A 72,089-nucleotide genomic window follows, 5' to 3' on the forward strand; every position below is an offset into this window, starting at 1 on the left:
TATATGGAATCCTACGTAATGTGTGTTATTTAAAATTAGTTTATATTGGCTGTCATTTCACAATGACCAATCAAATTATATTACGGTCATATGCAATGAAACTGGTATTATTAAATGACGATCTATATGCATGTAATATCAATGAAAACTTAGATTTTTTTTCTTTTTGTGGACCTTGAAGGTTGTACCGACTCGATTTGTCAAGATAAGTTTGACTTTAAGATAAGTTATTTTCCTAATCTGAGTTGTGTGCGTAGCTGTCTAATTTAACGTAGCATTCTCTCAGAGAAGAAACAAGTTGTGTCATTAAAAAATCTCTCTCTCTCTCTGAATGATGGCGAGTGGTGTGTCATCCGAAGTATACATGTGGATCGTAAGCAATTTTAAATCCAAGAGAGGCTCAGGTAAATAAAATTGCGAGCGATTTCACATGCAAGATATATAAAATTATTAAGATGTTGAACATCTAGTTTATTAACTATTGCGAAAATTCATAATAATAAATACCTGCTTCTTCAGCATCCTGCATCTACCATCCGGATGCAGATGTGTTTGTAACAGAATCAACCAAAATAAATCAAATACAGGAACAAGTAAAAGTGGCCTGTATCTTGTAAATATAATGAAAACATGAATTTGCAATGATGATCGTAATATGTACTTTTCATCAACGAATTCATCCAGTAACTGTTGGGCTGATTGTATGCAAAAATTGTGTCACTGTAGCACCCATCTGTAGGCCTAACAAGGCAATAGCTATTACCAATATGGTGGGAGAAAAGTGATTCGTAAATATGTACAGCATCAACCACTTCTTACAAAAATGGTGGGAGTCGCTTGATTGAAAAATATGCACTGCATTAGATGTAATAACATTATCATAGGCACTCATTTCGTGAAAAGGTGAAACTATTTGTAACATCCAGCTATCAAAGGTAGACAATAACAACTAATCCGGGGATAGCGGTTCAAATCGATTCCTTGTGACATCACATGAATGTTGTAACTGCTGTCGCCGACGAAGTTGTAGTATCATCAACCGAGTGTTCCATCATTGTAAGTAGATAATTCCTGCCCGTTTCCTCCGATATGTCACAGGGTTCGATAAAGTCCCAAGTCTTCAACTGATGGACTATACTTTTGGCAAGACTTGGTCTGCAATATAGACATGGACACAAGACTTCAACTGATGGGTTGTATTTATTGCATGACTGTAACTGCAATATAGACATGAACACGAGATTAGTTTTCATCACAGCAAAAAGTGAAATTTTCATTCTAACATGGTTGAATGGCCAATGAGCAGTGCATATATTTAGAATAAATTTGTAATGCATAATTAAAAGAAGAAATTTCAACGAGAAGTACAAACCGAAATGTTATGCAATGCAATCAGAGGTTGATATAACGTCCCTTCAATGCATGTTCTCTTTGACAAGTGTTCAGTATGCGATCAATGTTCATATGAAAATCAACTGAGATCGATGGAAAGAAATATTACAAGAATAACGTATTCTTTGATCATATTCAGGAACAACATGGCAATTCGTGCATCGACATGTTTCGGTTCCATTTTCCAGACTTAGTTGCAAAATACATGACAGGTAAACAGATAACTACGTGACAAAATATGTATTTAAACACGCACACATAAACACATACACACACACATATTCATGCAGTAATATCAATAAAAATAGAATATATGAAAGTATGTACACATGGAAAAGCATGAAAGAAGGAATATTGATATATGTAATACGAAATGTCGGCACTGAAAACCGCCAAGCCGAAATAACGCCAAAGAATTATCACTGGGGTAATTGATGGTCAGACTGCAAGTGCATTACTTATTGAGTCCTATACACAAAACGGTGTGAAATAAAAATATGTAGCATCATTATTACGCCCCCGATGGGAAATATGTTATCAGAAAAATGCCTTAGAATGATGTCCCACATTGGCATGTTGGAACACTCTTCAAATGGCGATGCAAATATAAATGAGTCTTGATGAAATCACTACGTAAATTCATTTGAATTGTGAAAGAAATGATCACGAAAGTTAATGGAAATTATGATGGCTGATAGATGGATGAAAGTAACACACCTAAGTTTTCCCTAATATCAAGTTCAGTAATCCGTTGTTGTCTGTGGTTCCACTAAACGTTATTCAGCATAATTGAAGGCTGTGGAGTTGGTGGTGGTAGTGCCTTATTATTTCATCACAGACCATTTTAAAGGAGAAAGGACTTGCATAGTAGAATTTTCAGACTCATAGATGTATGATATCGGTACCGATATTGACTTGGTTACAGATTGCCTACAGATTTACAGAAAAAAATATTTTACTAGTTACATTTAGAGATAATGACTGCATTATTGGGTATATAATAACGTTGTTATTAGACAAAACAAAAGGCATAGCTATTATGATTGGAAGGAACTAATGAACACAGACTGATAGGCGTTAATGGGTATGGGTGCTGATCCGGGTATTTAAAATATTAAGTTATATGCAAATTTTCACCCTGACTGGACTTTAGTAGACTTCAGCTGAATAAAGAAGAGGTGCACCAAAACATCTGACGTCGATACAGTCTTATCCAGATTCGTGCATGAGATGCCATTTGGAACCAAATTTGATTTTCACGAAGGTGAAAAAAGGCAAATGCTAATAGACACCAATAAATACCATCAACTGGGTGTGTAAGTTGCAGAAGATTCGCAATGACGAGCAATACTTATACTGTCATAGGTCTTTCTTGCTCGTGAAATTACGCAGTTAACCTTTTTATTCCGCTGAAGCATAAATCATACCAGTTTACATCCAAATACACCAAAGTCTCAAAGACGCTGGATGGTCCTAACTCCAGCACGATACATATTTATTGAATCCACAGAAGCAAACGAACAAATTATAATGAATCAAATAAATATAAAGCATTTCTCTTTGTTAGAAATGGATTGCGCCAAAACTATTTAAAGGAAAGTAGATCAGTATCCTACTGGGTTTTAAATTTCATAAATTTGGATTTAAAATTTCATATACTGGAGCAGCAGAGGGGGCGAACAAACCACTTGTCTGAAACCTCATTTGCTTAAAATATAAGCTTCTTCCGAAATAAAATAAAAATAAGGTCACTACTAACCTGACCGAGAATTGTGTTTACATACCAGAGGTCCCGCCCCCTCTGCTGTTATCAATTTATCCAAATAATGTATCAAGTCCAATACGATATCTTGTTCTAGAATCATGTAAATTTATTGTTATAAGCCCGTGATGGGTTGATTGTGCTTGTGAAAAGAAATTTCTGAATTTCACTATATCCATGTCAGTTTGATGAATATTTCGCAACGTATGCGTATCAACTCCATTAAACATAACTAAAATATTACAGTTATCTCTGATTACTGTTGGTATTTGTGCGTGTCTCTGAGTAACATAAATCACATCAGTGTTTTTATGTCTGCCAAGTGAAAAAATTCTGGCAGGATTTGATTGTTTGTCAGCATCAAATCATCGTATACAACTAAATTATTAATAAATCCGTCTAAAACATCAAAGCTCGGACCTTCATCAATATTGGTTATAAACTCTATAACATCGTTATCTTCGTCCAGCAATCTTGCGTTTTCATTGAAATCTTTAAGTACATCATAACATCGTTGATCATCAACTGATGGTGCTACTAAATATAACTTATCCCATTTTAGCCATCTCATTATCAGATTAAGTAATAACTGCATCTTACCCGATCCAGATGGACCTATTATTATCATTCTGATCGAATTTGGCAACGCAGGATGGTGTTTAACTGGCCCTTGTTTTCGTGTCGCTGAGAAATCAATTATATCCATATATAAATAATATGAATCTATAGTGTTTACGTTGTAGAGTTAAAACTCCAACTAATGATCTATCTACGGTTACAACAAAAAATGCGAGAATAGCATATGGTCGAAGGTGTGCAGTATGTAACAGAAAAAAAGTTTTCTTTTCTACCCAAAAAATAGTGTGGTGATATTGCTGCATTAATATCAAAGTTCCCAGGAACCCCATGGGCTAAATACCCTGGAGAAAAACATCTACCAGGATATAATTATTGTGGTCCTGGTACTTGACTTGATATCAGGCTTGACAATCAGGGTTAATCAAAACCAGATGAGTATCCAATACATGGTATTGATAAAGCATGTCACGTTCATGATGTGGCTTATAAAAGTAAAGATCTACAACATAGGCATATTGAAGATGTGAAGTTGATTCATTCGCTAGATTCCATAAAAAATAAAAATATCATAGAATTATTAGCTAATTGGTTAGTAAAATCTGCAATGAAAGATAAACTCGTATTAGGGGCTGGTAATTAATTATACATGGAATCAATTTATTATAGTCCAAGCGGATATTGGAGGGGTAAAGCACCAATTAGTAAACTCGCTGATGCAGCAAAATTCAAACAGTCTACTGCTAAAGCTTGGTTATCCAAACAAGCAATATGGCAAATTTACCTACCATCACCGAGATGAATTCAGTAAGCGTATTTCGATGTTAGTGTTCCTAATGAAATTCATCAAGCAGATATTCTGTTTTTACCTTATGATACGATTAAAGTACGTAGACGTCAAATAACATACAAATACGCATTAACTGTCATTGACGTTGCAAGTAGATATAAAGAAGCGGAACCATTATCAACGAAAACATCATCTGAAGTAGCTGATGCGTTTGAACGAATTTATCAACGAGGACCATTACGATGGCCACAACTATTACAGGTTGATCCTGGCAAAGAATTTCTTGCTCCAGTATCATTGTTGATGAAGCAACATAATGTCAAAATACGACGAGGACACACTGCAATTCATCGTGATCAGGCAATTGTTGAACGATTTAATCGAACACTTGCTGAGCGGTTATTTGGATATCAATACGGAAAGGAATTCATTCAAGATAAAAGATCTCGCGAATGGGTTGCAAGATTACCAAGTGTGATAGCCGCGTTAAATAATGAGATTACTCGAACAACCAATATGAAACCTATAAACGCAATTACCAAAAAACATATACCCGTACAACGACGTGATTTTTCAACACAGCCAGTATTAGGTAATGTGACTTTAAGATATTTATTTGAACGAGGTGAACCTGAAGGTGGTAAAAAAGAGCGACTGATCCTACTTGGAGTATTACGACACACAAGATATCTAACATAACAAGATCCATTGGTAGACCATCACTCTACAGACTAGATTCAACTGCTCCTCAACGTGGTTTTACACGTGAACAATTGCAGGTGATTCCTGAAGATACACAATTACCACCGCAATCACTTAACTAGCACCCCTACGTCGATTACATTCGAGACAGGTCAACATCGTGTTTTCTCGTGTATGGCCAAGATGGTTATCTTTCCTATCTACGGTAAATTGTATTGGATCATTTTTCAGATACCGCCATAACATTATGCAATTACAACTCGCACAGTGATTATTCTGCTGCTGTTTCAGCGTATTAATAAATTCAACGTCAAGATCAAAATCACGTTTATTTTTTTATCACACTGTTTATAACCAGCTAATTTTTTTCTAATTATGTAACCGTCAACATCATCATCATTGACCACTGACTCGTCCAGGATAATCCTTCGTAGTTGAGATATTCTTCTGACTTGAGACACTGCGAGATAAGCCAAATTTGATCACTCGATACGATCATCAACCATCCAAACAACTGTATCAGAGATAGTTAATCCTTGAGATGAATGAATCGTCGTCGCGTATCCTGGCTTCCACGGGGATTTATTTGTTTTTAGCGCATCTTCAACAACATTGACATCAACTGCGACAATATCATTCAACACTAAATTTTGTTTCTCGATCTGTCCTGGTATATCAACATCAATATTTTGCCGCCGTGTATCTGCAGCTCGATAACATAACGGAACTGGCAACGTAGGAAACTTTTCTCGTTGTAACTGAAACAACCGCTGCTGAAGTGTGTCTCTGATTATCTTTCTACTTGCAACTATCAAATCGTTTGGTCTCCACGCGCGCAAAAAGTCGTTCATGGGTGTTTCCGAAATCAGTTCAGGCATTACTTCACATTGAATTTTATTTGGTCGCAGTCTGATTAATTTTTTAAACTCCCTTAATTCTGGATCAAGTGCTCTATGATAATCAGTCACTTGATCCATGTGGTCAACAAAATCTTTCAGCCAGTCATGTGGAGATGGTCAAACAAAAGGTGGTGGTTGACCGTGATCGCCACACATTCTCACAGCAATATTTTTTGTTAATAGCCAATAAGGAAACGTTTTAAATGTTTCTAACGGTACTGTACATATTTCATCCCAAACTATAATCCTCGGAATATATTTCGCACCCATTCTTGAAGAAGTCCATGCATCACCCTTCCATCGGAAGAAGCTGTGATAGGTACAGGACTGTACTCCTCGTTGTTTCATCTCTAGCGCGAGTCTATGTGTAGGAGTTAAAACAATCATATCTGAATTCTGAAAGAATTCGATTGATCGAGTCGTCTCACCAGAACTTCCAGGTCCGTTTAGATAAACCGTTTTATTTCTGGTTATTGGATCGTACACCGATGGTGAAGAAGATAGCTTTAATGCTTGATATTTTTTACAATAAATATGTTTAATCGTACCACAGCGGATTCGGAATAATCGAGTATGTTTTCTTGTTTTATTCTCCACGAATCCCAGTGTGCACAAGTATCGATATGTAGTTGTTCTAGCAATCCTGAATATTTTTTATTGATATAAAACGAGTCTGTGGCAACTCTGACAGCAAACTTAGAAACCTTATTTATCATCGATAATAGATTTATTGAAACGTACGCGAGCACCGATGATCTTAAATGAGTATACTGAGGTGACTCACCGTCCATGTAGCTCACGATTGTGCCTAGTTTAGTTCTATTTGACAAGAAAGCTATTTCTCGACTTATAAACGTGTTTTTCTTCGTTGCATCAGCTCATCCATGATCAGTCTTGCACAATGTCGTTTATGATCGTATGATCCTCCTTGAGTGAACTTGCCAATTATTTTTCTGCTAAGATCTTTCGTAATTTTATTCTCGTAATCTGTTTAATGCGGGTTTTCATCATCCGAATACTGTTTTTGTTGTGTTAACCAAACTTCGGTTTGTTTCCGATATGATATAATTTCTTCGCTGATCGTCAACGATATTAACATCGCACAATCAAGTATATACCGTAACAGTACTATTGGTACCCACATATTATTTGAAAAATATTTTCCAAACCAAATATAACAAATTGGATGAAGTCCCATAGTAAACTCGAATGACTCGACACAAGTGAATCCAGTCAGGTCAAAATCCAGTAATGGTCCATTTATCATACTCGTGTCATTTCATGCGTCGGATGACCGAATCGCTCAAAGTACACAGAACACTCTCCGTACCCGAGAAAACTTCCTGGATAACACTCGACCATATGAACCGAAATAACATCTCTGTGATCGTATTTAGTATTCCATAATCCACCGTGTGCGTATTCGACACAGCTGGATATTATATCATTGAGAAATTCAAATCTAATTGGTTTCCACGAATTTTTCTTTCTAGCAAAATGAGCCGCAACTGACGGAACAGTAAAACAGTTGCTCAATAGTTCGTCAGTATCATCAGTATATTGCAGTGCTAGATTTTTCATTTTCTCGTGGAGAAGATCTTTTCGATAAATAACGCCATTAGGTCGTACAAACTGAGCAAATTTATTTTTTTCTTCCACGTATGATTCCTCGTTAGATCTCCGAAATAATCATACTGACACAGGATCGTCTTTACTTATTTCGTTAATAGAATCAAACAAATCTCCGCGATAGTATTTAACAGTTCGATTTCGTGGAAACACTGTTAATGCGCTAGTCCACGCGAGTGCGTTATGATCAATAATTTCGATCGAAGCACCTTTTGATTTATATTTTGATTCAAACAATATTTCTCCTGTTATCGTCGCTACGGTTATTGGGAACTTTAGTTTTTTTCCCTAGTACAGTCACATCTTTGATTGACGCCCCGGTATTTTTAACCATTTCTCCCCACGTGTTTATTATTGTACGTCTTTTATCCGTTAAGTCGAAACGGTAAAATGTTCTGTTACTCGTTCAGCCACACAGTTTATTTTTGAAAATTTCATCGGCGCCAGTTTATCAACGTTGGGTTTTTCATTTATCACATAGATTCCATAAATAACCGCTTTCACAGGATACGCTCGCTCATAATAAGGTTTGTCAATGCCAGTCAGTAGACCTGGTTTAGAATCTTTACTTAGTACGACAGTTTTCTCACCCTTGTGTACAGGATCATATCTGTCACGGATAATCCAATTACATGTTTCTGTTAGCACGACAAATTTTATTCTGAAAAGATATTTGCGATTATCAATGTAGTTAATGATAGTTGCTGCTCGTTCGTCATTCGTCGTAGCGTCGATGACACCGTTGCGTATAATCTTGAACGTTGACCATACATGAGATGCACCATCTGTGTGAAATTCTTTCTTGGCGCCGTGAATTTTATTAATCAAGCTTTTGTTTTTCGGATCAACCTGATCTAGCATGGGTAGGTTGGGAGATATTCTGTCGAGATTAAATTTATCTGCGCTCCAGGGCTTGATTCGGGACAATCTATCGAACTCGCTCATATTATATTTCAAACAAGTATTTAAATCAAAAATATTATATATAATGTCTCGATGCAAATGGTTTATGATCGGTTCATTGACTCGCTGTAATAAATCCTGTAAAAACTAATTTTGCGAACAACATTCACAATGTGTTCGTAATGGTAGTTTAGGACCAATACCGTGCCTGCGATGTGTTTTTGCCTCTAAACTTGCTAGTGTGCGGTGGCAGACTAGGAGTTATGGGGCCGCCTCTAAACTTGCTAGGCTGCGGTGGCAATCTAGAAGTTATGGCTTTTAATGTTGTTTTTTGCCTTTAAATTTGCTAGGCTGCAGTGGCAATCTAGAAGTTATGGGGCCGCCTCTAAACTTGCTAGGCTGCGGTGGTAGACTAGGAGTTAAGGGGATGTACTGTCTTTATATGTATCCTTGAACTTGCTAGGCTGCGGTGGCAGACTAGGTGTTATGGGATTTATATATATCCTCTAAACTTACTAGAATGCGATTGCAATCTAGGAATTTATATGGGGATTTATGCCCTTGAACTCGTAGAATGTGGTGGCAAGATACGAGTTCTGGGTTGTATTGTCCTTTGTGCCCTTGAACTCGTAGAATGCGGTGGCAAGCTACGAGTTCTGGGCTGCTCACCAAATACACCCTCTTGAGCCTCTAGGCCGTTGTTTGACGGGTTAGGGGCTCTCATAGGGGTTCTGGTTTCGTGTGCCCACTGAACTCGTAGAATGCGATGGCAAGCTACAAGTTCTGGGTTGTGCTGTCCTTGTGTATCCTAGAATGCGATGGCAATCTGGGAGTTTATTTTGTTTTCTTAATATCAATGATATTAAAAACATAGAATAATAAACTACATATCAGAATAAAATAAATTTCAAAATATTTCTGAATAAGGATCGATTTGCACTTTCGCCATTGATAATTTTTATCATCGATGATCAAATGTTGGCGAATTTACCCCCGTCAATTTCTGAATAAATAAAATATTTCAGATTATAATAATTATAATAATTATTGCAAAACTGATTGATTTATACGATTTTGAGTACCAACCACCCCATCAGAATTAACAAACTGGTTGATTTATATAATTTTAAGTACCAACCACTCCATCAGAAATAACAAACTGATTGATTTACATGATTTTAAGTACCATTTACCCCATAAATTTCTGAATAAATATAATATTTCAGAATATATCAGGTTATAATAATTATTGCAATTTGCACAATTTTGAGTACCAACCACCCCATCAGAATTAACAAACTGATTGATTTATATGATTTTGAGTACCAACCACCCCATCAGAATTAACAAAACTGATTGATTTATATGATTTTGAGTACCAACCACCCCATCAATAATAAAATATTTCTGAATAAAATATATCAGATTATAATAATTATTTCAGAATAAAATATTTCAGATTATAATAATTATTACAATTTGCACAATTTTATGTACCAACCACCCCATTAAAATCAAGAATCTGATTGATTTGCACGCTTTTGAGTACAATTTTACTCGTCAAAATTAACAATCTGATTGATTGGCACAATTTTGAGTATTATTTACCCCATCAATTTCTGAATAAATAAGTACCAGCCACCCCATCAAAAACAAACAATCTGATCGATTTGCACAATTTTAAGTACCAACCACCCCATCAAAACAAACAATCTGATTGATTTGCACAATTTTAAGTACTAACCACCCCATCAAAACAAACAATCTGATTGGTTTGCACAATTTTAAGTACCAACCACCCCATCAAAACAAACAATCTGATTGATTTGCATAATTTTAAGTACCAACCACCCTATCAATTTCTGAATAAATAAAATATTTCAGATTATAATAATTATTTCAGAATAAAATATTTCAGATTATAATAATTATTCCAGCACTGATTAATTTTGCACAATTTTAAGTACCGTTTACCCCATCAAAACAAACAATCTGATTGATTTGCACAATTTTAAGTACCAACCTCCCCATCAAAATCAACAAACTGATTGATTTGCACAATTTTAAGTATTATTTACCCCATCAAAATCAACAAACTGATTGATTTACATGATTTTCAGTACCAACCACCCCATCAGAACTAACAAACCGATCGATTTTGTACCAAACCACCCCATCAATTTCTGAATAAATAAAATATTTCTGAATAAAATATTTCTGAATAAATAAAATATTTTAGAATAAATAAAATATTTCTGAAAAATCATTAAGATTTCACATACAGATTCACAATCAGTTTCTCTCCCAGCAGGTCAATTAAGCGTCCGATGTGGTCTGTGAACTTGCACGATCAAATACCCAGGGGAAACTTGTGGTGTGAACGTGTATAAAATGTATCCTTGTTGAGCCTGAGTCGACTTTCCAAGATCTATTTGATAGTTACCATCGATCACATCACAAACGAGATTAACCGCGATTGTCGATGTTATATTAACGATTCCTGGTGAAATATGTCTGCCTCCGCCGTATGGATCGTTATTATGTCTGAGAACAAGCGGAGGTGGGGCTATTTTTCTCCATGATTCGATGATTTTAGGAAAGTTCTCATTGATAATATCGTTCAGTGATTTTACTAGTTTGTCAGCATTAATCACTGGTATTACAAATTTTGGTAATTGTTGTTCAGTTATTTTGTAATAATTGAGAAACAACCTTTAGGGGTCGTTGTCGTAAGTGGTTTTGTATAATGATCAGCATCACCGTGGTAAAATATATTCCAAATGATAGTTTTATTGGCGTATTTAAGATCTGATATAACCTGATTTAGATGTCTTATCGTCTCAACGATTTGTTGTTTCACATCATCACTGTAGTATTTTGTGATGTCAGAAAATAAATTTCGTAGTTTGTTGATTGATTGTCTAAATTCAGAATGAACAGGATCGGAAAATGACTGAATAAATCCTTCATCGATGATTGGATTCATTTTATCATCATAGGTATACAAATGTTCTATTATTTCAGGAAGATGTTCACCATCAGGAGCAAAGTAATTGCGATAATTCCAGTCTGTCTCCACGAGTATTTGCCTCGATATTTTGGAGCTATTATAAATTTCTTTTCGTTTATTGTAAAATCATCCCGATGTGGTTCTGGTGGTCCCTGATATTCTGGCGCAATATGAGGCCAGCCTAGTATTGATCTTATCGATGTTTGATAAATACCAACGGTATAATCAGGAGAATCTATCTCAGCCGCAGAAGATAGCGTCGGCTCATGAACATTAATTGATATTTTTGCTTCTTTTCGGTTATTGATTTTATTCTGCGCGCAAATTCTTCATTAATCTCTTCAATCTCATAACTGCCAGTAGGTATTCTAACAACGACCCAGTCAGATGTTCCATCATCTTTTTTTTTATTAGCAAATACAAGCGAATTATTTGCTGGTGTACCATTAAATGATTTCGATCTGATATTTGGCCAACTGTAATATACTCGTAACTTTGCCAGTGCGATTTCTTTTGCTGGAATCGCAGTTGGAAAACTAACGTTAAATTCAGGATTAGTCGAACTTACTGAGATGATCGCTGTTTTCAGCGGAGTTGTGTTTGTCACCATCTGCTGGAGTAGCACTAGTGATGTCATCATTTAATATATTTGTGCCTTTAATATCAGCACAGTTGTATATTTTAATCATTTCTGTAAACTCAAAATCAGATATAATTCCATCATTAAGACCTGTTGATAACAACGAAGATAACTTCGAGTATGCTACCGTCGCAGTGTGCAACTTTATCATGTATTCGGATAATTTTTTATTCGTGCAAATACTTATCTTTTTTGCAATGATATTCATCACACCTGCAATTGATTTTGTAGCTGAAATACAGAGTGTTACGGCTACTGGCGCCATCATTGCCATCGTTGATAATAATACGCCGGTGGACACATCAACAGCGGATACTGAATAAACGATTACGTCAACGATAACTAGTCGTCGTCGATATTTCTTTATTTTTACCGTATATTGTTCGACTCGATTTTTTAAGTTCGTTTGCCATTCACGTGTTTGATTGTACCTGTAATGTTGCAATGCTGAGGTACTCATTATATTTTATGCAGTAAACAATTGAGGTGTTTCAGCTACAAACTCTAGACACCACCAGAAAGATGTTGGGTTACTTTCTTATCAGCTGCTCCCAAAATAAATATTTTTTCGCTTCCACTATTTAATATGATAGACACAACTCCAGAAAACTTGTCGGTTGAATGACGCCATGGGTACGTTGTAAAAATCTCGAATTTTGCAGCACTGAACACAAACAGCCTGTACACGCCAGTGACTGTTGCGGTATATTTAATAGTTTTATTTTGCTGTGACCATGTTGCGAATCCAGATACCGTGTATACGATATTAGTAATATGCCCGGGAGTTATTCCGGCTGGAATTTTAATCAGACTCATTTTGTTAACGATATCAGGAATTCCACTTACGACACCTTCTAGTGTTTTCTTAGTTGTGTCTAGGTTAGTTTTGATATCAGAAAGTTGGATTCATCGGGTTTTTGAAAATTTCTTCGAAATCTTCCAATAGCGCCTACGTGCACATCATACTCGGCCCGCAAAGTGGATAATTTACCGTCAACGGTATTGTAGTTAACGTCTACATATTTTTTTTGGTCGCGGCATCTTCGTCGGATGTTGGATCTCTTAAAACTACTATCTTCTTTCCGTTCATGCTGAGTTCACCTGTCATTGTGTCGCCGGTGTTTCTTACACGATTAGCAACACTTTTTGTAATTTCATCTCTGATGATTATAAACGATATACCTGAATCCCTGATTCTACCGCCGTCAGTAAACACAAGAACCACCGCACCGAGTACTCGTCGAACTATATCATTCCATTTGATATTGCTCGTTTTTAGTTTTCCGTATCGGTCCTGAAAAACAACAACTTCATCTCGGTCAATTCCAGCAATGTTCATAATATCAGCGAGTTCATCTTTAGTCGTGTACTTCGACAAATCAATGTCGGATTTTTTTTGCTTACTGGTAGAAGTAGATCTTCCGTAGATATCAACCATTATAATTTAAGATCTGTTCAAAACGAAGCGGTTACTTGTATAATCATGCACGACTTTATGAGGTGCCGCGGAGGACTTTGATATAGCGTCGAGTACATTAATTACTTCACTGACGCATATTGGCGGATCCGTCATTGTTTGTGTTGGTAGCGTTGAATACCAAACCGCTGCGTGAAGTGGCGCGACATACTTGATAAACTCACGAGGGGGAGCTAACCCGTACGAATCAAAATAAATGATTCCACGTGGATCAATTGCGTATGCGGTCCAATGAGTACCAGTCCTGAATAATACCTGTTTCAGCGCTGTTTGGTCGGTCAGGCAATTGATCTCGCATAAAAACACCTCTGAAGTTTTTTATTTTTAGTTGTTTAACAGCATCAGGTAAATAAAACTTTGATGCTGGAATAATTAACGAAGTGATCATGGCAGCCTCAGAGCTCTTCCCCCAACGAGATCCCGGTAATCTTAATCCGGTCCCTCTCTTTTTTGTTCCTCGCCCTGTTACTTTCTTTAATGCCATTCCAGCAGCCGTTCCAACAGCACCTAATGCGGCTGCTTTTGCTACAGCAGGTGCCACTGCGGCAATTAACGCTGAAATAGCCGCGAGAAGTGGAAAAATACCGCCTGTTTTAATTGAGTCTTTAACCGCACCCGCAGAGAGATTAAGTTTGATGCCTGTCTTTGATTGTTTAGCGCTGTTGAAATGTTTAAGTTGACGTTGTGATAATGATAATTTATTTTGACTGCCCGTGATCTGATCTCGCTTTAGTGATATTTTCATTCCGCAGTTGTTTGCTGAATTTGATTGAAGGTTTTTAATCTGACCAGGAGTCAGACTGACACTAACGTGATGATATGGCATTTTATGATAATACTCGTGTTTTTAAATAACATGATTAAAGATTTTCCACTGAAGCATCAATAACCCTCATTCGTCCACTACCACCTTCAAGTAACATCGCTTTGTCACTGAGTATAACCGCGATTGCTCTGTAGGCGACACCAACTAGCAGGTCAGTAACACGAGCTCGAAACTGTATATCAACGACAGATTGCTTGGATAAATCAAGATGCTCCAGCGAAAAGTAATAAATCGGATACAGATTTATAAAATCTAACTGTGATATTTGCAGCCCAGTATCCACGTTTTGATCACGTCCCATAAATGATATCAATCGATGATATCCACGAGCTATTTAGCAATATATCTTCAGCTGGTTCTTGATGTCCAATTATCAGCAAGGAAACTTCATTAACTCCAAGTTTGTCAAATATCATATGTGAATGTTCTTGACTATTCGTCCGATCATTATTTTGCAGCGCAATATGTCGTGGCGCAGAAACACCTTGCTGTGATGCTATATTCCATGTAAATAAACCATTAGCTTTACCTTGAGCAGTATCTGTGGTTACTGTTAACCATGATAGCAATGATTTACCGCCTTGATCCGTAAAAGAGAGTAATTTTTGTTCTTCAGCAATAGATGGAATCATTACTGGCATCCACAATGAAAGTTTCGTTATATTTACTTTACCAGCATCAGCAACACCAACACCTCGCCAGACTGCATCATTATCATCACCTTTTTTTACGAGCACAACCGTGTGTTTAGTTCCAAAGATGACCATTCTAACATTTCTGCAAAATCCAAAGATGTGAGACAATGGAATCGCGCACGTAAAAATTCTATTATCTCCTGACAACGCTGCTCGGCGTGTTGCAAATCGTAAGTTGTAAGTTGCATTAACACCTTTTATAATATCAAAAGCAGCACCTGGTCTGGCTGCATATTCAGGACCATCAGCAACTGTTTGTGGATGAGATGCAGTACCTACTGGTTTCCGTAATTTAATATATTGAACATGATTAGCGTTGTTGGTAATATCCTTAGCAAACATCATTGTTGGACCGGCTGATCTTGTGTAATCATCAGAATATCTCGCTAGACCAATTATTGTTGTAGCAATATCGACATCCTTCTGAATATTTTTTCCATCAATCATGTATGTGGCGCTATCAAACAGCGCCGTAATCCCGTTGTTGACAAAACCAACTCGCAAATTGGCATCATATGGCGTACTAGCCGCAACATTCGTTACAAGTTCACTTCTACTTCAATAAACGCCTCAGCGGGCAAGAAATAACTACTTGTATCCTGAACCTGTAATTCGATTCTTCCCCGCTGATTTGGTTGTCTAGCGTCATCGGAATAAAACTGATTATCACGTATTGATTCAACTTTGAGGACCGGTGCATCCATGTCCAATGCTGGGTCGGACATACGCTTGAACATTTTATTATAATTACTAATTTTCGAAAAGGTGATCTAAATTATCGTTGTCTGACATGAAGACCACTTCCCGCCATTAAATTTGCAGTTATATTTCTTTCTGCTTCTTCAGATAATTCCGCTAGTTTTTGATTTGCGGCTTGATTTATTATTTTACTGACATTTGCGGGCATAACTTCAGTGCTGGCCAGTTTCATTGGTTGCTGCTGTTTTCTTCGTACTAATCGAGCTAGTCTGTCCTTGACTGTCGAAAACGCTTTGCTGGCAAGATTACCAATAGCGCCAGGAATTTTATCACGAACAGCCTCAATAGCCTTCATCCCTAATTGTTTTGAAATCGGTACTGCTTTTGGAGCCATCCTTCTAAAAAAACCTGAACAACATCACCAAGTCCATCTCCGTAAATTGTTTTGTAATTTGGCAGTCGTGAGTTTACTACCCTGACCATGATCAGTCCACGTTGAGCAGTGTGTATAATCATTTTTATATACTGATTAATTAATTGTTTAGTCGCTGTGATAATCATCAGCAATTTCATCAATAAGAGAACGATAAATGCTGCGATCCATAATACCGCCTTGAAATAATCTTCGACAAATATCAGATATTTCATTAACAATTTCTGAAGAATTGTTTTCCTCCAATCAATATTTCTAGTCGTTCTACGTCAAAAAGAACACTGTTAGGACAGGCAATAAGACCACCTCCTAAGCCACTTCCAGTAGAACCTGGTGCATCATCGTCAGGATCTTCTTTTTTAGAATCCTTTTTACTTGATAAAAGAGACAATTTCTTTTTCCGCGCAGTCTCTCTCTCAATGAATTCTTCTTTTTTTGTCTCGCTCTTTCTTTTTTAAGTAGCTCCACAGACTTTTTAAGTTTCGACGTCAACCTTTGCTGCGGTGAAGAAGATTGTTGTTGTTCTGTTTGTTGCAGAGATAGAGGAAACGGAAGGCTCTTGCTGGGGGGATCGCGGTGGAGAAGATTGTTGTTGTTCTGCTTGTTTCTCTATATATATATAAAGTCTCTTTACTTCTTCATCAAGACTTCTGTATTCTAAATCATCATCTCTGGCCTGTTTTTTGTTTTTATATATACGATATATCCATTTAATAAGATTGTCATCATTTAACTTTTCAAAACCCGGTTTTTAGATAATAGATTTATTAAATATACTAATTAATATTTTTTCAGGTAATTTTTCTTTTTTAGTATTTTTGATATCTTCGACAAAACCTTCACTAAATTTTGCAATCAGTCCAATATTTTCTTTTATTGGTTTATATGCAAGTTCTTTCAGTACGAATTTTACCAATATCTTCGGTATTTCTTCGCCGGCTGGTGGAGGTTGAGCTGCAGCTATATCAGTTGGAAGTTTTCTTAAAATCCCTTTTATTTTTTTAGTTCTTCCTCAGTTTGTTCTGAGGTTTGTTCTAATACTGGAAAAATACCCTTTTTCCTCTTCTCATCCTCCTCCTTAATATCTCCCCATATAGTTTTTTTCAGCAGCCGCTACAGCTTTTTCAGTAGCTATAGTGACAGGTTTAAATAACTTTTTAGTGTCAACTTTTGCTTCCTGCTGTGCTTGTAGGTTTTTTCTAAATAAATCTCTAACAGAAAGGAATTTGTTAATTGCTTCTAGTCTTTGTCGAGCTAATCTAGCGGTGTGAGATTTACTAGCCGGTGGCATTTATTAAGATGGTGATGATTTAATTACAGCAGCAGAGGGGGCGGGACCTCCGGTATGTAAACACAACTCTCGGTCAGGTTAGTCAGTGACGTTATTTTTTTTTATTTCGGAAGAAGCTTATATTTTAAGCAAATGAGGTTTCAGACAAGTGGTCTGTTCGCCCCCTCTGTTGCTACTGGATTTAAAATTTTATACAAATTTCATATACTGGATTTAAAATTTCATATACTGGATTCAAAATTTCATATACTGGATTTGAAACTTCAGTTATTGGATTTAAAATTGCATATACTGGATTTAAAATTTCAGTTATTGGATTTAAAATTTCATATACTGGATTTAAAATTTCAGTTATTGGACTTAAAATTTCATATATTGGATTTAAAATTCATATACTGGATTTAAAATTTCATATGCTGGATTTAAAATGTCATTTATTGGGTTTAACATTTCATACACTGGATTTATCATTTCATATAATTGGTTTGAAACCTCATACACTGGATTTAAAACTTCATATGCTGGGTTTAAAATTTCATTTATTGGGTTTAACATTTCATACACTGGATTTAACATGTCATATAATTGGTTTAAAACTTCATATACTGGATTTAAAACTTCATATACATACCATCTGAAAAGCTGATTTTATGGAATGTTTTAGAGCGGACCATCTGTAATTAGAATTGCCAATCATTATTGAAACCGTCACAGGCTGAAGATAACGTTCATAGCATAGTAACGATATCAAACATAATAAAGAATATGTGTATTACAGTATGTGTGAAAGAGATGCATTCAAACAATACTAATGGTCAGATAAAACATTACTAACACGTTATCCGTAAAAAGGTGTCAACCTTTCAGTCAGCTGTACTTTTATTGTCCACATGCTTAATACGATTTAAGTTTCGGGATAGTGTATTACCCCTACCTATGTCCATTTGTCAATGACCATACCTCATAAGGTTGAGGAAGCAGTAAAACCAGACTTGATTGTCATATAATCCACTCGACTAGATTATGTCATATGTAATTTATGACAGATTGAAATCCAACTAAGAAAAATGGGACGGGAGCCAAACGAAATGCGCTGTAGCAATTGTGTTATCCAACTAAAAGAGGTAACCTATTGTGCGATGTATGCAAAGTCTCGCCCAGCTGAAACTGTATCTGCATCCATAATTGAAGTACCCCATTCGGTTTGTTTACGTCGAGATAATACTTCATCCTCTGACGTCATAACGTGCGCGACGCTGGGCAAATAAACAGCTAACATGGCGCTCTATAATTTCGTACTTTGCTTAGAGTTAGATTTGTAACGAAAAAGAATTTTTTAGCACTTCTTCACTGGTTATCCTCGCTACTTAAAAAGACCTTGTATATATTATGTATTGTTAAAAGAACTCTTGATTCCCTTTCTACTGGTATATATCTGAATGGTATCATTTGAGTTATAGAGCATAATAGTTGGCCTAACTTCATATGTACTTATATGAAATACCGGTAGCTCCTCTTGGGCCTACTGGATGTAAGGGGTACATTTTTGTATTGTCTGGCAAACTTGGTTTTTCATACATAAATAACTGCTAAAGATAGTGTATTTTGGACTAATATAGGCGGATTGTTAAACACACATTAGCAGCCATTTTGGTTTGTTATGTTCTTAAATCATGCTCAGCTTCCAGAAGTACAATATCCAAATACATTTCAGCCACAGTACATGAAAGTAACGTAGACGTATGCCACATTCCATCCGTTGTGCATGTTGTAAATGCAAACAACTTCAGCTTACACCTCTCACTCTCTCAGAAGTACAATACATGTGTAGAGAGCCCCCTAGATGATCTTCCAGGCGCTTAATAGCCTGGTCTCCGGACTGTCTGAAACCAAAAGTACGACAGGGAACCCATCTACGTTCTTGAGGCGATTTCAAAATGCATCTATACGAAACAAGAGCAAATTAACTGTTCTCCAGTGATGCATGGAAGCGATGGCACCAACTGGGAAACGCTTTGGAGCACAAGTCGGAATCAATCTTAGTTTTCATATACTAATCAATGGAGAAGATACATTGTTTAATTCTTGGATGACCTAGCGGGCACAACATACGTTTAGGCATCGATATATTCTGAAATAATAGGCGCTCATATTCTGAGCAGCTGTGTACTTCCCTTAGTGAATATGTCCCAGCGGTGTACTTCCCTTAGTGAATATGTCCCAGCTACAAAACTGTAGATTTAGTGTTACAATTGCTCCTGAAGAGTACGCTATGTATTGATAACTAAACCACAAGATATTATTATACGTACGTTATGAATATGTTTTCGGACCTAAAAATAATGTTGAATTTATTTGTTTTAAACGTATTCAAAATATTTATTTATTAGGAAAACATGACAGACATTTCCTTAAATACGAAAGTAATCATTTAGTTCCCACGCTCCTAAATAAACTAACGAATTTACTTAAGCATTCTTCAAAACGTGCCTGCTTTTATGCTTATAGTATATTTGTGTTAATTTATCTTCTGGTCGATGTGCATCCTACAATTACAAGAAATCTTAAATCTGAACAATTATAGTCGCAGAGGACAAACGGCCATGCCAGTATCGCGCACCTAAGCCCTAATTTGCAGCGAAAAGTACGCCTCGCAGTTAAAATAATATATGTCAGTGTGATGTTGATATCCAACATTTCACAATCTACTATTGCTTTCCGAAAACGCTCAATTGATTGGACATTTTTAAAAACTTATCAGAAATGATATTTAAATCAATTTATTACTATTTCTGACAATTTATCGGAGAAAACGAAAATAGTGATGAAAGGAACACATTTTGAAAAAAGAAAAAGCGTTTACACATTTTTCTGAAAATCGTGCCATTGAAATTAAAGATTCAAGGAACAGAGACATTATTTCTGTATACGAAAAGTGATTGCATCCAAGACAAATGAAACAATAAAACTAAAGATTTTTTATAGTTTAAATGGAAATACCTAAACTATAGACTAATATTTAAAATAAAATACCAAACCCATATAATAATAATTTTTAAACTTATCATTCTTTATATAGATTAATGATTTTTTTAGAATTAAAATACTCAAACTATAGCATACTGTTATTTTAGTTAAAATATCAAATCATAGAATAGTAGTATGTTAATTAAAATACCTTACCTATAGAATAATGTTATTTTATATTAAAATATCAAAGCAACAAAATAATGTTATCTTAAATTAAAACTGTTTAGATAATTGTCTGACTGAGATCCAGGTTTCTGAAAATGGGTTTATGTAGATATGTTATGGGTTAGAAACTAAACATATCCATTAGTCAGAGACTAAGCGATTTATCTAGAGAATACATTTGATATCAATCTCCTAACGTGATTTGACAAATGTTACCAGAAAGGAACTAAAACAGAACTAGCTTATAATGGTTAGTGCAAAATGAGATAAAATACATTCTAATACGAAGTTTTAGTAATAAACCAATTTCTAAGAGAACTTTGTCATTTGCTTGACTGTTTGTGTATGTTTTTAAATATTGCAGAGTAAGTTATTTATAATGAATTAATTAATTTATTGTCATTATTATTATTATTATTATTATTATTATTGATATTAATATTATTATTATTATTAATTATCTTTATTATTATTATTCTGAATTCTCTTAATTGATTTTTAAACAAGGAAACCAAAAAACACCCAGTCGACTTTCTTCATCGATTTTGTCTTGCAAGAATAAAAAAATTAAGTGTGACCTGTGATTTTTAATTCAACTGTTTTGTAATGGCACTATAAAACCTTTGCTCCCAGACCTTAACAACAACATTCCCGTATTTGCCAAAGAATATAGCGACTGCAACGGTCGTCCATTTCAGGATTGATTCTTGTTACGACTCTATGGTTACAAACGTAAGTAACTGAAAAGAACCAAAACCAACCAACTTTGTGAAACTTAACAAACAATTTAATTATTAAAGTAATAAATAAAAAATGTGCGGGGAAATTAGAATAATTAAATGAATCCAAATTTGTCCATATAAAAGTGTATTATAATGTAAATAACGTAAATACCGGGAATGAACTGGTCCTATAAGAACCGTGACGTTGTCAAGATAGCGTTGTCCAGAACTATTTCGAATTATTTATAACAGTTCCAAAACAATGTTAGACTCCAAATAATTAGCACTTTCTATCATCCCTGAATAGTCCAAACATTTGTTGTTTCTTTCCTCTCTTCAAATATCTAAATACATCATAAAACACGTCTAAAGATTTACATCAAGAACATAAAAGGTGGGAATGACTCCAGAAATCGGATTGAAACTAAATTCCTAATTTTCTCCCTATATGCACCGTATATTGCGACTGCAGTTTGCAATAGATCCCATGTGACAACATACACTATTGTTTTTCGATAAATTACCAATATTTACATGACTACCGCAACCAATTGTTCTTGAAACTTCCATTTTCCAACAGTCACTGAGAAAATGTGCCATCGACGCAGTTTTAAGTTTTACTATTACAATTATTATTATTAATTTTTAGCACGTACGTAAACATCGATTTTTAGATCTTACGTAATTTATGTTTTCTGCAAATAACGCACACAATTCATTACAAATATATTCTACACAGTTCACGTCCATGAATAAAAATTACGAAAATATAGATATACATAAGAACTCTATCCATCTTTTATGTTTGCTTTAGCCTTAATAATATTCTTCCTTATACACCAGAGCCGTCCAAACAATAACACATGCAACGGAACGCTTGATTTTAACAAGGTCGTCTGCTTTAAGTAAATAATGAATGTATGTTTAAAGTTGAAAGTTTTCTTTAATTTCAGCTTTGAATAGTGTGAAAGTGTTACCTAAAGTGGGAAACGAAATCAGTCACACTTTGAGCAGAACGACCGCCATGTATCCGATACGACGTGTGGAAGTGAAAACATTCACAATTGCCTCTGGACTCCGATCCAAGATCGAAGATCATCTGTTCCAAGGACAGTTACCCAAACGTTTAATCGTTGGTATCGTGAGCAATGCAGCACTCAACGGAGTCCACGATCAAAATCCATTCCAGTTTAAGGACTACAGAGTCTCCAAAACTGAAGTCAGTCGCGATGGCAAGGCCTTGTTTACCCGACCTTTCGAGTCTTACTTTAACCAGAATAATTACTTGAGATCGTACTTGTCCCTGTACGAAGCCACCGGACAGTTAGAGACCATCACCAATCACGGCATTACGTACGAGGATTATGCAGGAGGCTATGCTTTGTGGAGTTTTGATTTCACACCAGACCAAGGCAGTGACGAGGGACATTACCACCCTATAAAATCTGGTCAACTGCCTGTGTAACTTCAGTTTGCAGAACCTCTACCCCAGACGGTCAACGTCCTCCTGTATGCCGAATTCGATAATACCCTAGAAATCAACGGTTTGAGAGAAGTCATTTTAGGCTATTAGAGACCATGGTAGACTGTTATCCCACTTTATAAAGGTCATAATGGTTATCTTTTGTCTTTTAGCTATGAAACATAGTGCACATCAATCACCCAATGACTTCCGAGAGTGGAAATCTCGATTTCATTCACAATGTTGTCAACCTTGTTCAAAATTGATGGTTACTGAACATATGTTTGCTAGTTGTTTGAATGGTTGAGTTTTTTTAATTTGTTCATTGTTAGTTGTGAGTTATTTGAATCACAAATTGTGTGTTTTGAAAAAAAAATGTTTTTGTCGTTTGTTTTGCTTTGGGTATCATGAACCATGCTCTTTGACTTCTCTCTATCCCTCACATCACACTATTTTAGCGTTCCGACTAGAAACCGTTAGGGAAATATTCCTTCGCGTCCACGCTTTTACGCGGGGCTAGTCTCCATTCTGACCATCCATTGTCGACTCATCCTCCTACGAAGATGTGCTCAAGATTAGCCAAGCTGAACAAAGCCTACGTGAATTTGCATCGTGTCAGGCAAAGCCTGATACGGGAGCCTGAAGAGATAGAGAATGTCTGAATGTTAAAAGTCACTGAAGACCTGATAGAAGGGCTTTTCAGAGAGTAAATAAACAGGGAGAAAGAAGAATGGACGGAGAAGTACAGACTTCAGTAACAGCAGAGTGAACAGACAGAACAGCAACAGCAGCAGCAGCAGCAGGAACCTGACCTAGGTTTTATCGACTACCGTGTCGACACTAAAGAGTTCTCCTTCTCTTTCCGAAGAAGCAGACCCACTCCTGGGAGAAAGTCTGCCACCAGAGGAGGCCGCAATCTTAGACCCTAAAAGATTGCCATAGCTCCTGGTTCACACAAAAACTAACCCTTTCCAGGGCTACCCAATACTCTGGAAAATAAATAATCATTCCATTGCCTATGCTATGTTAGTCATTTATAACAAAATTAGAAGTGCGTCTATAAGCGCATGAATTCTTTATCTTGGTTAGAAAGTGTGACTCTAAGTCTTTCGTTTCCGTCGCTAGTCAAAACATTTTAAAATATAAATTGTCAGTACAAAAAAGTGAGTATTTCTTTTAGGTCCGCATTTTTATTTATTTTTATTATTTTTTTAATACCTTTTTTAATGATATTGGTCATGTAAGATTTGGTTCTGTAGGGGATGTTTCCCTTCACGTCCGGGCTTCAAGTATATATACTGAAACACTCAGCAGTCTGGCTACCCATCGTTGATTGATCGAAAGGAAGAGAGGGATCCGACCTCACCTGTTCATGAGACCAAGTTGTGAGGTGAAGCCTATGGTGAGGGAATCTCCACAGGCAATGGCTGCACCACATCCAATAACTGCACCACAACCACAACGTCAACAAGAAGAAGAACAACAACAAGAACCAGTACATGACCACAGGAGGCAAGGAGGCCAGTTGTTCATTCTCGAGTGTGGCATGGAAAACAAAGAAGACAGAGGGAACAAGAAGTGTTCACTATTCCACAAACGGATGAGTGGGATAATGAAGTTTGCTCGTCCAACCATTCGAGTGAGTTGGAACAATGATTGGAATAGACGTTGTGTCTGTGGTGCCAGACACGGAAGGTGCCGCCATTAGACAAGTGCATCTGGAGTTCCAGAAAAACAGCCCTTTTCAGGGCTAACCAAAAATCTAGAAAAGAAACACTGTTCAATTTGCAAATGTGTGAATGTGAAGTAGTATGATTATAAATACTTACTTCTTTCCTAATGTGATTGTGTGCATGTGTTTGTAAGCGCTCACATACGTTTGTGTGGATGGTAGATTATTGGGTTTTGTAAGTGGTGAAGTAAGTTAGTGTAGATCGTAGATAGTATGATTTTTTAAACCTTCCCGTGTATGCATAGTATATTATTGTTACGTTTCTGCTTCTCCGTGGCTTCTTCTCGTGTGTGGATAGTAGATTATGGTTATGTTTTTAGCTTTTCAGCGTCTGTGAATATTACATTTTGGGATTGATTTGGCTTCTTCTCTTGTGTGGATATTAGATTGTGGTTATGTTTTAGATTCTCAGCTTGTGTGGATGGTAGATTGTGGGGTTTGATTTGGCTTCTTCGCGTGTGTGGATAGTAGATTATGGTTATGTTGTTAGCTTACCCCGTGTGTGGATGGTATAGTTTTGGTTTGGTTTGGCTTCCTTTCGTATGTGGATAGTAGATTATGGTTATATTTTTAACTTTTCGGCGTGTGTGAATATTACATTTTGGGTTTGATTTTGGCTTCTTCTCGTGTGTGGATAGTAGACTGTGGTTATGTTTTTACCTTCTCGGCGTGTGTGGTTGGTAGATTTTGGGGTTTGATTTGGTTTCTTCGCGTGTGTGGATAGTAGATTATGGTTATGTTTTTAGCTTCTCCCATGTGTGGATAGTGAAGTTTGGGTTAGATTTGGCTTCTTCTTGTATGTGGATAGTAGACTGTGGTTATGTGTTTAGCTTCTCTGTGTGTGTGGATAGCACATTTTGGGTTTGATTTAGCATCTCCGCGTGTGTGGGTAGTAAATGATGGGTATGTTTCTGCTTCTTGGCGTGTGTGTATCGTAGATTTTGGGTTTGATTTGGCTTCTTCGCGTGTATGGATAGTAGACTGTGGTTATGTGTTTAGCTTCTCCCGTGTGTGGATGGTATAGTTTGGGCTTGATTTGGCTTCTTCGCTTGTGTGGATGATACATTATGGTTATGTTTTTAGCTTCTCCCGTGTGTGGATAGTAGACTGTGGTTATGTGTTTAGCTTCTCTGTGTGTGTGGATAGCAAATTTTGGGTTTGATTTAGCATCTCCGCGTGTGTGGGTAGTAAATGATGGGCATGTTTCTGCTTCTTGGCGTGTGTGTATCGTAGATTTTGGGTTTGATTTGGCTTCTTCGCGTGTATGGATAGTAGACTGTGGTTATGTGTTTAGCTTCTCCCATGTGTGGATGGTATAGTTTGGGCTTGATTTGGCTTCTTCGCTTGTGTGGATGATACATTATGGTTATGTTTTTAGCTTCTCCCGTGTGTGGATAGTAGATTTTGGTTATGTTTTTTGTCTCTTCACCTTTGTGTGGATGGTAAATAATATGAGAAGAGAAAAAATAATGGATGTTTTCCTTCAAGTCCGTGCTTTAGATATAAAACTTCAAAGCGTACGTCGTTCGCGCCATTCTACGGAATAAGCAGAGAAGATTGCAGTGTCAGCTTTGTTCAATGATTTAAGAAATACTTACTTTTGAATGGTGGATGGGGAATATACAGTTGAAAGAATTGAAAGAGAATGGAGGTTAACAATCAGTCTTGCTCTTGTCAACCAACTAAAATTAGCCAGGGAGATGATAGAGGGGACAATATAGGAAGAAGTGAAGAGGTTGAGAGGATTAATAAATGCCCTTTATGCCAGAGTGGGGACAATAAAAGATCCACTGGATAAGGTAATATAAGTCAGATGCTATTTGGAAGAGATAAAGCATCGGTCAGAGTCGCCCATTGTCAAAAGGGGTGGTGAACAACTGAAGAAAGCGGAAGAACAGATGAGAAAGGTGGTATATGTAGAAATGAAGAAGATCAAGGACAGTTGGTTAAAGGAGAGGAAAGAAAGAGAAAACATAAAGAAAAAGGAAGAGTTTGAGTGGCTGAACCATAACTGTATCAAAATCTAGAACAAGTTCAGATCCATGGGCCACCCTGACTGGATGCCAGAGTCCCAAAAGAAGACGAAGACAGGAATAGTGGGAAAGGTTAGGAGATGGCTGATGAAGTGGAGGAAATAGAAGAAGAAGAAGAAGAAGAAGAAGCCAAAGGCCCTTTTCAGGGCCCCTCATTGGTCTCGAAAAGAAATGACTTTCTTGCCTCAATTTTATTTTCATGTTGTATCAGTGTTTGTCTCTTGTCTGTTGTCTGTGTTATATCCATCTCCCATGTTCAATTTCCCTTGACGCTAGACAGGTCCACGATATATTCCCACGTTCATTTTCCCTTGACGCTATACAGGCCCACGATATATTCCCATGTTCATTTTCCCTTGACGCTATACAGGCCCACGATATATTCCCATGTTCATTTTTCCTTGACACAATGCAGGCCCATCCATGTTCATTTGCCCTTGACGCTATACAGTCCCATCCATATTAAAAGTCCCCATGTTAAATTCCCATAGACCCTATAGTGGATATACCCTTTTTGACATTAAAGTCCCCATGATCCTACGGTGGCCCCATTCATTACTCTTGATACATGTATGCTTTTTTCAATTCTTGAGACTTGTGGCATTTAGGCAAAGTCACGTGACCATACTTGCAACACCTACATCTTAAATCAAACGTTTACAATTGACATCACCATACATATCTATTGGACTATAAATGATCCAGCTTTCAAGTTTATATGTTAAGGAAGAGATCGGCGAGATTGTACGTGGGCTTCCTGTACGCATGTATGTACGAATGTACTGTATAATTATTGTGAATTCGGGACTCTTGGGCAAAATACAATTTATAAGTCTTGTCAAATATACAACCAATATAATCTGAAGAGGAGAATAAGCATATGCAGTTATATAATCCACGCTTTAAAATGGTTTCTGACATTCTCAAATATTCACAAAAGAAACTATTTGTCTCTAGAAAAAACAAACACCAGAAGGTAGACAGAAATGTTCTGTGACTTATTTATTATTTGCAGGCACTGGAAGTAGAGCTGATGTGAATCAAGCGGTAAAGTATGAATTCAGATTATTGGTGTGCTGTACAGTTTTGTACTTTGACCAGACGTCATTTTCACAATTACAACATGTAAGCCACATACACACAGGTTTGCCAACATTCTCTCCATTCTGCATATTGCAAATGCAAACAACTTCACCTAACACAAGTTACTCAGTCAGAAGTACGTTATATCTGTGGAACGCAACCATAAAGATCGAACATATATTTTTACTGTATTCCATTCTGGTTGCATAGTTGAAACGTATATAACGCAAGTACCTAAACAGTCCTTTTGAATAATTTTCACGTATTTCTTCCACAGAACAGTAATCATTAGTAGCAAATTCCCAAACAATGCCGCACATCCACACCCACCCCATCCGATAAAAAGTGAGCTATGCTAAAATTCGCATTGAATTTTCTCAACATAGGGAACAATGTTGCGGTAAAAGATAGGATCACAAAGATTGCCACAATTATTCCTGAGATGTCACTAACGAATCTTATAGTTTGAATTGGGATGGAACAGATCAGGTTCAAAGACGTCAAAAAGATTAATACATTTGGTCGCAGTATTTATAAATGCTGGTGCGATTACAGTTTACGACTTTGCAGATATATTTAGAAATATTATATACACCTATTTTTGTATTGCCAAATATTCGCCTTCCTGGCAACACTTTGATAAATAGTCGCTGATCAGAGTCATTAATTCAGTACATTTGCGAAAAAAAAACAAGATAAGATCATTTAAATATGTCTAATGTAATGATGCAAAATGACTTTAGCGATAATTTCACAGTACATTCTGTTGTGGTCAGCGTGACATGTAAACATTAATATTGACGTATAGGCTGGGCTCACAATAAATTGCTGACTGCGAGGGGTGGGATGTATTATGTTTGGGGCATGAATTGAATTTTAATTAGAGTACGTTAAAGAACGGTCTGACAGATATGTCAGTGTAGGTTTAAGTGTAGTGAATGACAGGATAGGGACAAACCAGAGAAAACAATTTGGGAACAGTTTAGGCCATTCGAAACAAGTGTCATGGATAAAAATTTTCCAGAATAGTTATCAATAAAGACGGAAGAGTAATCTGACTTCGATAAGAGTGACACAATTTGTGCGGTTAGAGAAAGTAATCCTGATTGAATAAGCTAAACAAAAGGGCGTGTTTTCCAGCCGAAATTCAAGGTTTTAAAGTAATCTCCCTCACGATATTATTCAGTCCGAGGTTTTTTTTTTTTGCCGAAAGGGAAAGCTGGCATCGAGATCAGTAAAATAAATCGTCCAAGGGATAGGGGGTCTGGAGTTTTGAGAGACCCTGCACCAGGGAAGAGACAGGGAATTATCTGATGATACGCGAGCCAAGGCTCTGGAAAGCACAAAGGAAAAATAGTTCATTACCAGTACTGAGAGTGGAAAGAGCAGTGTCTACAGCCATGACTATTGATGACTCGAAAAGGAGGGGCATAATAATTTTTGGAGCTTAGGGCCCTGGAAGGCCTTAATCCGGAACTGAATTAACCCGTTACCTGACGCAAGTGAAATACATCACAACTCCCAACCTCAAACAAATAACATCCTTATCGGTCAATCGAACTCGAAACAAGGATAGGAAATTAGCTCGTGTCTTATCCGCGATATCAAAACATGTAGACCGTTAGGTGAGGTCAGGAGTTATCTATCCTCGTTGCGATTTATTAAAGTTTGTAACGTCATTCATAAACTTAAGCCTTGTAGATAAATACTATATTATCAACAATAACGTAACATCATAAGACACAGTACTTTTCACCTGAGCAGAGCATGGCATGTGATCAGCAGCACGCCGCTTCAGTCTGAACAAGCTCAGTTTTTTTCTCCGAAAAACACGAGGTATTTCCCTGTTAATGACAGAAAAGGCAGAGAGTACTCCAACTAGATATCACATCGATCGTGGATAACGTGACAGTCATGTGCACAGTTATATTTAAACATAATTGAGAGGTAGACTAAATTAGTGTTCTTGTCCTGGGGCCTAGAATTACCTACCTGACTACGTACGCATTTCGAGCTCGAATTACCAACCTGACAAGGTGAGCGCATCAAAATGTTATAACCGAAATGTAATATAATCAATTTCTTTTCAGCATGTGTATTTTTCTGGTTCTTAACTATCTTTGTGTAAATATTATTTTAATTTTTAATTGACTAAGCACCGTGTTATATTTGTGATAAAATATCAATTTGGATAAATAGCATTTCACATCACTGATGCTCTCGCTCTTTTAATGATGTGCTAGAAGAATGTCTCTAGTAGAACAAAAAACAAAAAAATAACCATAGTTGCTTTTGTTAATTCTGTTAATTGTGTTAATTTTACTCAAGCGTATGTCATAAGATGGACATTTCGGACGTCGGCTTTGTTATCTGAGACATGTTTCTATTCTGAAGACATTATAATACTTTGTTCACTTTGCTAAGTATACTCTTTCCACTTCAAAACTTTAATATTTGAATCAAACATGTAGCTCCTTTGCAGAAGTTTGTATTGGAGACTCTTTGCAAACCATGTAGCCTGCCTCATAGGAAAACTCGGCACAGTGGATGATTCAATATATAATCCTCAAACTCCTGTATAACATATTAACATATACTTGATTGTCCGTATGTAGTACACAGTCATACACTCAATGTAACTTTGTGTTTTTAAAATCCAGCATGTTGATTTCTATTTTTCTCCATTATCTGTGAGTATAAAAAATCGCGTATTCAAATTCAAAGAGATACTTTTGTAATTCCCCGATTCCACGTGTAATTATAGAAATTGAAGTGTACAATCAAACTGTAAATCGTATCTTTATTTTATCGAAAACAAGTTTATCGAAATTACATCACCAGGTAGTTAAATGGTATTGAATTTAAAAGCTATAGAAAAGAGGCTATAATTATTAGTCATTTGTGAAAGTGCTTAGAAAGATACTGTTTAATGACATATTATGTAAGGATCTAGTTCTTACGTATGTTTGGATAAGTTTTCCTGCGTTTTGAAGCGAAAAATGATAACGATAATATATCTAAGACAGTTGACAAGTATTGCAGATAATATTGGGAACTCAGTCGTAAGGTTTCGGAAGTATTTGGTCTTCTTCATGACGGTCTCTATTGGGGCTATGATTAGCATTTTAAGTTTGTCTACCAAAATAACCCATATAATACAATATTAAGGTAATATTATTCGGCTGGTAATAAAATGTATGAAATTTCCTCAGATGTTTCGTGTGTTTGTACTGGCGGGTTTCGTGGCTCTGAGTGTTGCTGAACCAATCAAACTTGAGCTTAACGGCGAATGGGAGCTCTTCAAGACCACATACAACAAGAACTATCCCCAAGAAGAAGATCTAATGCGGTAAGATAAGGGGGAATCTGGATAATTTTCACATATTGGACTTCTAGTTCTTTTATGCTTTTTTCTTCAAGAAATGTAACAAAAGGGCAATTCTATTTATGATGACAGTTAGATCGGATTTTAGTTTAAAACAACAAATGTACATATTTTTTGTATTGCCAGTAGAAGCCGGAAGTGGCTAATTATAAAAGTAAGAGATTATGGATTTTTCAAAACCTAGAATTGCAGGCACCCAAACAGATGCATACATTTTGCGATTTTGTCTCATACTTGCGTTCAAACTAATTTTCAAGCACACTACATGTCCTCCGACATGAAACTATCACTTAAGTCTTCTTTGGAGTAACAGCTAGTGACAATGAAAAGACAATACAAACTCATTCTCAACTTTATATATGTTCTTAGAAATACTGTCTGTAGCTGTGAAGGGAAATGTGCAAACTTTTACTGCCAAAAATACAAATAAACCATCATGATACTGTATATTTCCTCAACATTTATTTAATATAATTTGCACTGAATATGACGAAAGTTGGTCAGATACGTTGAACAGCTAACAAGTTGGATTGACGGGATTTTGTTGCCACTGTAGCTTGTCTGGGAGGATCCAACGATATGGAGCAAAACGCACACATCTGGTCCATCATTCAGCCACCGAGACTTCAGAATCCGTTAACTACAGTGTTGAATAGTTGTAATGTGAACACATAACAACGACATATATCTAAAGTTTTTAAGCTAAATTGCAAGATTATTTCGTGATCGGGTCCATTCCTGATTTGAGTAAACTAATTAGGAATTCAAAATGTTTCAGAATTGTTCTCAATACTAAAATCTGCATTATGTTTCAGACGCATCATTTGGGAAAGAAACCTGAAGCACGTGCAGCAGCACAACATAGAAGCGGATCGTGGCGTGCACACTTTCTGGCTCGGAATGAACGAATACGCGGATATGGTATTTTCACACTTTGTTCGTAAAAAAACAAAATCTATAAAATTAAAAGCTTTGATTTAATGCAATCAGTTTCAAATGTTTAATTTCCTTATAGATTGCGAATTTGTGCAAACTTATCAATCTTAACGTACTGTCTCTAGTATCAAAGTTAAAAACATATTTTATCAGTCAGTCCTGGTAGTTCTTTCAACATCGATCTTCATCCTCTGTATGTTACAAACATACCACCAGCTATCTCTGCCACCTTCTTTTATCCCTTCATCTTCTGCATGTTACAAACGTACCACCAGCTATCTCTGCCACCTTCTTTTATCCCTTCATCTTCTGCATGTTACAAACGTACCACCAGCTATCTCTGCCACCTTCTTTTATCCCTTCATCCTCATATTACTGCTGTGTATTGCTATGCTGGGAATCATCATGTTGCAAATAATTTTACTAGCATAATAATAATAATAATAATATTGTTATTATTATTATTATTATTATTAAGTCATCTGAGGAGTTTGTTAGAGCAATGAATGGATACAGAGTGAATGCAACCAAGACGTTTCAGAGCGGAAAGTTCATGACCCCAAGTCACGTTAAGTTATCTGACCTTCTAACTGCAGTTGATTGGAGGAACGAGGGCAACGTCACTGGGATTAAAAACTAGGTAAACACATATCACTGTGCTATAGACCGGTCGCTGGATATCACAACTGTTTCTCATTCTTCAATAATGACGTGAAAATTTAAGCATGCTGTAATATAAGCACAATTTTAGGACAATTAAATCCGACCAATGTATGCTTTGTATCACAAATTAGTCAGAGAGATTCGATTGCTGCAGCATTTGTGTTCCACATTTATTAGATTATGAGCTTATATTATTGATTTTCCTTGTATTCCATTTCATGAACAGGGCGGGTAAGACCTAGCTATTGACCCAAGGAATGTCATATTTGTTACCAAATATTTTATAACACATGACCGAATGGCAATGTGCAAAGAATTGTTTATGAATAAAACTGAATTATAGACCACATTGTGTAATATCGAATTTCACTATTGAGTGAAACGTTTCGAATAGTAACGTTTGTTATCCTTCAACGAAACGATGCAAGTCGTTGATTCAGATCACAAGTAAACACCGTATCAACTCAAACTGTGGTTCCCACAGAGCTTTACGATACTGAAGTACCCTTCTGAATATCAGCACTTCCTGACACTAACATAATGTGTATATAAAAGCGTAATTTTTCTGCTGTGATGTTTAACGGAATTTCTTTAAAGTTGGTTATGTATTGTCTTACTTGTTTATATTTTTCGGGCTAATCAACAAAGTAAAATGTGTCATTGCATATTAATATTTACATACTATTTTAATGTTAGTGTTAGCAGTGAAAACATCTTGAATGGTTAGCAGTGAAAACATCTTGAATGGCTAGCAGTGAAAACATCTTGAATGGTTAGCAGTGAAAACATCTTGAATGGTTAGCAGTTTAAACGTCTTGAATGGTTAGCAGTAAAAACATCTTGAATGGTTGGCTGTTAAAACATCTTGAATGGTTGGCAGTTAAAACATCTTGAATGGTTGGCAGTTAAAACATCTTGAATGGTTAGCAGTAAAAACATCTTGAATGGTTAGCAGTAAAAACATCTTGAATGGTTAGCAGTAAAAACATCTTGAATGGTTGGCAGTTAAAACATCTTGAATGGTTAGCAGTAAAAACATCTTGAATGGTTAGCAGTGAAAACATCTTGAATGGTTGGCAGTGAAAACATCTTGAATGGATGGCAGTGAAAACATATTGAATGGTTAGCAGTAAAAACATCTTGAATGGATATTTGTAAAGGTAATTGTTGTCCCATGCGGGTCATGCTGGGCTTTCTCAATCACTGGGTCTCTGGAAGGGCAGCACTTCAAGAAAACCGGAAAGCTTGTATCTCTTTCTGAACAAAACCTCGTGGACTGTTCCCGAAAGGAAGGTAAGGACTGAAAATACTCCAAGTTTTGTAAAAGACTGAACATACGAAAATATTTCCAAAGTTCAAAATTTCAAAAATTGTTTCCGTAGCAAAGTAAATGATGTGAAATCAAGCGTCAACTTCTGTATCTGACGATGGCGTTGGACACCACATAAACAATATGGTGGAACAGTAGCGCACTGATGGCGACACCTTTGCAAAATAGTCCGTACGATTCAATCTAATTTACTGTCATTGTAATATATCAATTCAGATTGGGCAACACGTTCTCCAACTTAGGAACAGCTCGTTCCGTACATAAACGCACTTATATGCGCGCGCGCTTGGTTGTGGTACATATGTGTGTGTGGAGTGTGTGTGTTTCTGAGAGAGAGAGAGAGAGAGAGAAGGGGGGAGAGAGAGAGAGAGGAACACTAATATCCATGATAATGATAAGAATATCAGTACTCATTTCATACATGTAAAGAAAATCGTCTGGTTTCCTGATTAATTAAGGAACAATTTTAAACACTTGATGCGTTAGATTATAATTTACTTGTGATGACCCTTGAAGTATTGGGACAATAGTCACCACCAGAATAGTGATTAAAAATAAAATTCTCTGTTGATCTACATTAGGGTTAATCTCTAAAAATAATGAGATGCATAATGATGATGGATGTACAGGGTTAGTAAATAAACCATTATTCAGAGAAATACAATTATTTATAATTTCTTAATGATTCCTTTCACCATATATATATATATATATATATATATATATATATATATATATATATGCGCGTGCGCGTTAGTGTGTGTGTGTGTGTGTGTGTGTGTGTGTGTGTGTGTGTACAAAACTATCCAGTCACTATCTTAATAAACATAGCATTTAAACTCATAAAATTTTACTTACAGTGCATGTAATAATTGGAAAGATCCTCAAAAATAACAACTCTATATGTAATCCTTCATGTTCTCGTTTTACAAAACATCATGCTTAAATAGAAACGTAGGGGAGTTAAGTTTATAATGGATGAGAGTGGGGGTTTTGCAAAGGAAATAAAGATTGTGTCTTGTATAAATGGAGACGAATTGCTCGGTTTAGCTACATATCAACACTGCGTGAAACAACTGAGGAAACGATAATGTAATAATCGTACATGACAGTGGATTGTCAGAACAATTATATTAATTGAGCCATTTATGCTGAGTTTCACTAAATATTCTTCTCGAAATATACTGGACGTGATGTCTTTCGTTATGTTTTCCTTTGTTTTTAATGTTGTCTGTGTGACTTTATTTCATATATCTCCATCACGTAGTTTTACTTACTTATCCCAATCTTTGACGAACAAAATTGTAAAAACTTATCGTTATTTGTATACTATAAGCTATCACTTTTGAATATTTATTCTCAGTACCCTTTTATCGCTAGGTAATGATGGATGCCAGGGAGGTTTCATGGACCAGGCTTTTGACTACATTATTCAAAATAAGGGTATTGACACTGAGGAATCCTATCCGTACAAGGCAAAGGTATTCTCTCTCACATATACACACAAACAAAAGAACACAGCTTACAAGAAATTCAACTCAATATAGTTTGCACGTCTTTAAATCATTTAAACGTTTACGGTTCGAGCAAAATGCCTTCGCATTACCATTCTATCAACGATTTTTGCATTATAGAGGAAATCCAGCTTTAGTATATTGTACACATAAATAGTGTATATATTTTTAAAGGTTTGAAACAGTTTACATGCCACCTGAAATATGTACAAAGGAATATTATAACATGCATTTAAATTCAGCCACTATCTGCGCATTTATAAGTACCAATGTCGATCTCGGCTTTGATCATTATCAGTTGTCATTAAATTTAAGATCCTACTTGAGTGTCATCTATCCATCAGTACCCTACATTTGTCTTCGAGAGTATACATTGTTTGTTGTTAGGACTTCTGTGCTACTGGAGTATATAAAAGAAACCGACGATAGCAAAAGGAAATCTTAATAGAACGTATAATTATTTTCATCGTTATTATATTCAGGATGGAGTATGCAAGTTCAGACAGTAAATATATTGGAGCCACTGAAGTGAGCCGTATGGATATCGAACATGGAAGTGAAACGGACCTTCGGGCGGCCGTAGCAAGGGTTGGCCCTGTCTCGGTTGGCATAGACGCTAGTCATGTATCCTTCCAACTATACAAAAGTGGTGTTTACACTGAGAGTGCGTGTAGCTAGGTTAATCTTGACCATGGAGTTCTAGTTGTTGGATACGGTATTGATGGGTGCGACGACTACTGGCTAGTTAAAAATAGGTATGGAACATGTATACATTTGTTTGCATGTTTATGAGCTGGCTTGCTTGGTTAGTGAGCGGATTCCATTTTTGACACTAATGTGAGAAGCTAACTTTGAAACCAAACATTTCGAAAGCGAAACAAGCTTTAGACGCCTCTCCCTGCCCTTTTGTGAATTAAATATGTTACTTGGATTAAGTCTTTGCCACTGGAGTTCAGGAGAATGTTTAAACTTCTATTCTATTCGGAATCCCAAACTATGTTTTCTACGATTTTGCGGATCGTTTTGATCCGTTAGTCGTCACTATGAATAGATGAGTGGAACTCAAAATCAAAAGAATATTTATTAATGAAGATGTTATATTTACTAATATAACTTATTTGTTTAAATCCACTTTGAAAATCAATTAAGTTTCGACATCTCAACATGAGATATACACGAATAAAATGTCGTTATTTAGAGTTAGCTCCGTTCAAACATATCTATCTTGCGCCATGCTCGGAATGTATGACGGAGTTACTATGGATTTATCTGAACCAGAAGAGAGAGAGAGAGAGAGAGAGAGAGAGAGAGAGAGAGAGAGGGAGGGAGAGAGAGAGAGATTGTGTGTTTGTGTGTGGATTTATCCCTATTTGCAGCCAGCAAGAGCCAAAACCCACGGTACATATAAATTTAGGTCATAAATTGCCGGTAACCTTTCGAGTTTTATGAGCTTCTAGAAATGCTTCACTCAAGTTTCATAAAAATATTTCATATCATTAATTTTCCTCTTTCAGTTGGGGCACAAGCTGGGCATACAGGGATACATTATGATTGCTAGAAATACTAGCAAAATGTGTGGTATTGCAACTCAAGCCAGCTTTGCCACTGTGTAGGATTCAGTGTAATGTTGCACGAAGTGTTAAGATAGAACTGTGATACTTTACTTTCTCCAAGGATGAATTGTTAATATCTGTGATACCTGATTGTTTGTTTATAAATCCAATATCATCTGATATTAAAAAATTTTTACAATAAAACTTCACTTATTCTTATAGTTGATAGACTCATCCATATTCCATTTAATATATAACCCATTAATAAGACATTTTAGCGTCTGTTACGATAGATTTTACTATGTAAAACAGATTTAGAAACATTGTTGCGAAAATATTGGTAAATGAGAAAAGAGATAATTTTTACAATGGTTCTAATATTTGGAGTAATATAATGAATGGATTTGTTGCGTGAACCAATTTATGGCAACTTATCTTCAGTGTGGCTAATTGCCAGGTGGAACTTACCAGTACCTAATAATTTCGCTATCGCAGCAGGTAGTAAGTTCCGTTTGGTCAGGTTTTATGAAGTTGGACAGTCAGCAAACGCGTCTCAAGTATAGCAGCAGAGGGGGCGAACCCACCAAAGTATTAGACAAAAATAAAGCTTCTACTGAGTTTTACCAATATAGAACTCTATTATACGAAATAAACCTTCTTGAAAATCGTGCAGAGGGCGGACCCACCAAATTTTTAGATAAAAATAAAGCTTCTTACGGTTTTGTTCACCAATATAAAACTCCGTTTCGCAAATAATAAGCATTCCTCGGAAAAAAAATCATGATTGTCTTATACCTGAGACAATCCTGTCAACAAATTGACTTGCCTAGCCTATTGCTATTTTTTTCCGCGGAAAAAGTCAGCGGTCGCACTCTCGTTGCTGCTATTATTCAAAAATTGTATCATGACCGACTCGGTATCGTGTTTGAGGATCATGTAAATTTATCGTGATAAATCCATGCGGGGTTGACTGAGCCTGACTAAATAAATTTTATCTGAACAAAATACTGATTATCATCGCTGAAATCTATCGCGGCGATAATTTCTGCTGCTCGGTTAACGTTCATTGTTGAATCCACGCATGTAGTTTTGTACGTCGACCATGTATATGAGGCACCGTCTTGTATAACTCGTATTTTTCTTGCTTTATACTTTTGTTTATTTTGGATCTCCAAACCGATAATTTTATCCAGGGCGGTCTGGATACGTGATCAACGTCAAATAATCTCCTATTCTTCGGCAAAGTTATATCGGTAATCTTGGAAATTTATTCCATGTATTTTTTAAGCAAATTTGTGTTTAATTAGAGATATATAGCATAGTTAGTATAGCAAGACGCAAAAGTTTTGTGCATGGAAGATCATCGGATCAACAGAACTTTGTTCTCGCAGATGCATGGGGGAATACTGTGCCAGTCACGGACAACATATCAGACGTGGATCTCGCGGACCTGTTTCTTGTATCCGCTGCGGCAAGGGTGTACGAGGAAAAACACAATTATGTAGCCAATGTGGAGGTAAACAATATAGAGAGTTATCCAGATACTACGTGAACAGGTACAAAGTTGTGTCATCGGAACAAGATTACATTACGCGGTGCTATCACGATAAATTTTAATCTAATAATTTGTTTGTATAATGAAGCAGGAATTCGTATATCATTCTGTTTTCGTTAACTACGACGCATCTCGTGAAGGGATCATCAGACATCGCCAACGAAAGATAAAAATCGGCTGGATCATTAAGGCTTGTTATATAATGATTGCTGTATATGGAAAAAACTATCTTGCTCACAGGTTTATTTATGAATGCTTCAACGGAATGATTAAACCCGGTTATGTTATCGATCACATTAATTCAGATCCACTAGACAACCGCATGTGTAATTTGCGAGAAATCACTCAAAGCGAAAATTCTCTCAACGGAAAAGCAGGAAAACATAAAAACCAAGACGATCAGTTATCGCGTTTATCGACGAAGAAATCAACGAGTTTCTATCGACATATCTCGCAAATAAGTATTTTGATATTAATTCAGCATCGTTAAAACGCGCCGCCGATAACATAATTGTCTCGACGTACTCACCTAAATAACATGCAAGAGTTTCATTCGTGTACGCGTAGTATTTTTGTCTTAGTGTGACAATTATTTAGACAAATAATTCCGTTATATTATATTGAACGTTGAGACAATCAGCGAGCTGATAAATGCACTCGATATTCTTACTGCGAAAAATATAACTGTTTCATCGACGGATCATATCCGCGACGAGTACAATGAGATTAAAGACCAGCGACAACGTGGTAAATCCACACACAGAAACGAGTACCGATAAAATCCTACCCGGGAAAGAAATAACGTACTTGTTCTTAACAAAGAACTAATCGAAGAATTTATATCGTTATCGCAGATAATTAGAAAAATCATCGATGACATATCTCGCGTGTTTGAACAAGAGCGAGAACAACAATTACTATAGATAGAACTATCACAACTGATGATTGCCGATTAAAGTTACCGCGTTAATATTTTCGATGGTTTTGTTCGCGAGTTTTGTCTGTTTAATTTCAAATCTCTTGTTCTCATTATACAACGTTGATAACCGCGCATTTTCTTGTTATGCCTGTTTAATCGAGTTTCAAATCCCTTGCTCGCGCTGGTGATTTTATTATAAAACGTTGATAACCGCGCATTTTTGTACTGGGCTTGCTCAAAACTTGACATCAACGATGAAATATTTTCTTGCAAATGACTTCTCTGAATCTCGAGTTTGGCGATTTTATTTTCTGTGTTTTAATATCCGTGGTTAACCTTTTTTGGCCGCGTTAAACTCACTCCTGTGTGCGCGGATTGTTTCTTGGATTTGTTGCAACCGCGCAGTAAGATTATTACCACGTGCAACACCTGTTAACCCGGCTGGATAATTTTTTGTATACACCTGCGCGTTCCCAAATTTTATACAATCTGGTTAGTCCGATATTATACTTTGATGCACCTTCGACTGGATTTTCAACTCCACGCGCGTCGGACAAATATGTAGGTTTGTTAGGCATATAAATGTACGCGTATTTTTGGGGTAATTTTGGAGCAATTATGCAATGACTAATTTTGAAGTAACGATCTAATCATGGTAATAATTACCATCGACACGACAACAACAAAAAACTTCCTACACGTCTCAGAATCCAGAACATGTTTTTTTAGGTCAACAACAGATGATTATATTCTGTGATTATCGTCATCGCTACTCCAAAATTCCTGATTGTATAATTACTCCAAAATTACCCTATGAACGAAGATCTTAAGATCTCACAAGTAAATTTATAATTATCGGTTCATACCTTAAATCCATCAAATGTCCCGATTGGTCAGTTAGTTTGAAATTTATTTTTGATAACAGTGGATTATGGCATCATAGATATACCGGATTGATCGGTTCTTGTACAATCAAATATCCCGGTGGTTCCTTCGGTGTGAACGAATACAAAATATATCCTTGCTGCGCTTGATTTGATATTGTTGTGTCCGTGCCGTAACTTCCATCAATTACATCACACACAAGATTGACCGCGACCACCTGAGTTATATTTACGATTTCCGGGGATACATGTCGTCATTCTCCTTGTGGATTACTGTTGTACCGGAGAATAGTTGGTAACGGTAGTGTTTCTTTGCATCGTGTAAGCATTTCAGAAAAGAACTCTTCGATGATTTTGTTTGTGGATTTTCGCAGTTCTTCTGCGTTATACCCGGGAAATTAAAAATTTGATAGATCAATTTATGTTATCTTGTATTGCTCAAGAAATTGTTTCTTTTGTAGTTTTTTCTTAGTTAATTACCGCTTGTATAAAAATTTGATTTATGTATTTTAAATCACCATAATTTGATTTAACCCCTCAGTCTGTTCAATAATATATTTTTTATCTGATCTTATATGAGTAAGGTATTCCTTAAAATACTGGCGTAACCTTTTTAATGCTGTTTCATATAAATAACTAACAATCTCTTCGATGAATTGTATGATATCCAATTCATTAAATTCTGCTCCTGCAAGGTCCTTCCAAGTAAACAAACCACGTGAACTACTAAAGGTAAGATTTAAATCTTTTCTTACTATGGAATATGTTTTAAGCGGACAAAACCATTTTGTATAGGGTTTAAAAAGATCTGATTTCTCCTTCGCCGGATATGATTGTTTGTTCATGCATGCGGTGATACTTCAAGTAGAATTTTAGGCCATCCTAACACTGTTCTAATCGATGATTGATATATATCCACGGCGTGATCGAGAGAGTTTATCTCGATTGCAGATGACAGCGTTGGTTCATGGGCTGTTATTGTTATCTTGGATTCCTTTCGTGTGATATTTTTTATTTATCGCTGTAATTCCTCCTTGATTTCTGCGATTTAATAGCACCTGGATGGTATTCCAACAACGTTCCAGTCGGGAGTACCATCTGGTTTATTTTTATTTGCAAACACAAATGAATTATTCGCTGGTAATAGACCAAATGATTTTGATCTAATATTTGGCCAGCTATGGTATACTCGCAACTGTGCCAGAGCGATTTCGCTTACCGGAATCTCAGTTGGAAAATTAATGCTGAAAATTTAGGCTTGGTTGAGCTTACTGTTGTCATTGTTGTTATTGCCGCAGTTGTATTTGCGGCTATCTGCTGAGTAATTCTGTCATTATTTATTTCTTCTTTTTTCAAATGGTGGTTTACTTCATCGTATATCTTAATCATTAACGCGAATTCAGAATCTGATATGTTTTCGTCATTAAGGCGTGTTCATATCAGCGACGATAATTTAGAATATGCGTCCGTGGCTGTTTTTAATTTTACAACTATGTCGCCGAGTTTTGTGCTCTGCACTTTCATTATTTTTTTAACGTTGCTACGGAAATTTTTATACGTTCTTACGTGAACATCGTACTCGGACCGCAACGTGGATAATTTACCATTTACGGTGCTGCAGTTAACGTCAACATATTTTTTGTCGAGGCACCTTCGTCGGACGTTGAATCTCTAAGCACCACTATTTTATTTCCGTTCATGTTGAGTTCACCTGTAATTGTATCGCCAGTTGATTTTAAACGATTAGCAACACATGCTTTGATTTCATCTCTAATGGTTATAAACGAGATACTTGAATCTTCAATTCTACCGCCGTCAGTAAACACAGGGATGTTATCCGTGACCGCACCGAGTACTCGTCTAACTATGTATTTCCATTTGATATTGCTGGATTTTAACACACCATATCGGTCCTGAAAAACAACAACCTCATCTCGGTCGATCCCTGACAAGTTCATGAGATATTTCATCTTTAGTCGCACATTTTGATAAATCAATATCATCGCGTTTTTTGCCTTTACCCTTGCTGTGAGATCTTCCGTAAATGTCAACCATATTATCTTTAAGGGTTGTTTAAAATGTTAAATCTACCTGCGGTATACTCGTGCACGACTTTGTGAGGTGGTTTGGTCGACTTTGATAACGCGTCAATACATTAATTACTTCACAACCGCATATTGGTGGATCGGTTAATGTTTGTGTTGGTAGCGTTGAGTACCAAACTGGAATTTGAAATGGAGTGGGAGTGCTTTGCATTCTATGTACGTATTCTAGAAATTCAATTGGCGGTGCTAACCCATACGAATCGAAATAAACAATTCCACGTGGATCAATCTCGTAAGCAACCCATTGAGTTCCTGGACCATCGTTCTTATCAAGATTAATAATTCCTGTTTCTTTGGTATTCGGTTGGCTTGGTAACTGATCTCGCATAAAAACACCTCTGGAATTTTTAATTTTAAGTTGCTTAGCAGCATCGAGTAAATCAAAATTTGACATCGGTGAAACACTCTGTGTTAAAAACTTCTGGTACCATGAGGGGGTTTTCCTGGAAGTCTTAGACCCGCTCCTTTTTTTTATATCCCTTCCCAGTTGCTTTCTTTAATGCCATTACAGCAGCGGTTCCAACAGCACCTAACGCGGCTGCCTTTGCGACAACTGGTGCAGAAACAGCTATCAGCGCTGGTATTGCTGGGAGAAGTGGAAATATGCCACCGGTTTTAATTATGTCCTTGATGGCACTTGGAGCGTAATCAAGTTGAACTCCGGTTTTTGCTTTATGCGCTTTATTGAAATAATTTAGTTGAGTTTTAGTCAACAATAACTTATTTGGACGCCTAGCAATTTGATCTCGCTTCAATGTTATTTTTATCCCGCATGTGCTCGCGCATTTTGACAGTAATTATTTCACTTGACCTGGAGTCAGAGTGACATTAACGTGACTATATGACATTTATAATTAACGCGGTTGATCTAATTGTCTACATATTTTCAATTGGAGCATTAACAACTCTCATTCGTCCACCAACACCTTCAAGGAACATTGCTCTATCACTGAGTATGACTGCGATTCCTCTACAACCACCAGGAATAACCGGTGGACCAGCTGCTCCTGCTTGTACTCGAGCTAAGCGAGCTCGAAAGGTTACATCAACGACAGATTGTCTGAATAAATCCAAGTGTTCCAGCGAAAAGTAATAGATCGGAAACAACGTTGTAAACTCGCGCTGAGAAATCTGCAGCCCAGTGTCAATATTTTGATCACGCCCCCGAAAGGGCATCAATCGATAATATGCACGTGCAACATGATTGTGATAAAAATCCAGCAATACATCTTCAGTGGGTTCTTGATGTCCGTTTATCCTCAAGGAGACTTCAGAAACCCCAAATGAATCAAATACCATGGGATTTCCTTCTTGTCTATTTACTCTGGAATTTGCCTGAAACGCAATGAATATATGTCATGGCCTTAACAATCCCTGTTGTTGTGATATTTGCCACGTGAACAAACCAGGAGCGTTAATTTGAGCGATAGCTGTGGTCATTGCAAACCATGATGACATTGATTTACCACCTTGATCCATAAAGGAAATTAATCGCTGTTCTTCAACGATCGATGGAGTCATGGCCGGCATCCACAAAGATAGTTTTGTTAGTATTATTTTACTAGAATCAAATGCTGCATCTCGCCATATTGCATCGTCGTCACTTTGTTTTCTAACAAGTACTACTGTGTGCCTAGGGCCAAATATAACTTTTCGGACATGTCTGCAAAATCCAAAAATATGAGATAATGGAATCACACATGAAAACTCTTCATCGCTGTTTAACACTGATCTACGCGCTGGAAAATCTAAGTTAAAATTTTCATTCATTGATACTAATACACGCGTTTCTCACATTACCTATGGTCACATTTCTGTGTTCTGGATGATCAGGTGTGACTTTGGCAAACATCATCGTTGGACCAGCCGATCTTGTGAAGTCATCGGAATATCTTGCAAGGCCAAGTATCATCGCAGCAACATCGACATAATTATGCCACGTTTCAATCTCTTTTCCGTCAATGATGTATGCAACGGTGCTAAATAATGCCATTATACTGTTGTTAACAAAACCAACACGATCAACAATTCCGTATGCGGTACCATCTGCTTTTACAAGTCTACCTTCAACTTCGATAAATGCTTCACAGGGTAGAAAATATCTACTTGTATCATGAACTTGTAATTCAAGTCTTGAACGTGTGTCAGGTGTTTTCGCATCATAAGAATAATACTGATAATCACGTAAGGACTCATCCTTCTTGACTGGTCTGGCCATGTCAAATACTTTGTTGGATACGTGCTCAAACATTTCTATTATAATTGTCATGATCTAAATCATGGTCTAACAGGAAGACCACTTCCTGCTATCAAACTCGAAGTTATGATTTTTTTCTTTTATTTCTTTAGCGGAAGGTACACTAGCCAGTGTTGCTAATTTTTTATTTGCGGCTTGATTTATTATTTAGCTGACACTTGCTGGCATAACCTCGGCTATTGGTAATTTTACTGGTTGCTGCTTAACTTTCTTTCGTCGTCGTAATATTTGAACTATTTTGTCCTTGATTGCCGTGAACGCATCCCCGGCTACACCAGGAGCTTTATCACGAATAACATCAACAGCTTTCATTGATAATTGTTGTGCGATTGGACCTATCTTTGGAGCTATCCTTGTAATTATTCCCTGAACAACATCGCCGAATCCATCCCCGTAATACGCACTGTAAACGGGTAATCGTGAATTTACTACTCTGACCAGTCGAGGTCTGTGATAAGATTCGTGTATGATCATGTTATTTTATTAGTTATTCGTTTAACAATTCGTCACTATAGTATCCATCCACGATTTCATCAATAAATTCTCTGTAACCATCAATATCCATAAAACCAACTTGAAGTAATCGTCGACAGATATCAGAAATTTCATTGATTATTTCCAGAGACTTATTTCCAGCACGCGTTCCTCCAATCAGAACTTCTAACCGTTGCACGTCATCGAGAACGTTACTCGTGCTAGGAGTAACAAAACCACTTCCAATTACACCTTCAGGTGAAGGTGATGGTTGTCTCCGTGGTCGAAATCGCTGCTTTGTTGGCGTTGAAACATCCATGTTTATTTCATTAACTCGCTCAACAAAATTTTCATATTCGCGCTTATATTTTTTTACTGATTTGTGAAATATCCTTGTACTCACGAAATACTCTAGCAGTCCACTCGTGTTCGGGAGTGTTATAATATTCTGGCTTTAAAAACTGACTCTTTAGTTGATATCCCGCTGCAGCAACACTAACAGGATCGGCCATAACTTCTGTATAACCCTGCTGAGCAAAATATCTAGTTTTTAATTTTGGTTTAAGATCCTCGACAATATCTGTAACATCCTCGATTTCAGCGCGTGTTTTATCGGCAGACTCTAAAGCTTTGCTGATTTGTTTCGGTAATGCCGCGATAACCTTCTCTGATGCTGTTGTAGCCTCAGCAATCTCTTTGGTTGGTTCAACAATTGGTTTAAATAATTGTTCTGTAGCTGTAGCTAATTCAGCTTGAACCTCCTGACGTTCTTGTAATTTTTGTTTGACAGAATCTAGCACTGGAAGATAATTCTTTATTGCCTCTAGTCGCTCTCGAGCTAATCTAGAGGTATATGCTTCTCCGATATTTGTCATTATTGATATAATAATGATTTAATTTATAGCAGCAGATAGTGCGACCGCTGACTTTTTCCGCGGAAAAAGTCAGCTATAGGCTAGGCAAGTCAATTTGTTCACAGGATTGTCTTAGGTATAAGACAATCGTGATTTTTTTTGAGGAAGGCTTATTTTTGTGAAACGGAGTTTTTTGTTGGTGAACAAACCCGTAAGAAGCTTTATTTCTGCCTACAGATTTGATGGGTCTGCCCTCTACACGATTTTCAAGAAGGTTTATTTTGCAAAATAGAGTTCTATATTGGTAAAAACCCGTAGAAAACTTCATATTATAAAAAAGAGTTCTATATTGGTAAAACTCCGTAGAAGCTTTATTTTTGTCTAATATGAAGCAGAATGACGATACACAGAATATAATGCAGTGTCCTGCGTCAATAGACCATATTGTCTGATTAATTTATTTTCTAAACTGCATAGATATGGTGATAACAATAACGACAACATCAAAACAACAACAACAACAAATACTAGTTTTAATATTGAGTTTATGGTTTAAACACTTTCAGTACGTATATAAAAGCAATGCGAACATATTATATTAACAGTTATAGTCATCACCACATTAACCATCATCATCGTCGTCAACATTATCATCATCTGATATCTCTGTGTCATAAACAAAGCAGGCCACACTCAGTGTTCACGTACTATAGAGAGCATGCGTCATGATATAATAAGATGTTAATAAAAATAAGCATCTGTATTTGTGAAAGTTTTGTTGGCTTGCTTTTACGGCATATCAATACTTGAAGGTTATATCGTGCTGAGGCAAGTGGTGTAGAGTGACGTCCCTGTCATATACCATGGTAACCAGTATAGTCTATTTCGATGGTGGCATGGTCGGAATCGAATCGCGCCTTTCTGATCACGAATCTAGCATCTTAAAGCATAGAGCCGTGGTGACTCTGAATGAACAAGGTATGTATAATTAGGTATTAAGCGATATATTATTAGGTATTAAGCAATGTATAATTAGGTATTAAGCGATGTATAATTAGGTATTAAGCGATGTATAATTAGGTATTATATATATATATATATATATATATATATATATATATATATATATATATATATATATATATATATATATATATATATATATATAATTAGGTATTCCTGGGGCTCTGCATTCCCTTTTTAATGATATGAAGCGTAGGTCCTTAGGCGTTTTTTACAGATAGATACTTTCCTTCTCTGAAAAAAATATATTTTCGTAAGTCAAATATAGCTTTTGAATCCAAAGGAATGGAAATACACGTTCGAAAACCTTACAGGCATGTCATATTGAAAAGTCGCTATCCTCAGTGAGTCATTTGCGCATAAACAGATAACCTAAATATACACAAACAGTTGATGTTGCAAAGTACATTCAAGATTATCCAAAGGTCAGAAGACATCCATGAAAAGAATTAAAAGCTACAACAAAATTAGTTATACACCAAGTTGGACCCACCTTCCACGTAACTCAGCAAGCTGTTAAGCAAAGAGAGACAACTTTTGATTAGGGTATTTACAAATACTGGTACAAATACTGGTACCATTAGAGTTAAGAACCTTGCAGATATATTTAGTAGCATTATACACAGCTACTTTCTTGTCAGTGCAAAATGTTCACGCACCATAAACATGTAGGATGAATAGTCTCTGATCAAGATTCATTACTTCTGTGCACATGAGTTAAATGTACAAGTTAAGATAATTTAAGTACATCTGGCTGTTGGAAGCTCCAAAATCAGTTATTCATATAAAATTATTATAATACCAGTATAGCTTACAGAATACAGGGAGACTGGCTGCCATATATATTTGTCTTAAACGAGTTTCCAATCAAACTAATAAAAAGTTGTATCTTGCTGTCACGTGATTCCATGATTTCATCATATACTATTACTGCCTCAAAACGTCCAGATCCGGAAACCGTCTACATTGTGAACGTATATCTTCCGGAATCACTCACTTCGGCGCCCACAATTAGCAAATCATGTTCCTTACATTTCTAGACAACACTGGTGTCAGTAACTTTAGATAATTGCACGAGTTTACAATAGTTTTTTTTAATTTGTGTAACCCGCGGAAAGTTATTTTGAAATGCCATGGATCTATATGCACACTCAAGTGCAAAAGTTAAATGGAACTCCTTTGTCTATATATGTACGTTCTTTTGGTATTGGAAGCAATACATTTCATGTTGTACAAAATGGAAAAAAGACACCAGTCTGGTTGACTTTCCATCTGATTGTTTATCCCCACGAGGACTACTTTTTTGTTGAAAAAGTCATACAAATGTAACGCATACATAAAACATTGGTAAGTGAGTGGCATATTTCGTACCACGTGCGAGCGTGATGTGCAGATTGCTCCAAGAAAAACGAGACGATATGATTGGTTGATCTCATGTGTGATCAGTTAATCTTAAAGAGGTTATGAATATTGGATAAGAACGAAATCAAACAATACACTGCCAGTCTGACTGTGCCCTACATTGCCCGTCTGATTGTGACCTGGAACAGAGAACGGTAACTCTATTGCTTTCCCTGCTTAGATACTAACGCCGTTACATCGTTTGTACATTGCATATTTGCAGTTCTTGTTCTATAATGGCGAACTGATGTTTAACTTTAAATGGAATGAACCTTGGTCCTCGACATACATAACGGAAGGCGTGTTGGGACACTCGGATTTTATATATATATATATATATATATATATATATATATATATATATATATATATATATATATATATATATATATAGTAGAGTCTACCCTAAAATGATGTTCTAAGCATAGAATATCACAATACTTTGTACTAACAGTACCCTTACTTCGAGTTTTTTTTTAATTCGGAGTCTCTTGGATAGTATCTAGGTAGGGGCCTGTTTTAACAATAGAAATCGTTTAAGGAGAATGTTCGAGCCGATTTCAATAAATCCGGAGCTCAATATACAATCTTTATAACGATGACCACTAGGAGAATGCCTCTTCTGTCCTTATCTGGATCCTACGGTTCTCGCCTAAATGACCCCGTGATCGATTTTTCTTTTGAAAGATTGTACATATGGATATGTTTGACTTCTAAAAGTTGTATTGGCAGCATTAATGGAGAACAATGGGATTAATAGGAAGGTCGTTATGGATGCTTGCAGTATTGAAGCGTTGCAATCCTTCAATATATTTTAGCAAAACTTTGCGAAGCAGGTATCTGATTAAATCGTATATATACACATGGACCCCTGAATATCCCTATAAAGAGATTTACATTGACCCTTCTTGAGTTTTTCTATCTGCCAATATGTTGAAACCACGAAATAAATCTTGACGAAGTTGGAGGAATCAGTGAAATGGGGAGGGGGCAATTTCTGGGTATCGGATATAAAAACACATTCAATGGCTGTCAGTTGTATAAATATTTTGTACCTACAGATACTGTACTTCGAGAAGTTTGATTTTTCTCTTGGAGAATTTCTGTCTACGGATCCGTTCCATCATTGTATACATTTATTAAAGTTTATGGGTCCGATTTCTAGAGACATGGAGCTCAATATATGTTATGTATAACAAAGAAAGTAAGGAGATACATCTTCAGTCCGGTGGAGAACTAAAAACTGATTTCCAAGCTCCCGTCGTAAATAAGATTTGATATCCGCCCATGTCACATACATGCATGTGATGCCATAGAAAAGACATTTTGAAGTCCTCACCCTCTAACAAATGAAAAAACTTGCAGCCTGGAAAGTTGGCCCTTGACATTTGCATGCGGGTGGCCAACAAAGCAATTTTCAGTCCTGTCTTGGATAGCAAAGAAGTCGGTATATTTTTCCATTCCCAAATTTACTCGTCTCACGTCATTGGCTATTGCAGGCAGAGCGGCAGTGACAGCAGTACAATTATATACCATAAAGGCAGCCAGTAGGCGCCTTAGCTGGGCTGGCCCTAAAGTCCATCGACCGCAGCGTTGGAGGCAGAGGCCTGGGGCGACGGCGTGCACCATCTCCAACTTTAACTGGCTCCGCCTCGCCCAACCCGAAAACACTTCTCCAGCGTCTGCATGAGCGACGAGCTGGCACGTCTGCCCTGGTCAGGGGAAGAAAGGTCTGCATTGTCAACCTCGACAACTCGCAAAACTGCATGACATATCGCATGGTCTTGGCTCGTAGGGGATATTCGAATGACACCGCCTTGCCTGCGGAGTCGGCTACTACTCTCTGTTGAGAAAATGTATGAAGGGCCGATTGCGATACTAATTGCGCCCGACATAGACCTGAAGAGTTATGCACGGATGTAGACGTCGTTGTTTTGACGCAACTGTTAATTCAAACAGGCCGGATTACGGAATGTAGGCCATTCTGGTGGACAGCTTCAGACGCTAAGATAGATACAGACGACAACCTCCTAAGACCTCTGGGAAACGCTGTCATTCGTGAGAAATGTTGCGTTACTGAATTGCACAAATATTTACGACGCCATAGACATGAATGTCCTTATTGTGTTCACTATGACCGCCATTAGACCAAAATTCTTTGATGTATATTTTATCACTCCAAATGAGGTCTGGCGTAGTGGTTTAGCCAATACTTGTATAAAGAGTTAACGTTATGGCCCAGATGTATATAATCTTAAGGCATGTGATCTTCTCGACTTCCTTTGTTTTAATCGCGAGTTTCTCGAAATCGGCTCGAATAATTTTCTTTAAAGTTTTTTGCTGTTAGAAAGGGGCCTTATTTCGAAACAGTATAATAAGAGACGTTGAAATTGAAATCCTCTAAGTAAGGTTTCCATGAGTAGAAAATATTGATAAAGTACAGTGATGGAACGGATCCGTAGACAGAAATTCTCCAAGAGAAAAATCAAACTTCTCGAAGTACAGTATCTGTAGGTACAAAATATTTATACAACTGACAGCCATTGAATGTGTTTTTATATCCGATACCCAGAAATTGTCCCCTCCCCATTTCACTCTTACCGGCCATCGGGTGAAAAGTTGCATGCCTTCATGTCCCTCTTGCATACATCCTTGAAACGCAGTGAGGGGCGGCCGACTCTTCTCATGCCAGTGGCCAGTTGTCCATATAGTATGTCCTTTGGCAGCCTTCTTTCCTCCATGCGTCGGACGTGTCCCAGCCATCGAAGGCGGCGTTTGCTCAGCAGGGAATACATGCTGGGGGTACTTGCACACTGCAGGATCTCGCTGTGTGGAACACGGTCTTGCCAGTTGATTTTCGGGATGCGTTTTAGGCACCGTATATGGAAGGAGTTGAGCCGGCGTTTTTGCCTCAGATCTCACTTCCATATCGAAGGGTGTTGAGAACGCAGGCCTGGTAGACTCGAACCTTGGTGTGCTCTGTCAGCGCATTGTTTTCCCACACCCTCTTCGTTAATTGAGCCATCATGGTGTTTGCCTTTCCGAGGTTTCTGTCCAGCTCCATATCAATCGAGAGAGTGTTGCTGATGGTTGATCCCAGGTAGGTAAATTTGTTGACTGCTTCCAGGGTGACACCGTTGATTTTGATGGAAGGGACAAGAGTGGTATCTTGCACGCTGCCATTTGTTTTTTCCAAGCTGATAGTGAGACCAAGCTGCATGCAGGCATCAGTAAAACGGTCTCACAGTCTCTGGAGGGCTTCCTCGGTGTGAGTCACAAGAGCTGCGTCATCTGCAAAAAGAATCTCCCTGATGAGCACAGCTCTTACTTTGGTCTTTGAGCGCAGTCGTGCCAGGTTGAACAGCCTCCCGTCGGACCTGGTGTGTAGATATATGCCATCCGTGGACGTCTCGAAGGCGTAGGACAGGAGCAGGGAGAAGAAGATCCCAAAAGGTGTTGGTGCCAGCACGCAGCCCTGCTTCACGCCGCTGTTAATTGGGAAGGTGGTTGAGGAGGATCCATCATACAGGACTGTTCCCTTCATATCTGCATGGAAAGAGATTATCATGCTGAGGAGATTTTAGTGACAACCGATCTTACTCAGAAGTTCAAAAAGACCCTTCCTGCTGACCAAGTCAAAGGCCTTGGTGAGGTCGATGAACATCATGTAGTATGGTTGACCTTGCTCTCTGCTCTTCTCTTGGAGTTGTCGTAGGGAGAAGATCATGTCTGTCGTCGACCTGCCTGCTCTAAAAGTGCACTGGGATTCGGGGTACACAAGGTCCGCCAGCAACTGCAGCCTGTTGAGTATTATGCGGGTGTACACTTTACCAACGATACTCAAGAGCGAGATCCCTCTGTAATTATTACAGTCACTGCGGTCGCCATTGTTTTTGTAAAGGGTTACAACTGTGGTATCGCGCATGTTTTGGGGGACTACTCCTTCCTCCCAGCAGAGGCAAAGTAGCTCATGCAGTGGTTTAATCAGTGTTGGTTTTCCACGTTTGATAGCTTCGGGCGGGATGCTGTCACTATCTGGTGCTTTGTCGTTTGGAAGGGAGTCGATTGCTTTGCTGAGCTCCTCTAAGGTTGGCACTTTGTCGAGCTCTTCCATGGTGGGCAGATTCGTTATGCTGCTGAGGGCTGCATCGGTGACTGACGTTTCTCGGGAGTATAGCTCTGAGTAGTGCTCCACCCATCTGGTCATCTGTTGTCCACGGTCTCTGATCTTCTCTCCCATCAAAGATTTCACTGTAGGGCCTAGAACCTTCTTGATGCCACTGTACATAGCTTGGATGTGTCCTGACTCGGCACTGTGCTAGATCCCTTCACGCAGTTGTTGCCAGTACTCGTTCGCACCCTGTCTTGCGATGCGTTGGGTGTTACTTCGGGCACTTCTGAGAGCGTTCATTAGGGCATTTTTTGTAAGCTATGAAGGCTTTTCGTTTCTTCTCGATTTATGGTTCCATCCTTGATAGGTGTGCGTTCCACCAGTCCTGGCTGGGTCGTTCCTTCTTGCCAAACGTTGATATAGCTGTACTGTAGATGGCACCCTTCATGGCGTTCCACTTGGCTGTAGCGTCTTGCTCAGGCAGGTCCTTGAGAGCCTTGTGTAGGGCTGACACATAATCCTCCACCTTGGCTGGGACTGACATCTGCACGGTGTTTATGCGAGGACGTCCTTTCGGTTTTGAGTTGTGTAGTGTGGGTGGCTGTAGTCGTACTCTGCTGCTCACGATGGCATGGTCGGAGTCGCAGTCTTCACTGTAGTAGGTTCTGGTGGATAGGACGCTGTTATGGGCAGAGCGCCTGGTGATGACCAAGTCGAGTTGGTGACAGTGATGAGATCAGGGGTGTTTCCATGACACTTTGTGTTGTGGCTTACACTTGAAGAAGGTGTTTGTGACGTACAGGCATTGGTAGGTGCGTAGCTGCAGCAGTCTCTGTCCGTTTTCGTTGGTCTTTCCAGTGCCATGATATCCGAGGCAGATAGGCCATGATATCCGAGGCAGGTACGCCATGACTCATGGTCCGCACCTACTCTGGCATTAAAGTCGCCGAGGAGGAATAGCGGTTCGTTTTGGGGTCATCCTTTGATCTGTTCGTCCAGCTGCCCATAGAACTGATACTTTGCGTCTTCTGACGACGTCAGGGTTGGGGCGTAGACAATGATGATTTTGACAGGACCTGAAGCAGTGGTGAGGCGGACGGACAAGAGACGCACAGTTCCCCCTGTGGGAGGTTCAACTGAGGCCAGGAGATTGTTTCTGATGGCGAAGCCCACTCCGTGCTGGCGGGGCTCCTCAGGTTATCGACCCTTCCAGAAGAATGTGTAGGTTTCCTCTCTGAGGAAGCCACTAGAAGCGAGCCTGGTTTCCTGGACGTCAGCTATGATGATATTTAGTCTGGTGAGTTCTCTATCGATGATGGCCGTCTTTCTGGTGTCGTCCACTTCTATGAGGTCGTCGGAGATGCATGAACACATGGTGCACACATTCCAGCTTGCAAATCGAAGAGCTGGAGTCTTCTTTATTGGTTTCTTGTTTATTTTGGCTGGTGTGGAATTACCGTCTGCTTGTCATGCTGAACAACACACTGAGCTCCAGACACCCACTGGAGCAGGCAGATGATGGCGGGTCAACACCTTATTAACCGGAGGCTGCCTTGCTTGAGGCGGGCGATAGTTGGCCAGTGGGACACGATGATCCCTCCCACCGTCAAAGCTGACCCGTGGCACCCCTTCCCCATACCAATTGTGTGGGACTTATAACCCGTAAACTGTCAGCTTCCGTGTTGTTTCCTCACTCAGTAGCGAGACTGGAGTGTCCTCCCCAGGGTGCAAGCCTGGGCGTGGAGTATGGAGATCCTGGGCTGCCCAGACATCAGGATCCCCCTCTCGTCCTTGCTGGTGGGGTCCAAAGGAATGATGAGCATGACATTTGGCACCTGTTTGTATGCAGGAGCTGCTGGAAGGAAGTCGTAGTCGACCCCCAGCCGCCTTAGGGGCTCCACTCCGGAATTTCTGTCTGGGTTTACTCCCGTAGCCTTTCCTTCTCCCGAAGATATCCACAAGGCGGTGGAGCCATAATCCAATGGATGGGACTTGGTGGGTTTTGAATCAGAGTTTCATTCTCCTAGACGAACTGCCTGACAAGGCTAACGAGCTTCATCTGCCCGGGTTTGGAGTCAGAGTTTCCCTTCTCTTAGGCTGTTTGCCTGCCAAGGCTAACGAGCCCAGTCTGCCCACCCAGACAAGCAAACGGAGAGGAATAATAAGGTGGTATGGTCGAAAATAACAATGGCCGACGAAAGGAACCGTTTTGGTTATGCAGCATCTGGTTCGCTAGGGTTTAGCACATTTTTAAAAAATCTGATACGATTAGAGAATGTACCTGATAAAAGGTCTTAGATAGGTATGCCCCAGAAAATTTTGATGGTGCGTTGTCCTCATTACTGATGTTTCACCAGAGTGATAACCCACTCAGTGCCTTAAATTAAATTCCTCAATACGTCCTATAACGCGGTTTAATTGACTCAGTTTGAGTGACTGATTCGTACTGTTTGACTCAGTTTGAGTGACTGATTGGTGTTGAGAGAGAGAGAGAGAATTATACATATACACCAAACCGAATGGAAAGTGCTATTCCATTTTTCTAAAGGAGAGTACTTGATAATAGTAAGCAGAATTAATATTTAGTACAAATAATGGCATCATACCGGTTAGGTAACTTTTTAATTTGTACTCTACGGAGATTTGAAACCATGTCCTCAAACCTACATCGCCTTTGCCTGCACATACTATTCCATATTCCATCACCAAAACATGGTGCAACTTATTCGGTGTTACGTGCACTCGTGTGTAGCAGAACACTCGCATGACGACCTAGTAATTATTTATCATCTACCTACACAGTCATTCCTGATTCCTATGAAAGAAATCAGGGTATATAGGATTAATTAGAAGAGAATTATAACTACGCACCAGACAGTATAGAATGTGACTCACTGAACTAGCCCATATCGTTAACTTTATCATTTCTAATTTCAAATACTTTCAAAAAATGAAACAGCTGGTTTTGTTCCTCCACTAACAAAGACGAAAAGCTAAAGCCACTACAACATGATCATACAACTTAGTTCATGTGATGTAACTTTTAATTTTAGTTTTTTTTCTTCTTCATATTATACAGTCTCTGCATCATTTTCGATATATATATATATATATATATATATATATATATATATATATATATATATATATATATATATATATATATATATATATATCAGGTGAGCAGGGTAATAAAATAAAGCAACTCAGATACATGTTTCATTCTTTCATTATATTTAATTTTTCACTGATACATGATTGAAGATACACTCAGTGAAATAAGATGCAAACACATCCTCATCATAGCCTGGAACACGTGACTGAAGTTAGGTCATGGACTATTTTCATCGCAGTTAGCAGCAGCTCCATTCCCTTCCAGAAGATTCACCTGAGCTTCTGACAACTCTTCCCAACGTAATATCATGCAAAGATTGGTGATAAATTTACCCTTGTCGTTTATATCTCCTAAGGTGATAAAAAATATATACATAACTAAGAAAAATATGAAAAAGTCCATACATAGTTCAATGCAAAAAAAGGCTTTAAAAACACACACATACATACATACATACATACATACACACATACATATGCCAAGAAAACATCATCATAATGGCTGCTCTTCGGTTCACGAGATGGAGTAGAAATTAATAATGAATAAACAACTGATTTCTATCCAATGCCGTTATTTATACTTAAATATTCATATCTTTTTATTTTAAAACATCACGCTAAATTATGTTTTAGTTCCAGAGTTAACAACTAGTTTTAGCATCGGTCATTTTAATACATTATTCAAGGTTATGTAAGTAAGCGCTGAAATTTTATACAAGTTTCCGAATTTCTATATAATTTATATTGTATGACATTTGAAGAAATATTCAATACTCTTAGCCAAATCCCGTGTCAATTTCCTTTTTAAGTAAAATTGTTTTTACAACATCAATAAAGGATTGGCTTAGTAGTTAATCAATTAGCTATTAAAGGTCAACATACATATACAGGTAGAGCCACAAAGTCAATAAGCTGTTAAATGCCTGCATTCATATACAGGTAGAGTTACGAAGTCAATAAGCTGTTAAAGGTCTGCATCCATATACAGGTAGAGTTACGTTGTCAATAAGCTATTAAAGGTCTACAAACATATACAGGTAGAGTTACAAAGTCAATAAGCTGTTAAAGGTCTACATCCATATACAGGTAGAGTTACGATGTCAATAAGCTGTTAAAGGTCTACATCCATATACAGGTAGAGTTACGAAGTCAATCAGCTATTAAAGGTCTACAAACATATACAGGTAGAGTTACGTTGTCAATAAACTATTAAAGGTCTACAACCATATACAGGTAGAGTTACGAGGTCAATAAGCTGTTAGAGGTCTACATCCACATACAAGTAGAGTTACGATGGCAATAAGCTATTAAAGGTCTACATCCATATACAGGTAGAGTTACGTTGTCAATAAGCTATTAAAGGTCTACAACCATATACAGGTAGAGTTACGAGGTCAATCAGTTATTCAAGGTCTACATTCATATACAGGTAGAGTTACGATGGCAATAAGCTGTTCAAGGTCTACATCCATATACAGGTAGAGTTACCATGTCAATAAGCTATTAAAGGTCTACATACATATACATGTAGAGTTACGAAGTCAATAAGCTATTAAAGGTCTACATCCATATACAGGTAGAGTTACGATGGCAATAAGCTGTTAAAGGTCTACATCCATATACAGGTAGAGTTACGATGGCAATAAGCTGTTAAAGACCGACATCCATATACAGGTAGAGTTACGAAGTCAATAAGCTATCTAAGGTCTACATGCATCTACAGGTAGAGTTACAATGGCAATAAGCTGTTAAAGATCTACATTCATATACAGGTAGAGTTACGATGGCAATAAGCTGTTAAAGACCGACATCCATATACAGGTTGAGTTACCATGTCAATAAGCTATTAAAGGTCTACATCCATATACAGGTAGAGTTACGATGTCAATAAGCTGTTAAAGGTCTATATTCCTATACAGGTAGAGTTACGATGTCAGTAAGCTATTAAAGGTCTACATTCATATACAGGTAGAGTTACGTTGTCAATAAGCTGTTAAAGGTCTATATTCCTATACAGGTAGAGTTACGATGTCAATAAGCTAGTAGATGGTCTAAGGTTGACATTGCCAGGGGTAGGAGTGGGAGACAAGCACCCCAATCCTCCAAAATGCCCCATACACCTTGCGTCTATTACTGCCTCTGTCAACTAAAATCCAGCTCCTGTCCTTCGCGAGTGGCTTAGATTTGAAGCCCGGCAGACCATGTTTTCAACTAACAGGAGAAGGGGTGAAGGCGGCCCACTGGCGCCTTAAAACCAGTTGCTTCGGGTAGATGGGACTCGTAAACCTTGGATGATAGCTCATCTAGGAGAAGGAAAACTCCGATTTCAAACCTCTGCTGCCTTGTGGCTATACCCACTCATGGGAAAGGCTAAGGGAGTAAACCCCGACAGAAAATCCGGAGATGGAGTCCCTAAGGCGGTATGACATTGACTTCAACGTCATTCTGGCAACTCCTGCGACGCCGTTGGTGCCAAGCTGTATCGGCATTCGTCGTTCCCTTGGGCACACCAGCTGCGTGGAGAGGGTGGATCTGTTGCATGGGCAACAGCTGATTCTCCATACCACCCTGCCCAGGCTTCATAGCTCCACTGGAGAGAACACTCCAGCGTCGTCGTACGGCGTCAGCACAACACGAGAAGTAGCTGTTTACCAGTTCTAAGTCAAAGCTCGATTGGTGTAGAGCTTGGCGCCAGGGGTTACTTCTGACGGTGGGAGAGATCACCGGGTCTCACTGGACAGCTACCGCCCGCCTGAAGCTGGGCAGCCCCAAGTCAGTAAGGTGCTGCCCGCCATGGCCTACGTGCGTGGAGCTTAGAGAACCATCTCGACAAGTGGGCCACAAAATTCTTCACCAGGAAAGACTAAAAGAAGAAATAAGAAGACTCCAACTCTTCGTTTTGCAACCTGGAACATCAGGACCATGTGTCCTGGATTGACCGCAGATCGACGATGCACGGAAGACTGCCGTCATTGACAGAGACCTCTCCCGACTGAACATCGACATTGCCTGCCTCCAGGAGACCCGACTGGCTGACAGCGGCACCATCAGGGAAGCCAATTACACATTCTTTTGGCAGGGGAAGCCCTTGGATGAACTTAGGCAGCATGGTGTAGGCTTTGCCGTCAAGAACACGCTAATCGCCTTCATTGAACCTCCATCATCAGGTACTGAGAGAATCCTTGCCGTCCGGCTGTCAACATCCTTAGGCCCGGTCAACATCTTCAGCGTATACGCCCCAACCCTCTGCTCCACCTACGAAGAGAAAGACAAGTTTTATGAGGCTCTGGATCAGGCAATATCCAGTATCCCCAACAATGAAAGCCTTTACTTACTAGGAGACTTCAATGCTAGAGTGGGAGCTGACCATGAGGCCTGGTCCATCTGTCTCGGCTTTTACGGAAGGGGCAAGATCAACGAGAATGGTCAGCGACTGCTGGAGATGTGCTGCTCCCACAGCCTATGTGTGACCAACACTTTCTTCAAATGCAAGGAGATCCACCAGGTGTCGTGGAGACACCCACGTTCACACCACTGGCACCAGCTAGACCTCGTCATCACCAGGAGTGCAGAACTGGCCAGTGTCGTCCTTACCCGCAGCTACCACAGTGCCGATTGTGACACGGACCATTCCCTCGTGGCCAGCAAGGTGCGAATATTACCCAAGAAGCTGCACCACGCCAAGAAGAAGGGTCACCCACGCATCAACACCTGCTGTGCAAGCAACCCAGAGAAAACACAGCAGTTCATCAGCAAACTGAAGGAAACCCTCAGCAAAGTGACACCTGATGACACCATTGACTCCAAGTGGTCCCATATCCGTGACTCTGTGTAAAATTCAACCATCACAGTTTACGGGAAGAGGGAGCGAAAGAATGTCGACTGGTATGAGGCAAACTGGGAGGAGATGGAGCCCGTGACTGAGGCAAAGAGGAAAGCCCTCCTGGTATGCAAGGCTGCACCTAGCCCCAGAACACTACAAGCCCTCAGGATTGCAAGGAATAACGCCCAGAAGACCGCCCGCCGCTGTGCCAACACCTACTGGCTGAAACTTTGTAACAGTATACAGACAGCTGCTGACACCGGGGATACAAGAGGAATGTATGAGGGTATCAAAAAGGCGACAGCCCCCCCCCCCCCAGCTACAAGACTGCCCCCCTCAAGTCCAAGTCGGGCGAAGTCATCACAGACCAGAGGAAACAACTGCAGCGATGCGTTGAGCACTATCTCGAGCTATATGCAACATCAAAACAATGTCACTGGAACTGCCCTGAATGCCATTCCAGACCTGCCTGTCATGGAGGAGCTTGACACACAGCCCACCCTGGAAGAGCCCGGAAAAGCCATTGATTGCCTTTCCTGTGGGAAGGCTCCTGGAAGCGACGGCATTCCGCCTGAAGTCCTCAAGAGCGGAAAACCAGCACTGCTCCAGCCCCTATACACACTCCTCTGCCTTTGCTGGGAACAGGGATACATCCCACAGGACATGCGTGACGCCAAAATCGTCATTTTATACAAAAGCAACGGAGACCGTAGCGACTGCAACAACTATCGGGGTATCTCCCTCCTCAGCATCGTCGGAAAGGCTTTCGCCCGTGTTGCCTTGTCGCGCTTGCAGATCCTAGCCTCCCGCGTCTACCCAGAGTCCCAGTGTGGATTTCGAGCCGGCAGGTCAACTGTAGACATATCTTCTCACTACGTCAGCTGCAGGAGAAGTGTCGCGAGCAGCAGATGCCCCTCTACATTGCCTTCATAGACCTGACGAAGGCGTTTGACATGGTTAGTCTGAGTGGACTCTTCAGACTCCTGCAGAAGATCGGCAGCCCCCACGCGTCTGCTTGCTGTCATTATGTCGTTCCACGAGAACATGCACAGCACAGTGTGCTTCAATGGTGCAACATCTGAAGCATCCCCAGTCATCAGCGGCGTCAAACAAGGCTGTGTCCTTGCGCCGACGCTCTTTGCCATCTTCTTCTCCATGCTTCTCCAGTACGCACTCAAGGACTGCAGCGAAGGAGTGTACATCCATACCAGAGCTGACGGCAAGCTGTTAAAAAACATCGCCCGTCTCCGTGCTAAGACTAAAGTCACAGAGGTACTCATCCGTGAATTGCTCTTTGCCGACGATGCAGCCTTGACATCACACACGGAAGATGGACTTCAGCAGCTGGTATACCGCCTCTCCCATGCATGTAAGGAATTTGGACTGACCATCAGTTTGAAGAAAACGAATGTCATGGCACAGGACACAGACTCCCCTCCCTCTGTCTCCATCGATGGGTACAATTTGAAAGTTGTCGAGAACTTCACATACCTCGGGTCTAACATCTCCAGCTCACTCTCCATTGATTCTGAGGTGAGCGGCAGGATTGCCAAGGCAGCAGCAGTGATGGCCAGACTTAACCAGAGGGTCTGGAACAACCCCAACCTCACAGAGAAGACCAAACTGCATGTCTACCAAGCCTGTGTGCTCAGCTCACTTCTCTACAGCAGCGAAACATGGACCACCTATGCAAGACACGAAAAGAAACTCAACAGCTTCAATCTGAGATGTCTGCGACGCATTCTGCACATCAAGTGGCAGGACAAAGTACCCAACACAGAAGTTCTAGAACGCGCCAACATGAACAGCATGTTCTCCATACTCAGCGAGAGGCGCCTTCGCTGGCTTGGCCATGTCAAGAGAATGGACCCAGGTCGCATTCCCAAGGACCTGTTATATGGGGAGTTAACAGAAGGTGAACGACCAACTGGACGACCACATCTGCGCTACAAAGATGTTTGCAAGAAGGATATGAAGACGGCAAACATTAATGTCAACGACTGGGAGAGCTGTGCAAACAACCGTTCCAGCTGGCGTCTAGCTGTCAGGCAGAGAGTTCAAAACGCAGAGGAAGAGAGAAGAATAAAACAAGCTGAAAAGAGAGCTGAAAAGAAGGATAAGCAAAAGCGTACTTTGGAGCTACGCCATCTTCTCCCGTACACGGACGGATGCCAAGATGAAGTTAGTACAGATCTTCATTTCTATACAGGCAGAGTTACGATGTCAATAATCTATCTAAGGTCTACATACATATACAGGTAGAGTTACGATGTCAATAAGCTATTAAAGGTCTACATCCATCTACAGGTAGAGTTACGACGTCAATCAGCCGTTAAAGGTGTACATCCATATAGAGGTAGAGTTACGATGTCAATAAGCTGTTAAAGGTCTACATTCATATGCCGGTAGAGTTACGATGTCAATCAGCTAAGGTCTATATCCATATACAGGTAGAGTTACGATGTCAATCAGATATGGTAAACGTTCATATACAGGCAGAGTTACAATGTCAATAAGCTATTAAAGGTCTACATACATCTACAGGTAGAGTTACGATGTCAATAGGCTTTTCAAGGTCTACATCCATATACAGGTAGAGTAACGACGTCAATAAGCTGTTAAAGGCCGACATCGATATACAGGTAGAGTTACGATGTCAATCAGCTATTAAAGATCTACATTCATACACAGGTAGAGTTACGATGGCAAAAAGCTATTAAAGGTCTACATTAATATACAGGTATAGTTACCATGTCAATAAGCAGTTAAAGGTCTACATCCATATACAGGTAGAGTTACGAAGTCAATAAACTATTAAAAGTTTACGTCCATATACAGGTAGAGTTACGATGTCAATAAGCTGTTAAAGGTCTACATCCATATACAGGTAGAGTTACGTTGTCAATAAGCTATTAAAGGTCTACTTTCCTATACAGGTAGAGTTACGATGTCAATCAGCTGTTAAAGGTCTACATACCATATACAGGTAGAGTTACGTTGTCAATAAGCTGTTAAAGGTCTACATCCATATACAGGTAGAGTTACCACGTCAATAAGCTGTTAAAGGTCTACATTCATATACCGGTAGAGTTACGTTGTCAATAAGCTATTAAAGGTCTACATCCATATACAGTTAGAGTTAAAATGTCAATAAGCTATTAAAGGTCTGCATTCATATACAGATAGAGGTACCATGTCAATAAACTATTACAGGCCTACATCCTTATACAGGTAGAGATACGATGGCAATAAGGTGTTAAAGGCCGACATCCTTATACAGGTAGAGTTACGATGGCAATCAGCTGTTAAAGGTCTACATACATATATAGGTAGAGTTACGAAGTCAATAAGCTATTAAAGGTCTACATTGATATACAGGTAGAGTTGCGTTGTCAATAAGCTATTAAAGGTCTACGTTCATATACAGGTAGAGTTACGATGTCAAAAAGCTATTAAAGGTCTACATTCATAGACAGGTAGAGTTACCATGTCATTTAGCTGTTAAAGGTCTACATCCATATACAGGTAGAGTTACGTTGTCAATAAGCTATTAAAGGTCTACGTTCATATACAGGTAGAGTTACCATGTCAATAAGCTGTTAAAGGTCTACATCCATATACAGGTAGAGTTACGATGTCAATCAGCTAGTCAAGGTCTCCATCCATATACAGGTAGACTTACGACGTCAATAAGCTATTAAAGGTCTAGATACATCTACAGGTAGAGTTACGACGTCAATAAGCTGTTAAAGGTCTACATTCATATACAGGTAGAGTTACGTTGTCAATAAGCTGTTCAAGGCCGAAATCCATATACAGGTAGAGTTACGATGTCAATCAGCTATTAAAGGTCTACATTCATGGACAGGTTGAGTTGCCATGTCAATAAGCTGTTAAAGGTCTACATCCATTTACAGGTAGAGTTACCATGTCAATAAGCTGTTAAAGGTCTACATTCATATACAGGTAGAGCAACGATGTCAATAAGCCGTTAAAGGTCTACATCCATTTACAGGTAGAGTTACCATGTCAATAAGCTGTTAAAGGTCTACATTCATATACAGGTAGAGCAAGGATGTCAATAAGCCGTTAAAGGTCTACATTCATATACAGGTAGAGTTACGATGGCAATAAGCTGTCAAAGGCCGACATCCATATACAGGTAGAGTTACCATGTCAATAAGCTGTTAAAGGCCTAAATCCATATACAGGTAGAGTTACGAAGTCAATAAGCTATTAAAGGTCTGCATTCATATACAGGTAGAGTTACGTTGTCAATAAGCTATTAAAGGTCTACTTTCATATACAGGTAGAGTTACGTTGTCAATAAGCTACTAAAGGTCTACTTTCCTATACAGGTACAGTTACCACGTCAATAAGCTGTTAAAGGTCTACATTCATATACCGGTAGAGTTACGTTGTCAATAAGCTATTAAAGGTCTACGTTCATATACAGGTAGAGTTACGATGTCAAAAAGCTATTAAAGGTCTACATTTATAGACAGGTAGAGTTACCATGTGAATAAGCTGTTAAAGGTCTACATCCATCTAGAGGTAGAGTTACGTTGTCAATAAGCTATTAAAGGTCTACGTTGATATACAGGTAGAGTTACCATGTCAATAAGCTGTTAAAGGTCTACATCCATATACAGGTAGAGTTATGATGTCAATCAGCTAGTCAAGGTCTCCATCCATATACAGGAAGACTTACGACGTCAATAAACTATTAAAGGTCTACATCCATATACAGGTAGAGTTACGTTGTCAATAAGCTATTAAAGGTCTACATCCATATACAGGTAGAGTTACCATGTCAATAAGTTGTCAAAGGTCTACATTCATATACAGGTAGTGTTACGATGTCAATCAGCTAGTCAAGGTCTCCATCCATATACAGGTAGACTTACGACGTCAATAAGCTGTTAAAGGTCTACATTCATATACAGGTAGAGTTACGATGGCAATAAGCTGTCAAAGGCCGACATCCATATACAGGTAGAGTTACCATGTCAATAAGCTGTTAAAGGCCTAAATCCATATACAGGTAGAGTTACGAAGTCAATAAGCTATTAAAGGTCTGCATTCATATACAGGTAGAGTTACGTTGTCAATAAGCTATTAAAGGTCTACTTTCATATACAGGTAGAGTTACGTTGTCAATAAGCTACTAAAGGTCTACTTTCCTATACAGGTACAGTTACCACGTCAATAAGCTGTTAAAGGTCTACATTCATATACCGGTAGAGTTACGTTGTCAATAAGCTATTAAAGGTCTACGTTCATATACAGGTAGAGTTACGATGTCAAAAAGCTATTAAAGGTCTACATTTATAGACAGGTAGAGTTACCATGTGAATAAGCTGTTAAAGGTCTACATCCATCTAGAGGTAGAGTTACGTTGTCAATAAGCTATTAAAGGTCTACGTTGATATACAGGTAGAGTTACCATGTCAATAAGCTGTTAAAGGTCTACATCCATATACAGGTAGAGTTATGATGTCAATCAGCTAGTCAAGGTCTCCATCCATATACAGGAAGACTTACGACGTCAATAAACTATTAAAGGTCTACATCCATATACAGGTAGAGTTACGTTGTCAATAAGCTATTAAAGGTCTACATCCATATACAGGTAGAGTTACCATGTCAATAAGTTGTCAAAGGTCTACATTCATATACAGGTAGTGTTACGATGTCAATCAGCTAGTCAAGGTCTCCATCCATATACAGGTAGACTTACGACGTCAATAAGCTATTAAAGGTCTACATCCATATACAGGTAGAGTTACGTTGTCAATAAGCTATTAAAGGTCTACATCCATATACAGGTAGAGTTACCATGTCAATGAGTTGTCAAAGGTCTACATCCATATACAGGTAGTGTTACGATGTCAATCAGCTAGTCAAGGTCTCCATCCATATACAGGTAGAGTTACGATGTCAATAAGCTATTAAAGGTCTACATCCATATACAGGTAGAGTTACGATGTCAATAAGCTATTAAAGGTCTACATCCATAGACAGGTAGAGTTACGATGTCAATAAGCTATTAAAGGTCTACATCCATATACAGGTAGAGTTACGATGTCAATAAGCTAGTCAAGGTCTCCATCCATATACAGGTAGACTTACGACGTCAATAAGCTATTAAATGTCTACATCCATATACAGGTAGACTTACGACGTCAATAAGCTATTAAAGGTCTACATCCATATACAGGTAGAGTTACCATGTCAATAAGCTGTTAAAGGTCTACATCCATATACAGGTAGAGTTACCATGTCAATCAGCTAGTCAAGGTCTCCATCCATATACAGGTAGACTTACGACGTCAATAAGCTATTAAAGGTCTAGATACATCTACAGGTAGAGTTACGACGTCAATAAGCTGTTAAAGGTCTACATTCATATACAGGTAGAGTTACGATGTCAATCAGCTATTAAAGGTCTACATTCATGGACAGGTAGAGTTACCATGTCAATAAGCTGTTAAAGGTCTACATTCATATACAGGTAGAGCAACGATGTCAATAAGCCGTTAAAGGTCTATATTCATATACAGGTAGAGTTACGATGGCAATAAGCTGTTAAAGATCTACATCCATATACAGGTAGAGTTACCATGTCAATAAGCTGTTAAAGGCCTAAATCCATATACAGGTAGAGTTACGAAGTCAATAAGCTATTGAAGGTCTACATCCATATACAGGTAGAGTTACGAAGTCAATAAGCTATTAAAGGTCTGCATTCATATACAGGTAGAGTTACGTTGTCAATAAGCTATTAAAGGTCTACTTTCATATACAGGTAGAGTTACGTTGTCAATAAGCTACTAAAGGTCTACTTTCCTATACAGGTACAGTTACCACGTCAATAAGCTGTTAAAGGTCTACATTCATATACCGGTAGAGTTACGTTGTCAATAAGCTATTAAAGGTCTACGTTCATATACAGGTAGAGTTACGATGTCAAAAAGCTATTAAAGGTCTACATTTATAGACAGGTAGAGTTACCATGTGAATAAGCTGTTAAAGGTCTACATCCATCTAGAGGGAGAGTTACGTTTTCAATAAGCTATTAAAGGTCTACGTTCATATACAGGTAGAGTTACCATGTCAATAAGCTGTTAAAGGTCTACATCCATATACAGGTAGAGTTACGATGTCAATCAGCTAGTCAAGGTCTCCATCCATATACAGGTAGACTTACGACGTCAATAAGCTATTAAAGGTCTACATCCATATACAGGTAGAGTTACGTTGTCAATAAGCTATTAAAGGTCTACATCCATATACAGGTAGAGTTACCATGTCAATAAGTTGTCAAAGGTCTATATTCATATACAGGTAGTGTTACGATGTCAATCAGCTAGTCAAGGTCTCCATCCATATACAGGTAGACTTACGACGTCAATAAGCTATTAAAGGTCTACATCCATATACAGGTAGAGTTACGTTGTCAATAAGCTATTAAAGGTCTACATCCATATACAGGTAGAGTTACGTTGTCAATAAGCTATTAAAGGTCTACATCCATATACAGGTAGAGTTACGTTGTCAATAAGCTATTAAAGGTCTACATCCATATACAGGTAGAGTTACCATGTCAATAAGTTGTCAAAGGTCTACATCCATATACAGGTAGAGTTACGTTGTCAATAAGCTATTAAAGGTCTACATCCATAGACAGGTAGAGTTACGATGTCAATAAGCTACTAAAGGTCTACATCCATATACAGGTAGAGTTACCATGTCAATAAGGTGTTAAAGGTCTACATCCATATACAGGTAGAGTTACCATGTCAGTAAGGTTTTAAAGGTCTACATTTGTATGCAGGTAGAATTGCGATGTCAATAAGCTATTAAATGTCTACATACATATACAGGTATATTTACGATGGCAATAAGCTATTAATGGTCTAAATCAATATACAGATAGAGTTTCGAAGTTTTTTTGTATGGCACATAAGTTATTACTTATTTTTTTATTAAAGTTTACTTCAAAACTTCTAAAACCTCGTTTAAAAATATCATCAATTGGTAATTATATCATCTCTATGCTTTCATGTTAGTTCTTGGTATATTATTCACCAATTGATTACAAAATAAATAAGTCTGTTTCACGCTACCAAATGTAACATTCTAAGCTTTTTGCTTATTAATTTCCTACAAAAATTGTTCCACATCATTATATACATATTTTCTATTGAAATCTTTTACTTACTAGTCTGGCTATAACATCTGTTACATGGGTGATATTGTATGCTTCAGTGGTTTTACATTGTAAAAGTCAGGCACTGAATTCCACAAACATATTTTCATAGAGATGACTTTTAATCTTATGTCAAGTATTTTTCAGGATGTTTTTATTCAATGGTTTCATATTTTTTTGTTATTGTTTTTCTTCCTCTAAAACATATATTGTCTAATTTCCTCCATTTGTTTAAGAATCGTCAAGTCATTTTCACTTCAGCAAAAGATATTGTGTACTATTATCACTTTTACACCTTAATTTTTTAATTCTAAAGTACTTTCCTCCCTCTCGTGAAGAGATGACTCATCCACATAAACAGTTCTTAGGAATTTAGTCATAATTGGAAACCTCGAATTTATATGGCATGGTCTTCTAACAGTAGTTCATTTATGTTTTATCAATTTCTGCAAATTTTAGGGCGCTTTTACTTAGTCTTTAAAACAGTTGTACAGCAAAATTATGACAATCTATCAAAATTTGGATTTTGGTGTTAAAACCTACCAATTAAACATACATATTGTTGCATACTGTTGAGATATTTTCCTCTTTTATAGTGTCAAGTATTGTCACATTTTGTAGTGTCAAGTATTGCCACTCATTTATAGTGTCATGTATTGCCACTCTTTTGTAGCGTCAAGTATTGCCATATCTAAAGTTAGAAACTAAATATATGTATATCCATTAATCTATTTTTAAATGTTTTAAATTTATTTCAATAACCAGGTATAGTGTCTTTTTTATTTCTCTAATATTGATGTTGCTTGATAAGAACGTATTTTGAACTTTCTCTAAGATAACTCGTCCCTCATAAAAAGTGTAATTTATCTGGTTATATATTTCAAATAATTTTTTATAAGATTTTGCATCTCGTTTGATATTTCTTATTTCACAACTCTTGGATGATTAAAAAGTACTTCTATATACATTAAAGTCAACATGTGTACATGTTGACAGGAAATTCATTTTCATTTCAACTTTGTACATTTTTGTACAGTTGATTTATGTTGTGTTAGATGTGTTATATTGTATACGTAACAACACGAAATACATATACACCAAGACCATATAGTTCCATTTAGTCTGGATTCTGGATATTCATTCGTCTGCAGTTCATTATCTATCTTGTAGAAAGAACAACTTTGCATTATCAGAAAAGAAAGACGTCTTATGCAGGTATTTATCTCCAATATGTATTTGTTCTATAATTATAACGATATTTATCTCCAATATTCATTTGTTCTGTAATTATAACGATATTTACATGCAATATTCATTTGTTCTATAATTATAACGATATTTACATGCAATATTCATTTGTTCTGTAATTATAACGATATTTACATGCAATATTCATTTGTTCTGTAATTATAACGATATTTATATGCAATATTCATTTGTTCTGTAATTATAACGATATTTATATGCAATATTCATTTGTTCTGTAATTATAACGATATTTATATGCAATATTCATTTGTTCTGTAATTATAACGATATTTATATGCAATATTCATTTGTTCTGTAATTATAACGATATTTATATGCAATATTCATTTGTTCTGTAATTATAACGATATTTATATGAAATATTCATTTGTTCTGTAATTATAATGATATTTATCTCCAATATTCATTTGTTCTGTAATTATAACGATATTTATATGCAATATTCATTTGTTCTGTAATTATAACGATATTTATATGCAATATTCATTTGTTCTGTAATTATAATGATATTTATATGCAATATTCATTTGTTCTGTAATTATAACGATATTTATATGCAATATTCATTTGTTCTGTAATTATAACGATATTTATCTCCAATATTCATTTGTTCTGTAATTATAACGATATGTATCTCCAATATTCATTTGTTCTGTAATTATAACAATATTTATATGCAATATTCATTTGTTCTGTAATTATAACGATATTTATATGCAATATTCATTTGTTCTGTAATTATAACGATATTTATATGCAATATTCATTTGTTCTGTAATTATAACGATATTTATCTCCAATATTCATTTGTTCTGTAATTATAACGATATTTATCTCCAATATTCATTTGTTCTGTAATTATAACGATATTTATTTCCAATATTCATTTGTTCTGTAATTATAACGATATTTATCTCCAATATTCATTTGTTCTGTAATTATAACGATATTTATCTCCAATATTCATTTTTTCTGTAATTATAGTGTCCTTTGTGAGCACTACCAACATTAGCTAGTGTTGGCTGTTCAACGTCCCTGTGCACATATTAAGTTGCCCTAGTCCATTATAAACCAAATGTTTACTTTCGCAATTTATATAAATCCAGTAGTGATTTGGACTATAACATTTATTATACATTATATAAAATAGATTTAATACTATACAATTGTTTTTTGGATTAAAATATTTAAGTATCAGGAAAAATATTTTACATTTAAACAATAATTTTAGTATGTAAATGCAGATGAGAAAAATACAAATATTTTTACTACCTTATCATTACTATGGAACGTGTAATGAGGGCAACTTGATTTTGTCATCCTTACCGCCCAGTGATATTGATTTTGCCATCCATACAGCCCACTGATATTGATTTTGCCATCCATATCGCCCAGTGATATTGATTTTGACATCCATACCGCCCAGCGATATTGATTTTGCCATACACATCTCCCAGCGATATTGATTTTACCATAAATACCGCCCAGAGATATTGATTTTGCCATACACATCACCCAGTGATATTGCTTTTGCCATCCATACCGCCCGGTGATATTGATTTTGCCATCCATATCGCCCAGTGATATTGATTTTGACATCCATACCGCCCAGCGATATTGATTTTGCCATACACATCTCCCAGCGATATTGATTTTACCATAAATACCGCCCAGAGATATTGATTTTGCCATACACATCACCCAGTGATATTGCTTTTGCCATCCATACCGCCCGGTGATATTGATTTTGCCATCCATATCGCCCAGTGATATTGATTTTGCCATAAATACCGCCCAGTGATATTGATTTTGCCATACACATCAACCTGTTATATTGATTTTTCCATACACATCACCCAGTGATGTTGATTTCGCTATCCATACCACCCAGTTCTATTGATTTTGCTATCCATACCGCCCAGTTATATTGAATTTGCCATCAAAACCTCCCAGTTATATTGATTTTGCTATCCATACCGCCCAGCTATTTTGACCTAGCCAAACTTTAATATCACTGTGATCTATCTATTTGTTAACTCAATCGCTAATGTCAAATTTGAATGTGTAGGAAGAAACCGTATTAAGTTTAGAATACGTCTATCTCTTTAAATTACCATGCTAATCGCTAACTCATTTGGAGCACTAAATTTAACTGCAGAAAATGAATCAATTGCAGTGTTTGATAATTTTTATTCTTGTTTATTAATGTTATACTCGGTGTTGTCTTTTTTAGCTAAGATTATTGCTATTGGTTGGTTTCGAATTTTAGATAAGTTACTTCGAATTTTAGATAAAATGAATTACTGAATTAATAGATAATATTTGTAACATCCACCGGGTTACGATAATTCAAAATAAAATAGCAGGCATGAAAATTCTATCTAAGATTGTAGGCATGAAAATTCTACCTGAGATAATAGGCATCAAAATTCAACCTATGCTAGTAAGAATGACAATTCAACCTAAGATAGCAGGCATAAACATTCAACCTAGGATATTAGGTATGAAAATTCAACCTAAGATATTAGGTATGAAAATTCAACCTACGATAGGAGGCATGACAATTCGACCTAAGATAATAGCTTTTAATCTTTTTCTAAATTTCGGTACAACATTTATCAATATAATTATACTGAAGGTTTACTATTTGCATTTATTTAAATTTAATAAAAAAATGAATTCTTGAATCAGTAAGTTAATTATATCTTCCTTCAGGGCACGAACAATTCAGTACAGCTTCTGAATATGTCATTACT

At 37.7% G+C, this 72,089-nt stretch overlaps 1 pseudogene across 1 annotated transcript; it reads left to right on the forward strand.

Moving 5' to 3' along the window:
* The first annotated feature begins 29,707 nt into the window (after positions 1-29,707).
* LOC149796312 (cathepsin L-like peptidase) lies at positions 29,708-37,472 on the forward strand (annotated as a pseudogene). Its single transcript, XR_016421416.1, has 8 exons — positions 29,708-29,987; positions 31,164-31,300; positions 32,152-32,257; positions 32,751-32,912; positions 34,096-34,228; positions 35,646-35,746; positions 36,262-36,534; positions 37,294-37,472. The product of XR_016421416.1 is annotated as a cathepsin L-like peptidase (transcript).
* Positions 37,473-72,089: the final 34,617 nt, after the last annotated feature.

Source organism: Sinohyriopsis cumingii, chromosome 6 (genome assembly GCF_028554795.1).
Source record: "Sinohyriopsis cumingii isolate HCF-2022 chromosome 6, ASM2855479v2, whole genome shotgun sequence".
Classification (NCBI taxonomy): Eukaryota; Metazoa; Mollusca; class Bivalvia; order Unionida; family Unionidae; genus Sinohyriopsis; species Sinohyriopsis cumingii.